This window comes from Arachis stenosperma, chromosome 8 (genome assembly GCF_014773155.1).
Source record: "Arachis stenosperma cultivar V10309 chromosome 8, arast.V10309.gnm1.PFL2, whole genome shotgun sequence".
NCBI classification, from domain to species: Eukaryota; Viridiplantae; Streptophyta; class Magnoliopsida; order Fabales; family Fabaceae; genus Arachis; species Arachis stenosperma.
In genome coordinates, this window is record NC_080384.1 from 48,489,023 (window position 1) to 48,543,813 (window position 54,791).

The 54,791-nt window shown below is 30.1% G+C and overlaps 5 protein-coding genes across 10 annotated transcripts; 4 read left to right on the forward strand and 1 right to left on the reverse strand.

Moving 5' to 3' along the window:
- Positions 1-2,993: 2,993 nt before the first annotated feature.
- On the forward strand, positions 2,994-4,310 carry LOC130946102 (F-box/kelch-repeat protein At3g23880-like). Its single transcript, XM_057874782.1, has one exon. It carries the CDS (start codon positions 2,994-2,996, stop codon positions 4,308-4,310), a length of 1,317 nt encoding a protein of 438 aa, XP_057730765.1.
- A 4,128-nt stretch (positions 4,311-8,438) lies between these two features.
- Positions 8,439-9,749, forward strand: LOC130946103 (F-box/kelch-repeat protein At3g23880-like). Its single transcript, XM_057874783.1, has one exon. It carries the CDS (start codon positions 8,439-8,441, stop codon positions 9,747-9,749), a length of 1,311 nt encoding a protein of 436 aa, XP_057730766.1.
- Positions 9,750-14,339: 4,590 nt separating this feature from the next.
- On the forward strand, positions 14,340-21,695 carry LOC130943485 (pantoate--beta-alanine ligase-like). Of its 4 annotated transcripts, none has more exons than XM_057871380.1 (7): positions 14,340-14,587; positions 16,150-16,269; positions 17,568-17,688; positions 18,297-18,940; positions 19,563-19,676; positions 19,813-19,944; positions 20,850-21,695. In XM_057871380.1, the coding sequence occupies exons 4-7, from the start codon at positions 18,371-18,373 to the stop codon at positions 20,982-20,984; spliced, it is 951 nt and encodes a 316-aa protein (XP_057727363.1). In that variant the 5' UTR covers positions 14,340-14,587; positions 16,150-16,269; positions 17,568-17,688; positions 18,297-18,370; the 3' UTR covers positions 20,985-21,695. The 4 variants fall into 4 exon arrangements, with proteins under 4 accessions (XP_057727363.1, XP_057727362.1, XP_057727361.1 ...); XM_057871379.1 differs by having other exon boundaries at positions 17,568-17,787; positions 20,850-21,694; XM_057871378.1 differs by lacking the exon at positions 17,568-17,688 and having other exon boundaries at positions 20,850-21,664.
- Positions 21,696-35,489: 13,794 nt separating this feature from the next.
- Positions 35,490-39,850, forward strand: LOC130945318 (acyl-protein thioesterase 1-like). Of its 3 annotated transcripts, none has more exons than XM_057874051.1 (10): positions 35,490-35,626; positions 36,266-36,357; positions 36,549-36,669; positions 37,625-37,661; positions 37,761-37,830; positions 38,033-38,137; positions 38,550-38,700; positions 38,790-38,872; positions 39,177-39,270; positions 39,445-39,850. In XM_057874051.1, the coding sequence occupies exons 2-10, from the start codon at positions 36,327-36,329 to the stop codon at positions 39,533-39,535; spliced, it is 783 nt and encodes a 260-aa protein (XP_057730034.1). In that variant the 5' UTR covers positions 35,490-35,626; positions 36,266-36,326; the 3' UTR covers positions 39,536-39,850. The 3 variants fall into 3 exon arrangements, with proteins under 3 accessions (XP_057730034.1, XP_057730035.1, XP_057730033.1); XM_057874052.1 differs by lacking the exon at positions 35,490-35,626 and adding an exon at positions 35,803-35,824; XM_057874050.1 differs by lacking the exon at positions 35,490-35,626 and adding an exon at positions 35,869-36,043.
- A 249-nt stretch (positions 39,851-40,099) lies between these two features.
- LOC130946104 (uncharacterized) lies at positions 40,100-44,098 on the reverse strand. The gene is made up of 11 exons (XM_057874784.1): positions 44,039-44,098; positions 43,672-43,832; positions 43,372-43,537; positions 42,734-43,086; positions 42,563-42,631; positions 41,946-42,120; positions 41,623-41,822; positions 41,467-41,529; positions 41,200-41,380; positions 40,971-41,078; positions 40,100-40,150 (listed from the first exon to the last, which is right to left on the reverse strand). Exons 1-11 carry the CDS (start codon positions 44,096-44,098, stop codon positions 40,100-40,102), a joined length of 1,587 nt encoding a protein of 528 aa, XP_057730767.1.
- Between the last annotated feature and the right edge of the window lie 10,693 nt (positions 44,099-54,791).

Here is a 54,791-nt window from a genome sequence, read left to right on the forward strand (position 1 = left end):
AACACAATTAAACAAAACAAAAGATACAATATTTACAAATTCAAAGTATGAACATTACATCTTCATAACTTGTCAAGAAATAATCCTTAGACAAATCAACTTGAGAAGCAGACTGAAAAAACAATATTTATAAGAAGAGATTGACATGTTTATCGCTTAAAATAACCGAGCAACAATGCTACATGAATACATGTTGAAATTCAAAGTGACGCAACATATAAGTGGCAAGGGTGCTAATGGCAACTAAACCATTAACCATATATGGTCCCTAAGTTAAAATTCGAAGCATTTGCAGTTTGAAGCACAAACTTATGCATGATGATGAATTGAATATTTTACATATGAAAACACCATTTATTTATTTTTCCTCTTCTGCTTTCAGTTTTACACCAATATGCCTCATACCAAAAGTAATTAAGTCAACTTCAAATCATATACAAGTTAGAAACACATCTAGATGTGATTATCCAAACAGTTCTTTCCTAATCTTACACAGGATCAAGTTCTAACAAAACATTATGATCAAGACTTTAATATAATTTAATTTCCATAACATACGTCCTTTACCCAGACTATAGCAGCATCAAATCTTATAAAAGAAGATCACACGGTGCAGCCATGACTTCTAAAAAAAATCACTTTTATATATGATTTGTACTTAAATATCTTTAATATAAAGTGTGTTCAAAGATCCTAAAAGCATACAATTGCAATGACCCGAATGATTTATTTACCATTATACAATCTCCCTAAAATCATTTCTATATATTAAAAGAATTCAAGGAACAATTTTTAATATACAATTCCTATCAATGTTTTGCAATTTCCTTTTTCTCTCATTTATTTTTCATTCCATTCATCTCTTCTTCCTATACCACATTCATATATAGAAATATGGAAGAAAAAAGTTATTTTAAAAGGAAAAGGAAAAGATTGGCTGAAATAAAATAAAAAACATTGGCTTCTTATGCTTTATTTTTCATGTAAAAAGAAAGACACTTAAACTCCATTTAAAATAAATTGCATATTAATTGATAGATAGATACTATATAACCAAATATAAATTTTCATCATACATGAATATTATCTGATTCGGTCCATGATTCTATTCTTTAACTGATATGATCATCAATCTATATATATCCAAAAAATGTGATTGTTAGTGTGTAATCTATATCAATTCTCTTCTCCCTCCATTGCATATATAGCATTATGAAATTATGCTAATAATAATTGTGTACCAAGTGATTATCATACGAGAACACCAAGTCATAGAATAAAGATATAACAAATAGCAAATCATTCATTAAAAGAATATGACTAAGTGCTGAAACAATCTGTGTGCCAGGCAAGACTTACATTACATGCATGGCATATTGAAGAATATGTTAAGTGAAACTCTTAAATTCATAGCTACATGAGTATATCCTGCATAATTCCATACATTAAAAGAACGTGAGATACTTTTTCATTATACATTGCTGTAAACAATGCCATATATATTATTTGTTAATCTTATAGTCATTGTCATACTCATGATGATGAATTTCTTTCAATTTGCTCTTAGTAGATTTGGTTACTACACAATCTCTTGTCATAGAGAATAGAGAATAACACACTTCTGACTTTTGGAATATAAAGCAAACTACATCATGTTTAATATTTTATCCAAAAGATGCTTACCTAACCAATTCTTGGCCCCACTTGATTTATGCAATTTTTGACACAATAGGATAGCACAAATAATACAAGGGAGCCGCTCAGATAAAAGAAGTTAAAAACATTTTTTTAATGTTTTTTAGTAATTAAAATTTAATATATATAATTGATTAAATCATATTATTTTATTAAAATTAGGCTAAACAAATTAATTTGACCGAAAAAATAGTTAATCAAATTTTAAATTGGTCTAAATTAATATAATTTTTTATAAAAAATGACTACAATACCCTTATTATAGAAAATGATTAAAATACTCCTATTATATATATTAATTTTAAAAATTCTAAATTCTAGCATTTTACTTATAGGGTTAGCATTTAGGATTTTTAAATATATATATATATATATATATATATATATATATATATGAGTCTTTTAGTTATTTTCTATAATAAGGATATTGTAGTCATAGATCGATTCAAGATTTGATTCACTAATTTTTTGTCAAATTAATATATCTGACTTATTTTAACAAAAATAACATGATTTAATTAATTATATGTGTTAAATTTTAATTACTAGAAAACATCTTTAAAAAAATGTTTTAGACGTTTTTAAGTGAGTATCTCCCATAATATAATAATTAAAAATGAGATTATTAGTAGCACAACAACTACATCATCTCCAAGGATCAATGGCGCAAATTGAACGATGAACAGCTTAAGCAATATAATCTATGCTAAAAATAAAATCATGTATATTGAATACACATAAAAGTTTAAATTAGAGAGGGAAGAACAACACAAAAGTCAAGAGAGAGCAATTGAAATGTTTGTTTCACAAGCAGAATCATTCATACCGCTTGAGCAGGCGTAGTTTCAGCAAGAACACCTTGCCAGCAAATTTCACGCCTTGAGCTTTGCAAGGGAAGTTATTCCTTAAAAAAGGAATCAAGTTAAGTTTTTTCTTAGAAAAAACATTTTAATAATATAATAGTTATTTTAGTTTTTTTTTTCCTTCTAGTTACTATATTTATTATCACATGCACCACGGTATAAAACTACTTTGCTGTTTATATTTAATTGATCGATTTAGAAAAGTTGTATCCTATCTTAATTTATGCAATTGTATGTAAAACAAAACTATATCTAATATGGATTGGCAATTTGGATTCCATTGAATTGAAAAGCCTGCCAATTGGGCCCATGGAGATGCTAATGAAGTAATGATGAAACCTGAAAACCTACATATAAATAGCATAGAATAGATGGATCGATCTAGCAAGTTGCAACATAAATTCAAATTGAAACTGAGCGGCTAGGGCTGACGATATGCGGATTGCGGAGGAAAAAGCATCGAGACGGCTGGAAATGGTCAGTTGTCCCACGCCAAGAACGCGGCTGTTAACAGACCTTCCGAAAGAGACGATAATAGAAATCTTTCTGAGGCTTCCGGCAAGGACGCTTGTTTCCTTAAGGAGCGTGTGCACTTCATGGAGAAACCTAATCTCCTCCCCCGACTTCACCTGCAACCACCTTCGTCGTTCATGCTTACTTGATCCAAGTTTGACTACGCCACAAATTGCTTATTTCACTGGGGCCTACAGAAATGACGTGAGATGCGGCAGCATCGGACTTCTCTCCGTACACTCAATCTTGGACAATCCTTCCAAATCTAATCAAGGCGATTGCTTCACGGAACAACGCTACTACGGAATCATTGGTTCTTGCAATGGATTGTTATGTTTGGTTGATGCACATGCCTTCAAATACATGCATGCCATCTTGTGGAACCCCTGTACCGGATTCACATTCGAATCTCCGGGAATCAGCGGCCAAGTCCGCTTTTGTGGCTTTGGTTACGATCATCTCAGTGACAGTTACAAAATTTTTGCATCTATAAGGACGGAAGGGCGGCCATCTCGTTTTGAGTCTAGTACCAGAATTTATACATTTGGGCCAACTTCGTCATGGAGAAAAATTGATGATATCCCATTAGCCCTACTTGGTGTCCCAAGTGACGACCCTTGTTGGAATGTTAATAGGGAAGGGGAATTTTTTGGTAGTAGCAGATTATGCACTCTTAATTGGATTGTTAATGACGTGGTTCTTTATTTTGACTTGGGTAAAGAGATTTATGGTCATTTTCCTCTACCTGAAGGTAAAATAGCTTTAGATCCTCATTTTAAAAGGTTAACTCACTTGTGTGTCTTGAGAAACTGCCTTTCTGTTTGTTATGAGCATAAGAATACATTCAAGTGTATTGTATACAAGTGGATTGTGTGGCAGATGAAAGAATACGGAGATGCTCAATCTTGGATTAAATTGGCAGTGATTCCGGTCGATGAAAATTTCACTTATTCAGATCCTTTTCGTTGTTTACAACCTCTTTACATCTCGGAAAGTGATGTTCTTTTGGCATTGTGTCCATCTTTCGGCATAGTTTTGTGTAACTTAAAAGATGAGAGCGTAGATTTTCGTGAAATTGACGGCTCCGGCATGAAGAACAATCCTGTTTTTGATAAATATGTCAAGTATAGGATGGCTTGTATCTACCATGAAAGCTTAGTTTCACCAAATGGTCTTCAAAGCAACTCATCCAAAATGCTGCGCCTCATCAAACCCAAACCCAAGTCTGTTGACTCTTAAAGCCTGTTTGCGCCTTCTCTTGGTGAAGCCTTTCTAACACTACCAACTTGGTTATTAATGTTATCGAATTTATTTATCTCACTACTATGTGTATTTTTCAATTGCAATTTACTGCTTTAACATAATTTGTTTGTTCTTCTTCCTGTTCTTGTCGAATAATTCTTTTCGCACTTTAATTTGTGCCCTGATGAGAAATTGTACTCGGTTTAAGACAAAAAAGCAGAATAAAAAAAAAAAGTTTAGAAGGAATATTTGTTGTTAGATGTAACAATCAGCTTTTATTAGCTTTCCAATTTCTTCCTCAATATAATGTAGTGATTACCCCCCTCCTCCCATTCTTTTTAAACTCATTATAAGCAATGTATAAAAAAATTTTATGACAAGGCTATTTAGAGAAAGGTGTCTTTGCTAAAATAATTAATGACTATTCATTCATGGAAAACGACATGTGAGAAATGGAATCTTCAAGGTGCAAAAGTATCATGAGGTTTTGAAGCATTATATAACACAACATTGGTTTCTTATAGTTTATTTTTCATGTAAAAAAAAAAGCACTTAAAACTCCATTTAAAATATATCCATATTAATTGATAGATAAATACTATATATCCAAATATATAAATTTTCGTCATGCATGAATATTATCTAGTTCGTTCCATGAATCTATTATTTAACTGATATGATCATCAATTTATACATACTCAAAAAATATGATTTTTAGTGTGTAATTTATATCAATTCTCTTCTCTCCTTCATTGTATATATATCATTATAAAATTATGCTAATAATTGTGTACTAAGTGATTATCAGACCAGAACACCAAGTCACAGAATAAAAATATAACAAATAGCAAATCATACATTAAAAGGATATTTAAGTGCAGAAACAATATGTGTGCCAGGCAAGACTTATGTGCATGGCATATTGAAGAATATGTTAAATGAAACTCTTAAATTCTCAGCTACATGAGTATACCCTGCATAATTCCATACATTAAAATAACGTGAGATACTGCTTCATCATACATTGCTGTAAACAATGCCATATATATTATTTGTTAATCTTATAGTCATTTTCATACTCTGTCCATGGATTTCTTTCAATTTGCTCTTAGTAGCTTTGGTTACTACACAATCTCTTGTCATAGAAAATAGAGAATAACACACCTCTGTCCTTTGAAATATAAAAACAAAATACATCATGTTCAATGTTTTATCTAAAAGATGTTTACCTAACCAATTCAGCTGAGGGTGCCACTTGATTGGCCTCACTCGAGGCTTATTGCTTTTTCTGACTCGCCTCATGTAATTTCTGAAACAATCAATGTTCTGAAAACCATACTGAACCGATCGGTCGAATCGGTCTAACTGCGAACCGGTTATTGATTTGTGTTTTGAATCTGAAATTTGTGATAAATGATAATTGATTTGTTCTGCTGTTATTGCCGTTTTTTTTCTCAGTAAACTCATAAGCATTGAACTGTGCTGTTTAGGGGTGTTCAAATTCAAATCGATCCAAATTAAATCACTCATCGAATCCGATTCAAACCGAAAACCGACTAAAACCGCACTAATTCGGATTTGATTAGATTTTATTTTTTGCAAACCGCTGGATTGGATCAGATTTCGGATCTACTTTTCATAACCGATCCAATCCAATCCAAACCGCACAATGTGCTATAATATTATTATTTTATTATTATATTTATAATTATACTTATAACATGTACAATTTATTATACATTTTTCTATTATTCATGTATTATTATTATTTAATAAATATTTTATGTTCAAAATGTTATTTATTTATTTATTTTAACTAACCTATAATTTTATTTCTATTGTTATGTTATCGTTGGTTTTTTAAGATATTGTTAAAACTTATTATGTCATTGTTAATTATTTAAAATTTTATGTTAAGATTTGTTATATGTATTTAATTTTTTTATTTAAAAAAACGTAAATCCAAACCGATCTGAACCGCTTGTAATTGGATCGGATCGGATCAGATTTCCAAAAAAGTTTCATCCAATCTAAACCGCACTGCACATAAATTAAGCGTTCAGATCGGATGACTTTTTCTCTTAAAACCGAACCAAACCGCACTACGAACACCCCTAGTGCTATTTTTCCTCAAATTAATTTTGGTTCATGTGATTTAATTGGTGTTTAGGGTACAAAGTGAAAAGCTGTTTTAATTGGATTTGCAAAGTGGTTTTTGGTTGCTTTTTTATTTAATTTGGTAATAGTGTTTATGATTGGGTTTATCTGTTTTTCATTCTTTTTTAAATTTGGTAATAGTGTGATTACTTGTTGTTGTTTTGTAGTGTTTGTTGCTGAATGATGATTGTTCTTTCTTGCCTATGTTAAGTTATGTTTATTGAAATTTTGTACATTTTCAATGCATATTTGTACATTTTCATTGCTAAACTCTTCAACTATGGATTATATCATATGCTGCTAGATTTGAACTCATCAAAGTCCCCTGAATTTAAGTTTTTCTTTGGAGTCACATATTCAATTACCAGTAGAATGATAAACAATCCTGCATCACTTGGTAAACATGCATCTGCCTCTAGCTAATTCAATATAAATAGTGAATTTATTTATTTTTTTAATTTTTTACAAATTATTTTGTACTATAAGTGATTTGTACATATCATAGTAAAATAAAAAATAACATTAGTTACAATTGTTTATTAAAAATGTGCAAATTTAAGTCATAAAAGTTGTTTGTATAATGTGAGATCTCAATGAATAAGTAACTTTGCATTGTATTCAATGATTATTTAAACTTCAGTGTTGTCTTCTTATCTATTTTTATGCTATTAATTCATTTCTACATGTTCCCTGACGTATTCTAAAATCGATCGAAAGGCACTGTTATATCATGTCTTACCTATTTGTCAAGTATATTAGTATATTTTGTAATATTAATGTATTTATGTGATTACTTCCTATTATTTGTAATATTAAGGAGATGGATTCATCATTAGTATTACAAGGTTTGTTCAATTTGTTTGATCTTTTTTAATTCTTTACATTAGGAAAAAGATGAAAAAGATATTGTTAGCTGAATGACATAGTTGTTATGAGACAAAAAATAAGTTGAGTTATATTTTAGAATGTTTATTTATAATTTATTTATTATTTTATTTTAAAATAGGTTTTTTGGTTGAATCACGGTTAAACCAGTTGGACCAATAAACTAATGAACCAATAATTAAAACGGTTCAATAATCAATTCGGTTCCAAGAACAATGAAAACAATAGCATAGCACAAATAATATAATAATTAAAAATGAGATTATTAGTAGCACAATAACTACATCATCTCCAAGGATCAATGGCACAAATTGAACGATAAACAGCTTAAGCAATATCATTTATGCTAAAAATAAAATCATGTAAATTGAGTACACATAAGAGTTCAAAGCAGAGGGAGAAGAACCACACAAAAGAAAAGAGAGAGCAATTGAAAACTTTCAGGAATAGCAGAAAATTAGAATAAATACATTTCTTATTATTTCTGCCTTTTTCTTTGTACTTCTTAATTGCAGTCGAACAGCTAATGGAAAGTCACTGTAAATTCAAGTTATGATCTCTTCTCTAATGTAATGTTAATAATGAATTATTAGTTAACTAAAAAATATTAATTTAACATAAAAATGTTTGTTTCGCAGGCAGATGAATCATTCATACCGCTTTGGTAAACTCAGCTTTAGCCGGAGCACCTTGCCAGCAAATTTCACACTTTGAACTTTGCAAGAAAAGTTGTTCTTTAAAAAAGAATCAACTTGAGTTTTTTCTTAAAAAAATATTTTAATAATATAATAGTTATTTTAGTTTTTTTTCCCTTCTAGTTATTATATTTATTATCACGTGCACCACGGTATAAAACTAGTTAGCTGTTTATATTTAATTGATCGACTTAGAAAAGTTTTATCCTATCTTAATTTATGCAATTGTAAAAGAAAACTATATCTAATATGCCGTCCAATTTATATAATTTGTTAGAAGTTCAAGGCAATCTAGTATAAGAGATCTATTTAAAGTTAGTTACAAGCACAAATCAGAATTTGTGCATTCAAAAACTCAAATTCAAACTAAGCAGGTAGGGGTGACGATATGCGGATTGCGGAGAGGAAAGCATCGAGACGGCTGGAACTGGTCAGTTGTCCCACGGCAAGAACGCGGCTCTTAACAGACCTTCCGGAAGAGACGATAATAGAAATCTTGCTGAGGTTTCCGGAAAGGACGCTTACTTCCTTAAGGAGCGTGTGCACTGCATGGAGAAACCTAATCTCCGCCGCGGACTTCGCCTTGAACCACATTCGTCGTTCATGCTTACTTGCTCCAAGTTTGACTACGCCACGAATTGCTTATTGCACTTGGGCCTTCAGAAATGGCGTCAGATGCAGCAGTATCGGACTTCTCTCCGTACGCTCAATCTTGGACAATCCTTCCGAGCCTACTCAAGTCGATTGCTTCAGGGAACAACGCTACTACGCAATCATTGGTTCTTGCAACGGATTGTTATGCTTGTTTGATGAACATGTCTACTATTACATGCATGCCATCTTGTGGAACCCTTGTACCGGATTCACATTCGAATCTCCGGAAATCAGCGGCAAAGTCCGCTTTTGTGGCTTCGGTTACGATCATCTCAGTGACAGTTACAAAATTTTTGCTGCTACAAAGAAGCAGGGGACATCTGGTTTGGAGTCTAGTACCAGAATTTATACATTTGGGCCAACTTCGTCATGGAGAAAAATTGATGATATCCCTGTAGCCCTATTTGGTTTCCCAAGTGACAACCCTAGTTGGGCTGTTAATAGGGAAGGGGAATTTTTTGGTAGTAGCAGATTATGCACTCTTAATTGGAGTATTTATGACGTGGTTCTTTATTTTCACTTGAGTAAAGAGACTTATGGTCAATTTCCTCTGCCTGATAGTGAAATAGATTTAGATCATCATTATTTTCCAAGGCCATGCACTCACTTATGTGTCTTGAGAAACTACCTTTCTGTTTGTTCTTACGAGCCGCATAAGAGAACGTGGATTGTGTGGCAGATGAAGGAATACGGAGATGCTCAATCTTGGACTAAATTGGCAATGATTCCCAACCATCCAAAATTCACTAATTATTCAAATTCATGTCGTTGTTTACAACTTCTTTACATCTCGAAAAGTGATGTTCTTTTCGCTTTTTGTCCATTTTTCGGCATAGTTGTATGTAACTTCAATGATGGGAGCATAGATTTTCCTAAGATTGACATCTCCGGCCTGAGGAACTATCGTCCTTTTTCTCTATGTGACCGGTATAGGATGGCTTGTATCTACCATGAAAGCTTAGTTTCACCAAATGGTTTACAAAGCAACTCATCCAAAATGCTGATGCGCTTCGTCAAATCCAAACCCAAGCCTGTTGACTCTTAAAGCCTCTTTGCGCCTTCTCTTGGTTAAGCCTTTCTAACACTACCAACTTGGTTATTAATGTTATCGAATTTATTTATCTCACTACTATGTGTATTTTTCAATTGCAATTTACTGCTTTAACATAATTTTGTTTGTTCTTCTTCCTGTTCTTGTCAAATAATTCTTTTTGCACTTTAATTTGTGCACTATCTGAAATTGTATCCGGTTTAAGACAAAAAAGCTGAATTTAAAAAAATAAATTAGAAGGAATATTTGTTGTTGATGTAACAATCAGCTTTTTTTAGCTTTCCAATTTCTTCCTCAATATAATACAGTGATTACCCCCCACCCCATTCTTTTTAAACTCATTATAAGCAATGTATAATAACTTTTTATGATAAGGCTATTTAGAGAAAGGTCTCTTTATAAGAAATGGAATCTTCAAGGTGCAAAAGTATCATGAGGTTTTGAAGCATTATACAGAGGCTATTGATTTGAATCCGATGCCAAGGTGTAACAATACTCATTAAATAGTGGTGAATGCTGATCATGATCTGTTCAAATACTGCATTTCAAGTTGTAGGTGCTTATGTTATTGTTAAATTCTGGGTTGCTGTGTAAAAATAATAAAAAAAGAAGACAAGATTGCAGTTGATTTCATTAAAGTTTGGACTATAAATATATGGAAGTTTAAGGATAAAAAGATGTTTTCATCGTCTGTTTTATAGTTTGATTCAACCTCTCTTTTAATTTATGTTTTCATCCCTAGTTTCCTATGTGGAGTGAGGTGGTAATTCAAATTAAATCATAATTATAATCATTATAATCATAAGTTAAATCTTAAAACCTGGTGGTTTGACTGCTAATGTGACATCTCCTCCTTCGTTCTTGAGTTTTTTAAACATTTCATTGCCTGGTATTTTTAATTTTATTTTATTTTATTCTGTCCATGTTTTCAATGCACATTTTGCTGAAATTGATGTTTTCAATCTTTCTGCTTTTATTCAACCTATCCAAGCAGATCCAGTTTGTCAATATATGTGTTATTGAGTAGTGTTGCTTTTATTTTATTCCACATATCCCCCAATACCTGTGTTATTGACCATTGTTATTTCAATTGAGAATGGTTTGTTCAATGTAAATAAAATTCACGAATCACTCTCCGTATCTGTTCTTGATTTCTTCTTCTGCCTCTCAAATTCCAAAATGGCTTTTGGGTCTTTCCGGTTCTCTATGGTTGCATGTCGTGGTTAAACAGTTCTTCTTTCTTTGACTTGTTCGATGGTCCCATTTTTTGTTCTGTCTCATCTTATTCGCCTTCCTAGGCTGCATTTCTTGGTATGTGCCATGATTTTTGAACTTATTTTGTCCTGTGCTGAGTTTTTGTTTTCATTATTTTGTTTAGTTGTTTTCTATTTTGTTGATCTATAATTTTTTCTGTATCATGTATTTGTATTTTGTGTTTTCAATACCTGGTGATGTGTGTTTGATAATGGTGATTATGTTTTGGTTTCTTTTTACTAGTCTCCATATTCTATCGTAGCTATTCAATTTTTTTTCTTATATTTTGGAATTTTTGAAGTGGATTCTATGAGTCTTGTCACGGAAAATTTTAAAAGATTAAATTTAACGGTATTTGTATGATTTTTTGGAGTATTTGAAAATATTTTAAACGGTTTTAGAATGTTTTAGAATATCTTAGAAGGTTCTAAAGTACTCTAAAAAATTCTAGAAATTTCTAGAAGGTCATAGAGTATTCTAAAAGAGTGTAGATGTATATAAAAATATGAAGAATAGTATGGAATAATCTATAAGTATTTAGAGAAATATAGTAAGATGTATATTTGTAGTGAAGGTTCTAGATAATCAATCTAGACCATTGATTAGATTTAATTCTAACAATCTATTGAGGAGGTGGATAGCTATAAATATGAGTGAGAGTTAAAGTTTGAGTGAGTGAATCATTTGTAACAAATACTTGAGTAATAAAGTGTTTTTTCCACCAAAGTTTTCTTTCTCGTGTTCTTAGTTTTCTTGTTAAATATTGAGGGTTAAGCTGACTTGGTTTTAACTCAAGAGGTTGAGTAAATTTGAGTGCCGATATGGTAGCGTTAGAGTGTGTCCAATACCGTTAACAATTTGACATCATAGCAAGGTTTAAGAGGGAGCACAAGTAGTTTGTGGGTATGACTTATAGTGTAACCATAGAGTATGTTGAGTCTCAAAAGGGAAGGGATACTATTCCTTCTCAATGGGAAAGCAAGAAGGTGCACTATTCAAGTGAGTCTAGAGGTAAGAACTCTAACTTCTTAGAAGAGAAAGTTTCGATATTGGAGAATGTTCTATCCTCTATGGATGAGCGCTTCCAAAGGATAGAATACGATATAGAGACTCTCGAGACTCACGTATTGGAAGAACTAGATGTTTTCAAAGAAAGCATGCTCCAAATTGAAGAGAAACTTGAGAATTCCTTGAAACTATTTAAGAAAGTTCGAATTTGGTTCGATGAGGCAAAATCTCGACCAACCATTGTAAGGGAGATGACAAAGATTGATCTCCCAAAGACAAAGGAGTTCAAGGGTGTGAGGGATGCTCGAGAGGTGAAGAACTTCCAATGACAAATGGAGAGGTACTTTGTAGGTCATGAGATGGTCGAAGAAGCAATAAAGGTACGCCTCACTGCAGCTCTCTACCTTTCTAATAATGCTACTTTGTGGTGAAGAAAAAAATGCGAAAATATGAAGGATGGTACTTGTAACATAGGCACATGGAAAGATTTCAAAAGGGAGTTGAAAAGACAATTATTTCCTAAAAATGTGGTCTGTGAAGCAAGGAAGAAGTTGAGAGAGTTGAAGCATAAAAGTACGATTAGCGACTACGTAAAAGAGTTCACTACTCTTATTATTCAAATCGCCAACTTAGCATCAGAGGAAACATTGTTCTTCTTTATTGATGGACTCTAACCTTTGGGCAAAGCAAAAACTACAAAGAAGAAATGTTAATGATGTCGATGAAGCCATTTTGGTGGTTGAATCGCTCACCGAGTGTCATCGAGGATACTCTAAACCCAAGTCTTCTTTCAAGTCTAGTTCTACTAAAGGTGGAGGAGGCAAGGAGAAGAGTTTCTCAACCAAGAAAAAAAAAGTACTCTTGAAAAAAAAAGAGTAAGAAGAAAAGAAGCTTCCAAAGGAGGATGCTTCATGTATAAGGGACTACACCAAATGAAGTTCTATCCCAAACTAGAGATTTTGTCATCTATCGCCAAAGAACAAGAGATTCAATTACAAGTGACTGAATGTGTTGGATCTGTCCAACTCATGAATGCTGTGAAGGGTAAAGAGGTAAAGTCCTGTAGAAAAGAAAGACTTGATGCATGTCAAAACCTTTATCAATAAAAAATTCGTTATGTCTGTGATCGACACTGGTGTTACACACAATTTTATTACGTTTGATGAAGCAAAGAGGCTTGAGTTGAAGATCACTGAAAGGAATGGCTGGTTCAAACCCGTGAATACCAAGGGTGAACTTCTTAAGGGAGTAGCAAAAATGATTGAGATGACTCTTGGTTCTTGAAAGGGTCTTGTGGATTTCTCAGTAGGACTCATAGATGATTTCAAGATAGTTATCGGGCTCGCTTTATAAAGGAAGACAAATATAATACTTAGGGCATACTACGACATGCTTGTTGTTCGTGTATTGTTGTGTACTCTTATATATTGTTTGTAGATCTATATATTATTTGAAAATGATGATAATGGATTAAAAACGCGAAATTCAAAAAACTTAAAAAGGAGTTTTCGGGAGTTAGGTGACCTCTACAAAATTTTTAGAGTTCGTCAAAATTAGGCGAACTTGTCAATTTTTATAGAGTTTGTCGGGACCCGACTTACTTAAATAAAAAAAATCGTATTTTAAAAACTAAAGTCCAAAAATCATGTTTGAAAAAATAAGAATTTATTTTATTTTATTATTGAAAAAATTCCTCATTCAGAAACTACCAGAAATGGAATTGTGATCGATTACTATACTATGTCAATACCAGATATAACATGAGAAATTAAAAATGACATACTGATTTTGTTGTTTATTTTCAATTTCTTATCTCTTAATATGCTTTATATAGCGTCTTGTGTTTAGCTCTTTGATTAAAAAAGAAAAAAAAAACAAGTAATGTAATTTGTTCTTATTTTTAATAGCAAGCAGGTAAAAAGCACCAATTTTTTCATTTATCTTTTGTGTTTCTGCCGACGGTCACAAGTATTTTAATGAATAAACAAAATTAAAATTATACTTATAAAAAATAAATTTTAAATAATAAAATATTCTATTTTTTTTAATTTTTGTTAAGTTTTTTAAAAATTTAATTAAAATTAATCTTTAAAAAAAATAATTATTTATCAAATTTGACACCGAATAATTTTTTAATTAAATTAATTCATGAAAAATTTAAAATTATTTGTGTTTGTCCTTTCATCAATTAACAAATTCTGTCAATATTTTGTCAAGAAAAATGTTGTGACAAATTATCACACATTAAACGACACCGTTTTAATTATTTGGAGGCCTTGACTCAAACTACGTCGTTTAGCATTTACCGGAAGCATCTCTTCATCTCCTGTCATCTACTCTCTGTTCTTTCCCTCAAAACACAAAAACCTCGTAGTCTTTGATCCATAACCTATCATCTTCAGAAGGAAGAAGATGAAGCACTCCATGTTTGTTTCAATTTCTTCCGTGCTAACCCTCTGCTACCCTCTTCTCTAATTCACCAACCAACTGCCCATCATTTTCTATCCACCAGCAGCCTCCAAACTCTGCTGCCGGCACCGCAAAGAACACCGCCTCCTTCAGAAACTTAGGTATGCGTTCTCGTTTTTCAATTTTTATAGTGTCTTGTACATTATATCCAAATACAATATCCAAAAAATAATTTTTAGTGTCTCTGTTATATTGTCTCTATCTTAATGTCATGATCTGACCTTTCCACAAAAACAAAAGTAGCCTGTTAGTCGTCATTTCTTTTCTGAAACCTAGATTTGGGTCTCTTATTTTATTTTATCGAAATATTCGTTATTTTTTTTCTCTTCTTCTGTAAATTAAGTTTATTTATTTATAAACTATGGTATTTTGTATGGTGTGTTGTGTCGTTTTCTGGAATGTTAAAACTCTGGCATTAGAATTTCCCTAATGGAATGGGCATTATTGGTTTGTTTCTTCTTCTACTTTTCTTTGCTTCTTTCGATATCTTGATTTCCGATTAATTGATTATTGATGACTTATCTGTTAAGAATTTGGTTTTGTTGAATTTTTAATTTTCTTTGTTCATCTATCTTTTTTATTAGATTAGTTACGGTTTTGCCTCTTTATGAGATGAAAATACAGTTTGTGATTAAGCTTGATTCAATTAGGCAGGAGCTCTTTAGTATTTGTGATTTGTTCTGTCCAAATAGAGCCTTTATTTGCTTGTGTATGATTAAACCTTGCTGCTTTGTGACAGAATGAAGTAATTGACATTCTGGAGCCTTAATTTGCTTCTGATTTGCTTGTCATTTGAATTCAATTAAAGACAAATGGAAGGATAAATGCCTTAGTTTGGTTCTGTTTTGCTTGCCATTTAGGTTCACTAGACCATCTTCTGATTTATCTTTTGTTCATGTAAATTGACTCCTTTATGGCTATGCTATTTATGACTGCTTGTTAAACCAACCATATTCCTGTCTTCTATTATTGTCTATATTAATTTTATTAATTGCAATATATATTAGAACGTGGTGAATATTATTATTCATTATTGAAAAAGTTGAGAAGAAGAAACATAATCTCTGGATTCACTCTGGTCCCATTTTGGATTACAAAATAATGGTTTACAATCAAATGATGTTGAGGAAGAAAATGAGACAATGAGTTGAGAAAAAAAAAAAGAGAAAGAACGGTTGAGATATACGTGATGAGATAAAGGGAATCTAAAAACAAATTGTGATGACTAAAAGATATATTTATATATGTATCATGTTGCTAAATAATAAAAAGGGAATAGATAGGGATGATGGTGATGTCTAGTTATGAGCATTAGATCTTGAAATATATCTTTTAGTCATGAGTTGAATTTTCTGATCCTGTAAGTACTCCAAGTTGATTTTAGCATATGCTACTTGATCCGTCTCTTTACTCCCCTCAATTAGGTTTCCCTTTCAAATAAATGATTGAAATAGTTGAATCATTTTTAATAATTTTTTGTTTTATTTATTTCGTTCCCGATTTGATATCTGGAATTTTTGTTGAATTTGTTGCAAATAGAGATTGAAAGTTGGATCTTCGTTTGCCTTAGGTTGGGATTAGTTATGTTTGTGAACTATTGAAAGTAAGCAATATTCGCCACAAGTACCAACTTTTTCTCTTATTCTGGCATATATATGTTTAGGTTGCCATTGCAATTGATGAAATGGATATTAATGGGCATGGTGATGCTGTGGAGAACGTGGGAGATGCTACAGAAATACAAATATAGTGCTAAGAATTTTGCACTCTAAAAAGCCTATAGGTAAGAGAAAAAAAAAAAATTCTTTTTGTTTGTGCTAGAAATCTACCTGATTAGTGAACTCCTATTCTGTCTATGCTTGAGGAAAACGGAAATGGTATTTTAAATTGCATAATCGAATCTTGTTGATTTATTGATGTTAACCAATTAGGAAAACCAAGTTTCTGGTCACTTGGAATGTGCATAACATAATGATTTGTCATTTGTTATGCTCTTGTCACTAAAATAGATTGCTCTGCTGTGCTTAATACATGTTGGGAATGTGAGTGACAATGGAGTGTTTGTAGGAGATATTGGTGGTGATGAATAGGCGGTAATAAAAATGCAAACAATGAGTTATAAGATTCATTACCAGATTTCTTACTTGATATGGTCAAGCAATGATTCAACAAAACTGTTTGGATTTCTCTCACACTCTTCTAACAAAGATTACACAATGTGTGCTCTTAAATGTTGTTTTTCTCCCTTCTCAGCTTAAAGGACTCCCTTTTATAGAAAAAAATTTGGATATTTGAATGTAGGTAGGTTAGAAGATTTCAACATTTGGGGTGCCATTTTCAACATTAGCCTTCATAATGCAGCTGGAACATAGCACATGTGAAGGGCAAGGAAAGTGTAGCTGGCCAAACTCGAGTAGTTGGTCAAAACCTAGCACGTGTTTGGGAATTTGGTTAAAATTTGAGGGTTATTGTGATAATTTAGGAAACCCTAAATGCAACAACTCTCCTTCCTCAGCCTCCTTTCTTCAGAAAACAGCTTCTTCCCATCTAATGGTCCCAAAACTCTCCTCTATCTCTCCCTCTCTGCTCTGGGCTGCACTGCTGCCGGAATAACCACCGGAAGCGTGCCAGGCACCACTGTCCAGCTCCACTTCCTCCTTCTCCGTCGTCTCTCTCTGCCGTTCTGTCAAACCGAAGCCGCTGTTTGCCTCTGGTTCATTTCTGTTTGTCTGTTCCTGCTTCGTATTCCCCTTTTCTTTCCCCTGTTTCAATGTTTCAGTGCTATAAATCTCTCTTCTTCCATCCTCCTTTACCTCTCTTTTTCCATCTTTTATTTCAATTTACATAGATTCATTATGTCTACTTCAAGACAACCAACAGCCCCTGACTCTAATTCCCTCTATGTCCTATGTTTTATGTTTTTTGGTGTGTTATGACTAGATGTTATGTTTATATGTTGAATTTGCTGAATTAATTGCATGCCTTATGAGTAGAAAATTGTTTAAATTGATTAGATATTATAATTTATTACGTATGCAATTTTTCTCATTTTTTTTTGTGCCTATACATTTAATTTTTTAGGTAATCCACCATTTCCGTCATTTCCCACAATGCCATCTGTCATACTTCTATAGCGGATTTTCGGCCCTCGGCCATGAGCATCCATCCGCAATAAAAAGCTATGAATCTGAGCAATGTATAGGCACGTAATTATTTGTGCTAATAAATTTTAAAATAAATGAGTTGGAAAAGATGATGGGTTACCTGAGGTTGCTTGGGTCTGCACCTTAGAAATTGCATGGTATGGTACAAGTACAATGACACTATCATCAAGTATTTCTTATTAAGTTTTGAATTTTATTTTCATTTTAATTAACCTGATAACAATAACTTTTTTTTTTCAAAATTTTCCAAATTTAAAAAAAAAATTGAAAAGCTCCTTTATAGCAAGCCAACCCCTCAAAAATCAGAGGGCAGGGTAGAATTTCCATGCCATTATTTTAGGTCGGGCAGGCCTGCCCACTGTTTAGTGGCGGCCTAGGCTGGGCCAAGGCGGGCATGTCCGCTTGCTACACCTACCAACAAGACCAGAAATTTTGCATGTATTAACTTAATCACAAAAAGCTAGCTTGTAACGAGAGGATTATTTTGGCACATAAATTCTATCTAAGCGTTATATCTAAACTATTTAGATCTCTAACAACTCCAGGAACATATGAGAATATCTAGGCATTGGAATGACTCCAGCATCTTTGCATTTATCCCAATGCTTTTTCTTCATTTTGACTTGAAAACTCTGATCTTTTTCAGAAATAGGGGAAAATACACACTTAATTGAGATAATTTGCAAATCACTCTGAGGCTGCTTCCAAACTGCCATCCGAATGGCACCCAAAGAGCCACTGGTGATCTCTAACAAGGACGATATGAGGAAATGGTCAAGGGCCATGAGATGCCAGGGCAAGGTCATCGGACTTGTGCCTACCATGGGCTACCTTCATGAGGGCCACCTTACTCTTGTCAGAGAAGCTCACAAGCATGCCAATGTTATAGCTGTATCAATCTATGTAAACCCGGGGCAATTTTCACCAAATGAAGACCTTTCCACATACCCTTCTGACTTTGACGGTGATATCCGAAAGCTTATGTCTGTTCCTGGTGGTGTTGATGTTGTCTTCCATCCCCACAATTTGTATGACTATGGAAATGATAAGAGGAATAGTAATGTTGCAATTGAGGGTGACAAAACGGTGTCTTGTGTTGATCAAGGTGGATTTGGGCATGAAACTTGGGTCAGGGTTGAAAATCTTCAAAAGGGTCTTTGTGGAAATAGCAGACCTATTTTTTTTAGAGGTGTTGCTACCATTGTGACCAAGTTATTTAATATAGTGGAGCCTGATGTAGCTGTCTTTGGAAAAAAAGATTATCAGCAGTGGCGAATTATTCAAAGAATGGTAATAATATGTTGAAAGTTCCGTTAATTTTAATTTTTTCCTGATTTTACACACACACACCTACAGAATTTAATTATTTGATTAGACTCTGTTAGACATATTTTAAGTGATTAACAATAGTGTTGATATCTGTTCCTGCTACAAAGTAGATGGACTGCAATGATGACTGCTTATTAGATACCCAAATATTGAGAATTTAATTGTGTTTTATTTTATTTAGTTTCCCGGTATACATGTAGCTGGTCTCATCTCTAAGATAAGTTTTATTGTTGTTCTTTACCCAATACATGGGTTGACAGTGGTTTTCATGTTTTGCATGCATTGGGAATTATCTGATTTGAATGAGTAATCATATCACTTTGTTATTTTGTTTAGACAGACAAACTTTGTTAATAAGCAGGGATCAAAAATCATTTTACATGAGAGTGATGCCAATGCTTGAAGAAAGTTTTTCCTTGTCTCGGCTAATAATTTCTGCTAAGTGAATTATAGCATTTTGATTTGGGTGGTTAAACAGTATTGAAGAAAATATTGTCTGCTAGATTGCTTTGATGCTGTACTCGTTGCTATAATTGGATGTTGATTCACACTTCTTACACACTGACTGATTAATTTCTTGTAGGTTCGAGATCTTGATTTTTCCATTAAAATTGTTGGTTCTGAAATAACACGTGAGGATGATGGCTTGGCAATGAGTTCGCGTAATGTGCGCCTTTCTATGAAAGACAGGCAAAATGTATGATTTTATTTTATTCAGATATGTCATCCTTGAGATTTCTAACTTCACTACACCTTATAAAATTGTTAATATCGTTCTCCTAATACCTATAACTAACAACCCCCCCCCCCCCCCCTTTTTCAATCCGTTGCAGGCACTATCTATAAATAAATCTTTGTTAAGAGCTAAATCAGCAGCAGCAGATGGTCAGGTGCATTCTGAGAAGTTGAGAAACTTAGTGGTCCAATGTATTACTGAGGCTGGTGGACAGATTGATTATGTTGAGGTGAGTTCTTGTGTTCAATTAATTTGGATTATTTAATGAGATAATCACATAAACTTTGTTGAATGCGCAGGCAGTCTATAGTTTAATTACATATTTCATCTTCAAAAACATTGAGTCTCAGTCAATATATTATTAGATATATACAAGTGATGTGCAGTATGATTATTGCTAAAGATATCCTAGTTGTATAATTGGTCAGGGAAATTTGATTTGCTTTCATTGCTGTTGTCCTTATTCTTTCTATGGATGGTCCTGAGAGTTCATTGGATGATTTAACATGATTATGGTTATAATTATTATTATAAATAACAATGTTGGACAAATTTTTAATATAAAAAAGTTTTTGAGAGAACAAAAGTCTTTGCACTATACATAGATAGAGGGAGTAACGTAAATTGAAAGAATATCCATGCAACTCAAAATGCTGTTTTTCTTTTTTATGCACCAATTTCAGTTAACAGCAAGATCCATCATCAACACAATTTTCTAGAGTCATGCCGTTGGTGTAATCACATTTCAACTTTTGGGATTTTGCCTTTCTGTCTTAAAAGAATCTATTATTTTCCGTATCTTCAGAAAATAGGGACAATGGACACTATTGCAAAAGTCTCTTGTTTTCTTTCGCCGTCCCTCACTACTACCAAATACCAAATAGGATACAAAATTAGTTTTTTTTTTTGTTTTTGGGGGGGGGGGGGGGGGGGGGTCTTCACTATCTCTGTCTCTGTCCATACATTATCCAAACACTAGGGTAATGCCTAAGTTTCTTTGGGGATAGTGTATACTGTGGCTTCCAAAGAATCAATTAAGAACATTGAAAAGACACTTTTGTCTCAAGAAATAGAGAGAATAGTGAAAAGACATTGACAATGCATGCTAACTAGATAGATGCATTTTTTCTGCAGATTGTTGATCAAGAGAATTTGGAGAAAGTGGAGTTTATCAATGGCCCTGTTGTCTTGTGTGTTGCAGCATGGTTTGGGAAAGTGAGACTTATAGACAACATGGAAATTAACTTAAAAATGGATGTGAGGAAATGATATAGTTAAGCTACCATGTCTCATCTTAGCTCATGCACAATGCAATGATACACCACCTTTTTTCCGACCTCTTTCTTGGTATGAATTACTCTTCATTACTGGTAGGTTTATTTTGTTAGTTGGCTGATAATAATAGAACACACCGATGGTTATTCTCCATGACAACAGTGTAATAAAGTCATAAACTATAGAAAGAAAAAAAAAATGAAAAAGTATCGTTTGCAAAAGAGAATTTGTAAATGACAATTGTCGGGAATGTTATACAAGTGTTTGACTTTTTGTTTTCTTTCTTTAATGGGTAAGCTTTGTTTATGCAAAATTGTTTACATACGTTTAGCACCTGATATCACATGGCTACTAGGATCAACATACTTTTCTACGTTCGATGCACACCTATCAGGGCTGTTAAATCGGGTCGATCCGCCTAATTTTATTTTGTCAGATGAATTGGACAACTTTCAATTCTATGTATTATTACAGTATATTTACACTACATATTCAAGTAGATTAGACAGCTCCCAGTTTTAGGCATTACATTTATGTACTATACACTCATATAATACACTCACATACACTACATGAATACACACTATTAACATGGTTCTATATTCCTCGAAGTGGATTTGAATCCGGTGCACAGGCCTCGGCTACAATATATAAATTGTCCGGCAAGACTTCATTTATAGTATGGGCCAGTTTGAAATCACTAGACCTAAACGGGCTGCCTTATTTATTTATTTAAAGCAATTTATTGTTGACCCTTAAATGGAACTCAGTTTTAGGATGGATTAAATCTTAATCTGTTGGGTTAGGGAATATCGTGGACAACTAAAAAAAAATAATAATAAATAAAAAATGCATCTATTTGAAAAAGCAAAGAAAAAGGTGAAACAAAGTGAGGACAATGATTATATATAAATTTTGATTGTATCATTTGATTATTATTTTTAGAATATCAAAAATCACGCATGTTATATTTTGAGATAAGTCTCTCCCGAAATTTCAAATATTTCAAAGATAATGAATAGACACCAAAAAAAGATAATGAATTTAGTGACCCTCTAGTATTGCTCAATAGTCAATACTATAATTTAATAATTTTGTTCAGGTCCTTTCTCGATGCATTAGTTCTATATATCATTTCTTTTTTTCAAATTTTTTTTTCTATAAGTTAAAATTTTTTTTTTCAGAAAGTATCCGAAATTCAATAGATGAATAACTAATTCGTTGTATTATATTTAAGTTTTATTTAAAGATTTGTCTTTAGTCAATAATTTATTATATATATAATTGTTTTTAGTTGTTCTTGTTGGATTTTATTTATTAAGTTATTCAATAATGTAGAATAATATATCATCTTATTCCTATGGTCGCATCACAGCAACAACGCGTAATAACTTTATCAAGTCACTGTTCCACAACTTTTTCAAGTTTCAACCCTAGAGAACGAACTAGAACACCGACTTAATTAATTTAATTTAGTTTAATCATCAACCGCAACGTATATGAGTAACGTCAACCTTCATGAACCTTAAAAATAAAATATAAATACTTCAATAGTAGTGTCTGAACTTGTGTCATTTAGCATGGAGAATATCTGCTATAACGTTATTTAATAGTTTTAATTTTAAACCACTGAATGAAGATGCCCGACAAACACTATTTTTAAATATTTTCACACAGTTCCGAGATAGCGATCATATTATTATTAAGCTATATATGTAACACATTTAGCCTACCTAGAAACATTATATTATGGCTGGTTACCTTTCTAGGACGTACTTTTATTTGTTTATAATATATATATATATATATATATATATATATCTTTTATCTCCTATATGCTTCATTATTTTATAAATACTAATGTATTAATAATTAAAATATAATAAATGCTTTATATGCTAATTAATAAATTTTGAATTCAAATTTTAAAAATAATAAAAAATACTTTATTGATATATATAATAATAAAGGCCATTTTAAAAAAAAAGGTATAGCAAACTCTTTCTAATTCCTATTATGTACAACAGATATATCTGTTATTAAACAGTTATATATATATATATATATATATATATATATATATATATATATATAATAATAATAATAATAACTTGCTTTCTTAATATTATTTTTACTTATTTTGGGATTAAAATAAAGTAAAAAAATTACGTACAATTATTTTTATGTAAAATTGATAATTAAAATTATTAGATAATAATTAATTAAATTATTTAATAATTTTTAAATATTAATTTCACATAATGATAATTATATGTGAATTTTCACTTTTAAATAATTTTTTTTAATGAGAATTAGAAAATAAACGTCAAATTCCTGTAAATAACGAAAAGTTTACCTATACACATATGACAAAACATTGATTCATAAATAAAATATTGTACGTTGATTCATAAATAAAGTATTGAAATGAGAATATCTTTGTTTGCTGTATGCCAACGAATAATTGAGATAAAATTTGAATTTCCTTAGCTAGCTAGCTTGGTGCTACTATATCAACTTAATAGATTCTCTCCTTTTGCAGATTGTGGCTCTAGGCAAGAGTTGACTACTAAAAACGAGTAAAATTTAAGATTATAAACTTTATATTTCATAAAATCGGAGGAATGTTCATAATGTAATATATAACTTCAACTCAACACCCTTCCTAGCAAAGGCGGCAAGCGATTGATTGATGAGTAGTCTATACTTTAATAATAATTAATCTTTTATGTATTCTATTTGAAATGGTACTTTTGTATATGATATTTAGTTCTTGATCTTCATTATTTGCTAAATAATTTTAATTTTATTATCATTGCTAAAAAAAAAGAAAAGAATATATATATATATATATATATATATATATATATATATATATATATATAAAAATACCACGGCTTATTCTTAAATATTTTTTACTAAGTAATAAATAATGTATTTTTTGTTAATTAAATAAATTTATTTTTCATTTATTATCTTTTATATACATGGTTAAAATTTAAGATTTAGAAATTAAAATTTAATTAGGATTTAATTTTAAAATTTAGAATTTAGTGAGAGTGTTTTACTTTTTTTTTCTCTTATTTTTTAATCTTTAATAATAGCAATTTAATTTTCAAAGAGCCTTATACTCTTTACTTTTTTTTGAAGCATAATTTTTTCCTTTACATACATAAAAGCAGAGCACAATAAATATGAAAACAGTTGTGCAAGTTATATTTTAACTACATTTTTGTTTACATATAGCAGTATATGATTATATGTTATGCATGTTAAAAAAATCAATTATACAACCATAATTAAAAAATTAGTTATCAATTCAATCATTCGTATAAATTAATATTAAAATATAAAATATCAATTAAAAATATTAAAACAAAAAGTATATTTATATATAAATATATAGTAACTAATTTTTTATATATACATAATATTTTTATAAAATATTTTACACATAATAGTATGTAGAAATTTAATTTTATTTATTATTACTATTATTTAAGGAGTAAATCTAAAGTGAGAGTGTGAGACCGTAAAATATATATATTCACAATTAAACTAATAAATGTATCATTCATTAAATAATTTAGTGGTAAATTTTTTAATTATTTTTTAGATGAGTTGACTTCATAATAATGTTTGTTAATAACAATCTCAATTTGAGTCTTGAGATATCTAGATACGGCCACCAATTAATAATTACAAACTTTTTGGATGTAGATGTATGTAGTAGGTCAAAATTGCGTTTTAATTTTTTAAATATTTAATTATTTTGTTGCTTTTTATAATTTTATCAAAATTTTAATTAAGTCTCTATATTTTTTAATTAAATTTTTAAATTATTTTTAATTTTATAATTAGGTCTTTTTCATATAAAAACGTTAAAATTAACAAATATTTTTCCCAAAATTTATACGATCAAAGATCTACTTGGATTTGTTGTGTTAAGATTTGTTGTGACCCTGATAGAGGTTTTTGTGAATCCTAATTTTTAATTCTATTCTTTCTTTGTGATCTTAATCACTAAGAGTTCAGATTTTTTCCAAACATTATGAATGAACAGTAAGATTTTGTCCTTCTTTAATATTATAATTCTCTTCCATAACTCCTTCCTATGGCATTACTTAAGTCCTGAGATTAGAGTTATACAGAATCCAGATTTATTTGGAATAGAAGAGGAGGAGATTGTAATATTGGAGGTGGAGAACGAATGTGAGAAAAATAGTCGAAATGTGCTCTAAAAGTTCAATAGGGAGGTTAATGGCGAATAGAGAGCTTAGCGGAGGGACAATGAAGGGAGGTTTCGGAATGATCTGGAATCAACATGAGGGATTTAGAGTCAAAGTGTATGGAAAAAATATATTCTAATTTTTCTTTTCTAAGAAAGCATATGTGATAAGGGTGGAAAGGAGATCTCCATGGCCGTTTAAGAATTATATGATTCACCTTAGAAGATGGGCTAGGTATGAAAGTGAACCAGAAAGACTTTACTCGAATTCTAGTATGGATCCAAAAGTATGAATCCAAATGTGGGGATTATCTGAATTTTGTAAAACAATAACAGCGGCTCAGAGGATTGGTCAAAAGTTGGAGGAGATAATGGAGGAGGCTAATAAATTTGCCATGAGAGGCAAGGAGGACCATATTATGAAAATAAGGGTTAATATGGATGTGACTAAAATACTACGTCAATCAATAAAAGTAGCTAATTCGGATAATGCAGTTTTTGAAATTATGCTGAAGTATGAAAAATTGGGGATCATTTGTGGTTTTTGTGGTTATATTTAGGGGTATGTTCATGGATCGGATTCGATCCGCATATCCGCGATATTTACCCGAATCTAATTCGAAAATTGCGGATATAGATTCGATCTGCAAGACTATCGGATCAGATTGCAAATTTTGCGTAGGTATCCGCATATCGCAAAAATAAAGAAATAAATAAGTAAATATTCTTTTTATGTTTTATTTCAACTAATAATTATTATATATGTTGTATTATTTTAATTTATTATTTAAGAAAAGTATGTTTAATATTATTTTAAGAGTAAACATATTTAAAAGAATAGAAAAAATGAATTTTATTCATATTTTTTAATAAAAATAAGATTTTTATAATATTTTTTGTGTTTTGCGGATATATCCGATATCCAATATCTGATCCGCAAATGTGCAGATCGGATCGAATTAGATCCAAGCTTAAAAACTGCGGATATTAGATCCGATGATTTTAGTGCGAATCGAATCGAAATTTTGGCCATATCCGATCTGATCTGCGTTCACCCCAAGTTATATTGGGCACGAAACAAGAAACTGCGGAGAGTGCCTGGAATTGTCTGACAATCAGCAGGATATTAAAGAGAGGTGGAGTAAAGAGCTGAAAGCAGACTAGATCGGGTGGAGATTGGAAGAGCAAAAGGAGAATTCATGTAACGACCCAAATTCTAGCACGTCATGACCAATGCTAGCCGCCAGGTGCTACTACACGGCTTTTTCTAGAGACTCCAGACATTATATTAAATATATACATATGAGCCTGTAGTGCTAATCGAGACCGCGTGTCAGATATATAGATATAATAGAATAGGTAATAATTAGATAGATAATATCTACATGAAGCATAGAAAATACATAAAAACGAATCATAAATGCCCGAAGGCTCGTTTAGTACATCATAATTCACACCGCATTACGTCGTTGCTTATTCATGAAAATATTTACGGACTCCATATTTATACTAACAGGCTTCGACTCACAAGAGTCACCCTAGTTTAGGACCCGTTCTAACTTGTTTTTATAGATATTTGCAAAAGCACCTAGCCCTCTAAAACTCTATACTGAGCGAGGGCAAAGACTACTACTACTATTACTACTACTAGTAGTATTATAACTACTGCTGATCACTGATCCCTGGTAGCTAAAGAAACACAGAAGTGCTGTGTGAAAGTAAAAGAAGTCACTCTGACTCTCCGGTAATGCTACTGCTGCTCGCTAGTCCCAAGGTTGAAAACTCAAAGAAGATCTCGTTGGTTTGCATCTACAGAACGGGGAAGTAAGGGGTGAGAACCTAAGGTTCCCAGCAGGGTACTACACAGAAAAATCTAAGGGGTTCCGCAGTCTAAGTCTAAGGCTTCTACAGTTAGGTCGGTAAGTCACACAAACAAGGACAACTATAAGTATATAGCAGAATAGTAAACGAGCACAAAATACAAGAAGCATGGATAAAACACAATCACAGACACAAATAAGCAATCACAAACATAGATAATGCAGCAACCAAGTATGATGCATGCCTGGTCCTATGCAGGCCATGAGCTCATGCGTCGTTTGACTACCCGCAACCCGACGTTACCGAGTCCTAAATATGGTTTCCCAATTGCGTCCGTCCATGCATACATGTCGATGTGGTTAAGCATACCACCAGTCCGTGACAACAGGCAATCGTCGCAAAACTTGACACCATAATATACGCACAAAGGGAAAACATAGTTTTAGCAGTTAGTGGGTAATACCCGCCTCTAGATAACTTCTAGCACCTTAGGGTTTACAATTCTTTTTTCGCGGCACATCTCAATAAACTTTATCTCTAAGGGACTTCTCTCTCCCCTTCTTTTTAAATAAAACTTGTGCCTAGTCTCTGCTCTTTAAATCTCAACCTTTGTCACATTTACTATTTTACTTTAGTACTTTTATATATTTTCAACTTTTCCATTTTGTACGTGACTTCTCTTTTACCGTTTTCTTTAGGCTTTTAGTGACGCTTTCACCACTAGTGTTATTACTTTATCATTCTCCTTTCATATTTTTACTAAAAGACCTTTTTACCTTCCATTAAGTTAATTAATAATTTTCTATAATTTGACTTTATATCTAAATTTACTAATATGCCCCCTAAGTACTCTAATTTTACTGTTTAACCTGATTTAACATCAAAATGTTACCGGTTTAATCATAATATTTTTTTATGACCAAATTATCTATAATAACTTTAATTAATACCAATTCTACCCTTAGGAACCTAAAAGATTATTTTACCCTTTATTAATTTACTTACTTATTCTAGTTACCGCTTTTTATCGTTTTACTTCTAACCTTTACTAAAACTTTTATTTAGGCCCGAAACTTTATTGTAATTATATTTTTGACCCAATTAATTTATATAATTACTAATTTATATTTGATGACTCTAAGTTCATAATTTTACTTATCTTTCAATTAAAGTACATTTTTAACCCTCTTTTTATCCAAAAATGACCATAACACCCTTTTTACTTTTACACCTTTGTTTCATAGGATTAAAATCAGTTTTCTAACCTCTTTTTAACCCTTATACATGTGCCTTTCATGATCATTTAATGGCTGAATTTTCAGGGGTGCAGTTTTTATTTTTATCCACTTTTAGTGACTTTTAAAGCTTAAAACTTAAACCTCAAGTGCTCCAAATAATTTCAGTGGTTTCATATAATTTCCAGAGGTAAATAACTTCATATATCACTCAAATAACAGTCCAAAATAAGAGAAGCATCACTAAATTTTCAAAATTAAGAATCAAGCACAAAATTACCAAAAAGTGGCTCATATAAACACCGAAAACAAGCACAAACATATTCTAACTAATCCTAACTCTTACTTCTTATGTAATTCATTTAGTAAATCTTTCACACACTAGAAAACATACACACAATGTCAGAAACACATGTGGTGGTGGTGAGTTTCGTTTTTGGCCTAAAGTGTCGCAAAAATGTCGAAATTCAACCGCTTTGAGCTCGAATCTCTCTAACTCCTTAGGCGTGATCCATGGGTACATCAAGAGGAGTTATCTATATATAAAAGAGAGTAGGAATTCATCATATCTACTGTTTTAAAAATAGAAAAGAAAAGGAGAAAGAACATGGATTTACCTAGCCGAAATTTCGGTATAAACACAAGGATTAGCGAAAACAGGCAACAGTTTGTGCTTGTATGGTTTGAGTCCTTGAAGAACACATGAAGAACAATGAAAGAAGAGTTGTAATAGGGACTGGAGCACATAGAACAAGTGCAAGAATTTTCTGTCTTTCCCTCTCAAGAATTCGGTCAAAAGAGTGTAAAAATGTGTAAAGCATTTTGTGAATTTTGTGGCCAATGCTTCCTTAAATAAAAAATCAAAGTCTTACTGAATTTATGGTGGTAAAAGTGGGTGAAATTTTTGTAGCCAAAGGATGGGCTTCAATGAATAAGGGGCGTGAAAACGAGAAAGCCTGGTCAACGCTTGCGTGTCGAGCTTATCCAGAGTTAACCGTAGTTAGTTACTTAAGGTTAAAAACAGAGCAGAGAGAGGTGAAAGGCAGAGCTAGTCTTGGCCCAGAGACTGAGAAGGAGAGACAAGTTACTTAGGTGTCAAGTAAGAAGATTTTGAGTCTCTAGGGGTCGTTTGCAGAATATTAGTCAGAAATTCAGTTCGGAGTAAATTTTACCGTGTGGTAAAATAATTAATGGCTAATATTTATTATTAAAGGATTAAATCATGAATGGATGACTAATATAAATCTTGAGACATATTTAGTTGGGTAGAAATTATTTTGACCATTGATTATGAGGTTTTCGGTTACTAGAGTTTTTCTCGACGCACACAAAACTGTCACTAAAAGTGAATTCCCAACTCAAAAAGTCTCCAGTGAGAAAAATAAACCAATAGTAAGCTAATATTTATTATTTACTAGTCAAACTTGGCTTAGGAGATTAATTACCCTCATAAAGTCAATTTTGACCTTATTAATGACATTTTTCTATTTTATTTTTTATTTTTTCTTTTTCTTTAATTTTCATTTTTTTATTACCGTTGGGTCAGCCTTACTATTTCTTATCGGACCGTGGTTCGAGATTTTGCAAAATAAATTTAAAAAAATCAGAAAAGTCTGTTTACCAAAAATCGGGTTCTTACAATTCACACCTAAATTCACGTGGAAAGGAAACAAGCTTCTCTCAACCTCACAATAAACCTACACCAGTAAGCCTTCTAAAAACCCTTTCTAACCTATCATTCAATGACCATTACCCCAACTATATTCATAATCCATCAAATTCTCAAATACACCTAAACCAAACTAACATTTTAAAACCATCAGCTCAGTATCATAATTCAAATCCGTTGAAAAACCAAAACATTATTCCATACACTATATCAGAACCAGTTTCAGGAGGTATGAAGGGTTTGATTCAGAGAGAAGAAGTAAGGGTGTTTCACATAGGCAGCACAGAGAGAAGTATTAAAAGAAGTAGTAAACAACCAAAAATCAAACATTTGGCGAGAAATATGGAAGTGACAAAGGTAGGGAGTAAGATTGTTGGTGTTAAGCGAAATTCGGAACAGCAAGATGAGTATTTTAAGGAATAAGACTCTATTTCATCTACTGAATTTTATTCTGAAGAGTTTTAGGGTGCCATCCCAAAAGCGGCACCCCAAGGTCCATGAAGATGATGAAGTGAAACTCCCGGTGTTTGAAAAAATTCTTGACAGTTCATAACATCAAAGGGTTATGTAGGACCCATTCTCACGAAGTGGTATTCTTATACGAGACCAAAAATACTTCTTTGTTTGTGGAAAAATAAGGTAGAAAAGTTGGTTCTTAGAGATTTTATTGTGTTGAACTAAGAGGAATAGCGAGAGGGCTAGTATTAATATAGAAGGACGATGAAGATATTAATATTATTCAGCATATTAATTTTTTTATTCATTTCACATGGAGAGACAATGTGCAGAACCGAAGTTTGGAGATTTTTGGAGTACATTTGCATAAAAAGGAGGCCCAACGAAACGTTCAATATAATCAGATCTTAAATATACTAGAAATAGCTGGAGAAAATATTTTGATTATTGGTGATTTTAATGCTATCTCAGCCTTTAGTGAAAAAAAGGAGGAAGAATAAAATCTATATCTTCTATTCAAGCTTTTCAAGACTTTATTAATGGAGGCAGCCTGATTGATCTTGGATATGAAGGTAGTATGTTCACTTGGAGTAATAAACAGGTAGAAGTTAACCTTATTAGAGAGAGATTGGATAGATATTTGGCCTCCATTCAGTGAAAACAAAATTACCCAAATAGCTCAGTTGTGCACTTAGATGACACAGGATTTAATCATAGACCGCTTCTGATTTCTTCGAATAGAGCAGGATTTAAAACAAAGAGGAGGTTCAGATTTCAGGAAAGATAGTGTCACAGCAAAGAAGCTAGTCATGTGGTGGTAAATTCATAGCATATGGAGGTTGAAGGTTCTCCGATGTTTATATTGTTCAGCAAGCTTAAACAATGTAAACACAATTTGGTTGCATGGCAGAAAAATTCGTCTACTAACTCAAAAAAAACATTGCTTAATTAACCTCAAAGCTGAATGTAGAGAAGGATAAAGGTGCGGAGTCTGACACCACTATGATTTGGATCTTAGAGGAGAAACTAGAAGATGAATATGAGAGGGAAAAAAGATTTTGGAAAGGAAAGGCCAGGGTGCAATGGTTTCATTAGGGTGATAAGAATACAAAGTTCTTTCATGCCAAATTTCGTATGCAGAGCAGCAAAAATAAATTGCACAGGCTGAAAAGTGATTTGGGTGAGGTTGGTACTAATGCAGAACAAATAGCTAGTATTGCGTAGCAATATTTTTAAAACCTATTTACTACTTCTAACCCAAAAGAACCGACTGAGGAGCTAGAGGGGTTGAATAGAAGGGTAGATAACAATACCAATCAAATTCTAACTAGACCAGTCTCGGATCAAGAAATCAAAGATGCAATTTTTTCTATTAATCCTCTCTCGACACCTGAAGAGGACGAATTCACTATAAAATTCTATCAGTTTTTCTGGAACACTATTAAAAGGGATGTTCTCAATGCTGTTCATAGCTTCTTTGAGGGAGAAAAGATGCTCAGAGCCTTCAATCATACGCACATATGTTTAATTTCTAAAGTCCCCAACATTAGCAAGATGAACCAGGTGAGGCCTATTAGTCTTAGTACTATTTTTTATAAAATTATCTCTAAAATTCTGGTGCATAGATTACAACATACTATGAACAGAATCATTAGTGATAATCAAAATGTGTTTATAAAGGGCCGACTTATTAGTGATAATGTATTGATTGCTCACAAATTTATGCACTTCTTGAAGAATAAGAGGTTTGGGGATGAAGAACTAGCGTTGAAAGTAGATATGAGCAAAGCTTATGACCGGGTTGAATGAAAATTCGTTTGGGCTATTATTAAAAAATTGGGTTTTTTGTAGAAGGTGGGTGGAGTAGATGAAGAAATGTGTAACGACTGTTTCCTACTCTGTTGCTGTGAAAGGACAACCTTATGGTTACTTTAAGCCATGTAGGGGATTGTGACAAGACGATCCCCTTTCTCCCTATCTATTTTTATTTTGTGCATAGGGACTCTCCCATCTGCTCTACAGAGGAGAACAGAAGAATGAGATCACTGGAATACGTTTGAACTACAAATGTCCTTACATTACTCATATAATTTTTGCAGATAACTCAATTATATTCAGTAAGGCAACACCCCAAGTATGTGCTAACATAGCCCAAATTCTATAATCTTATAGTGATGAAGTGAGTGGACAAGTGGTTAATCTATAAAAGTGATCCTTATTTTTCAGTAAAAATACTATTCCAGAAACCCGAGATACTTTATCTGATATTCTCAACATTTTCCATGTTGGGAACCAAGATAAGTACTTGGGTCTGCCTTCAGTGATACAGAGATCGAAAAAGGCAACCTTCAATTATATTAAGGATCGGGTGGCGAAGAAATTACAGCATTAAAAAAAATCTCCCTTATCAGCTAGCGGTAGAGAAACATTGATTAAAGTCATAGCCATTGCCATTCCGATATATACGTTGGGGTGTTTCAAGCTGCTTGGGATTCTTATAGAGGACATACAACGTATGATAATGAGATTCTGGTAGGGACAAAAGGAGAATGAAAGAATACAATACTAAATTGGTTGGGATATAATCTGTAGACCTCAAACTCAGGGGATTAAATTTCAAGGATTTAAAAACCTTTAACCTAGCTATGCTAGGAAAACAAGGCTAGAGAATCATCTCTTGACCTCACTCGCTATTGGACAAAGTGCTAAAAAGTTAAAAAATTTGTTAACAGAATGTTCCACGATCCACCGAAATCACTACCAGAAATTTGTTAATAGAAACAAATGTGGAGAGCTCTCTGGAAGATCCAATGCCCTCCCAAAGATAAAAATTTTCTCTGGCGTGCTCTTCACAATGGTCTTCCAGTGTAATGGAATTTAAACTGCCAATTTCCAACAGCTTCGCTACAATGCCCTAGATACCCAAATTCTTCTAAATCGGTGACCCATTGCTTGGCTTCATGCTCTCAATCAAGACAAGTATGATGTTTGGCAAGGATCCAACCATCATAAATAGCAGGAGATGACGATATATTCTAAAAATGGTGGGTGCATGTGAGTGGAAGGATGATAGGAGAAGAGGGAGAAAACAAAAAAATAGCAAATGCAACTTTCATCCTTTGACAAATCTAGAAAGTGTGTAATATGAAGATTTTCGTAGACAAGAGCTTCTCTCCTTTTGAAATTTTCTCCATAGCAGAGATAAGATGGAAGAGAAATTTGCTGCAAGAACACTATATTAATGAAGCAACTATTGAATTCTTAGTCTCGATTATTTTAAAGTACGTAATGTGAGAATGTCCTATTTTGTTTTGTTTTGTTTTTATTGTATTGTCCAAAGTTGGAACATCTCCTATTTGTTGCTTAATTCTTACAATCAATAATATTATATTCTATCTTTGTAAAAAAAAAAAATTAATTAAATTTTTAATTGTGAATAATTTTAATTTATAAAAAAATATACAACAATTCTAATATATTTTATACTAAAAAATCTAATTATAAAATTAACAACACCTCTCTGCAAAAGGCAGATTACTATTTTGTAACAATCAGTTTATTTTTTTCCTTCTTTACTAGATGTGTATTGTATTTTACAGATCTATAAACTTGTAAGTCTACATCTATGTATAACACACCATACACCTATATATTTGAATCACACCACTTTTACTCCATTATTAAATTAATTTCTGTAAATAGACACCGGACACTAGTAAAAAAAAACTAAAAATAGTAAAAATAAAAACGCAAACGCTTGACGCATGGTGTGGTGTGAAACCAACTTCTTCTTTTTTCCTTTCTTCTTCTTTTTGATTTTCTTAAATTAATGGGAAAAGAGATAACCCACCGGTGTTCTCGATTTCTGAAACATACAAAAGTAAATGAACTTTCTTCTAAAGGAAAAAAAAGGACGCGGAAAAAGAGTAAATGAATTTTATTAGTGTACTTTGATATGATAGCATATTGGTGAGTAGTGTTTTTTCAATTGATAAAATTTTAATAGAAAATTGCATGAATAGATATAGTTATTTTATGAAAATTTATAGTATTAAAATTTTTCCAAATTTTATTAATATTAATCACAAAATATAAAAAAATCTTTTACAGAGGATGTTTTATATATACAAAAAATATTTATGTGGATACAAAAACATGTGCTATATGTATATATACTATTTATTCTTTTTATAACTGTAAATCTATTTGATTATAAATATAAATTTGATTAAATTAGATTTTAGTTATGAAGTTTTATTATAATTGTAACTCTATTTTAACATTTTTATACATATTTTCTTAATAAAAGTCTAAAAAATGCAAAAGGAATTACTTAGAGTTACAAAATAAATAAATTCTGAAAAGATTATAATTTATTTAATTTGTTAAAGTATCTACACAGCAGTGATAGAACTTTGACAAATCTAATTAAATTTGAAAATTTTAAATTGTTATTTTTAAAAATTGAATTATATTTCATTTAAATTTTAAATTTAAAAAACATCATAATCTAAATTAAATTCTATCCGAATTTTAAATAAAAAATTTTGTAATTTTTTTATTTTTTCAAATTCAAATAAATAAATTTGATCTAAATTATAATAATTTGATTATAAAATAAATTTAAATTGATACATATAAATTACAATGTTTTAAATAAAATTGAATTAAATTAAAAAATAAAATCAAATTAAAATAATCTAAATCATAATAAATGATATAATTTTACTTTTTAAATTGGTTCAAATCCTATTGTAAACATAGTCATATGATTTTGAATATAAATATTGCCATTGCAAATGAAATAAGTAATAAAAAAATACAAATATTTTTTTAAAATATATAAATAAATAATCGATATATTTTATTTATTATAAAAAAAAATCCGTTACCCTGTTAGTAATTTCATGTCTCATGTGTAAACAAAGGGCATTATAGTAAATAAAATTTGTAATGAAACAAGAGATTGATGCTGATGCTGCGGTTTTGTGTTGTGTTGTGTTGTGTTGTGAGTACTATGAACTATGAAGTGTTAAGTGTTAAGTGTGAAGTGTGAAGTGTGAAGAGACAAAGTAAAAAGTGCAGACACAAAGCTGTGGGAACGAAACCAAACCAAGACAAAAAAAATCAAAGTGATGAGGTGAAGTGAAAGAGAAAAGAAAAAAAAAAAAAACCCTTATGCTTTTTTGGGTTTGTTTCCCTTTCCCACCAGCTTGAAGTGTTTAAGGTTGGTGCAAAGAACAAAACTTTACTCTCCCTTCTTATGTTCATTCATTCATATTTTCTTTTTCTCTTATTTTATTATTTTTTTCTTTATATAAAAAGAAAAAAAAATATCTAGGCAAGTTCATACCATAGATTATGAAGGACACTTCATTTTCCACAAGTGAAAAGTTCAAATTTTCAACTTCATTTTGCTTTAACGGTATATATAGCACACCATTTATGGAAGATTGGCAAATGGGCATTAAAAAAAAGAAAAAAAAATGGTTTTTTTAGCTGCCAAATATTCTTCTTGTTGTTATAGTTGATGTTGCTTTACTTCAATTTCCACGGGCATTGATTCTCCAATGTTATTCTCTTTGTGCATTACATTTGGCTACATAGTTTTTCATTTTTTGCTGTGGATTCTAGCTCATAAAGAGTTGAGACTTTTATTTTATTTTATTTTTATTCTTATCTAGTTTTGTATCTCCTTTTATTAGGTGCCTTTCACTTTCTGTCAATTTCTAGGAGGGTTCAGCTTCATAGCCTTTGATGCAGATTCATTGATATTATCATTATTATTATTATTTTGCTTTATTGTCACCCTCCCATTTGGGTATAAATAGGGATTGCTTATGTTTGTGATCTACATTCATTACAGAAGTTCATCATCTTAAGCATTTTGTGGCAGTGACATTAGCATTTTTGAGATTATAGAGAATATGAGCTACAACAGCACCTCAATGAGTTCTGGTTAGTTTTTTTTTTTGTCTTTTCCATTGCCCTAATTTCACTACATTTATTTGCTTCTGACATTTTCTTTAAGGATTTAATATGTATGAACATTTAGTGCTGCATTAGTGAAATGAATCATCCAAAAGAATGAATTTAATTGGACGACCATGTAAAAGAATTTCGAAAACTAAAATGTCTTTTGTTTTTAGGTGGTGGAAATGGAGCTGGTAGAAGGAATTTCGAGTTCGGAAGGACTCATGTAGTTAGGCCTAAAGGGAGGCACCAAGCAACTATAGTTTGGCTACATGGCCTCGGTGATAATGGCTCGAGGTTTGTTTTTCGCTACTTTCAATATCTTAACCTTATGCAATTACTACAGTTTTAGTGATGTATGCTCTTTCCTTACTTGGCTTTCAAATATCGATTACATCATCAATGACATGGATTTTGTGGAAGAGTTTTTCTCAGGACAAAAAATACGGAAACATTAGAGTATCGAAACCTCTTGGAGAAAGAGACAGGCAAAATGTTTCTGTCTCTACTATCTCAGTGTCTCTGTATTTTTTGTCCTAAGACATGTGCAAATGACTGTCCTTGTCAATGTGCATGGCTCAACAGTTTGGAGTTAATGGTGTTTGGAATTTTAATCATTTGAATAAGTTTGGTGACACTTTTTCAGTGGAAACTCTAGTGGATACCCTCTGCCTTGTGCTAGAGAATATGCCTTCAATAAGAATGCTGTGTTTGTTTTCTTCTAATTAAATTTAACATCTCTAAGGGAATGTCAAAATCTTGTCCTATTCTGATGTGAGAAGTTTGGTTATTAAATAAGTTCCATTTGCTCTTTTTACAAAAGGCTCTGTCCAACAAAAAGTTATTATTAAAAATCTTTTCTAAAAGAAAACAAGTATTCTTCTTCTTGATGAAAGTTTTCAGTAAAGGAAACCTTGACTCTGAGATTAGAAATATTAGAGAATGGGACCACTACTTCACCATCTATGTTGTTTCCAAAACATAGTTAGGCATAGAAATTCTAATCGCCATTTTATTAATACGCGGTCCCAAAATTAGGTAGGAGGTTAATATAATTTTAATGTGTAACTTGAAGGAAACTTTATCATAGTTTCAAGTGTCATTTTTTTTTTTTTACTTGCAGAACATGTAGCCTGCAGCTTGTTCTATTACTGTTATTTATTTATTTTGTACTTTATCTTGTTTCTATGCATAGTTGAAAAGTTTGAAAATTTCTTCGAATTAGTAATTTGGAATTTGTGTTGTTTTGCAGCTGGTCCCAAATATTTGAAACTCTTCCTCTTCCAAATGTAAGAATAAACATAAGTACATCATTAATGTAATATATTTGGAAAACATGTTTGTTTGATAAGTAGAGGCCATTTATTCTTTTGAAACTTATGCTGCAGATTAAATGGATTTGCCCGACTGCTCCTACGCGACCTCTAGCCCTGTTCGGTGGATTTCCTTACAGTGCTTGTAAGATTTGGTGCTAAAAAAATTCAACATAATTCACTTGAAAACATCATTTGTTCCTTTATGGTTTTTCCATTTTGTTTTGGCTGCAAGATTTGCTTTCTACACTTCATTGTTGACATTAATAAAATTCCTTGCATGCATACTGTATGTTCGATGTTGTAACTGTCGAGAATGGTCTAATTTGTTGAGGAATCTCTACCAGGGTTCGATGTTGGGGAGATTTCGGAAAATGCTGCAGATGATTTGGAGGGATTAGATGCTTCTGCTGCACATGTTGCCAACCTTCTGTCGACCGAGCCTCCAAATAGTAGGTTTTCCAAGATCACAATTTATACCGATATTGCAACTGCCATAACGTTTTCACTTGATTATATGGTTCACTGGTTAACTCAATATATGAAATAGTTAAACACCCTTATGGCTAGATTTATGAATTGCACTCATGGTAATGAAGAATGAAAGAAGATGGTTTGCTGGTATTAGAGGACTATTCAGTGAAATTATCAACAAGATTTTGAGATTATGAAAGTAATCATAATAATTAATGTGTCTTTGCTTATGCATCTTTAATTTTATGCTACCAGAGTCTACAAGAAATTGTTTAGAGCAAAGTCAAATGCTACATTTAGAATTCTAAACATGGGACTGTTGTTAAATGTTAACAAATCCAAGTTGCTTGTAATTTTACTTAAAAATGCTACTGCTGGCTGAATGTACAGTCAAACTCGGTATCGGGGGCTTCAGTATGGGTGCTGCAACTGCACTTCATTCAGCTGTCTGCCATGTTTCGGGGCGCTACGCGAACGGAAACATTTACCCTATCAACTTAAGTGCAATTGTTTCATTAAGTGGCTGGCTTCCTTGCTCAAGGTTTGGTTTCTATGCCACTCATAATTTCCTTTTCTTTATGCTGATATGAACTGTTCTGAAGTTTTTTTTCCCCTCTTTAACTGACACAGTGCCTTGAGAAATCGGATTGAAGGATCACGCGATGGCATAAGGCGTGCAGCGTCGTTGCCCTTGTTTCTCTGCCATGGCAGAGGTATTCATACCTGCTATTGTTACTTTTTTTTTTCCCTTTCTACTAATTTAGGATATAAAAGTGTTAATTATTTTGTTCATTTAAATTGATGTATATGAAAGTTGAGATACTAGTTTGGTTGAACTTCTTTTGGACTGAATTTGACTGAATTTTTTAAATCAACCATTTTAACATTTTCATTTTGGTTGAACATCTAAAACAAGTGTTCATTATTTGATTACGTATTCATCAAGTTTTGTCTAAAAAAGGGTTGACTTTCATACCTGATGATATCACTAAAACTATATCGTATTCTTTTTCGCAGGGGACGATGTGGTTGCATATGAACTCGGAGAGAAATCCGCAGGGGCCTTAAGTGCGGCCGGATTCCGGAATCTTATATTTAGGAGCTATAATGGGTAATAGCTTTATTCTGTAAAAGGCTATCATATTTAAGGTTTAGGTTTATAATTTAGGATATAAGGTCAATGTTTTATGATTTTGAGTCTAGATTTATTCTGTAAAAGGCTATCATATAAAGTTGGTTACCTAGCATTACTGGAATAATAATATGGTGTTTGTTTGGTGTGCAGGTTGGGTCACTATACAGTTCCTGAAGAGACTGATGAAGTTTGTAGCTGGTTAACTGCAAATTTGGGACTTGAGGGGTTTAGGTTCAACTAGAGAACAATGCTTTTTTAGGGTAATGGAAGAGGCACTATAGAATAGATAGTGGTGTTTTGGGGGTATATTGGTAATTTGGTATAGCTGCTTCATCTCTCTCATGTACTAAATAAACAAAGTTTCTATATTTGTCTTATAGGATTGGATTACTACTATGTTTCTAGATTTGGGGTTTTGGGAAATTATGCTTTGGTTGGGGGGTATATGGATAATTTCCTATACACCAAGTAAATTTTGTTTATTTCATTTTAGGATGGATAATATACATAAGTTGTTTTCTGTATTCCTGTACTAAATAAAGTAAAATTTTGATTATTTTTTTATTCTCCTTAGCTACCTTCCTTTTTCTTTTCTTGAAAATTAACCCATACCAGGTTTGACCAACTATTTGCAAATTAAAGCAATTTTTTTCAGGGAGACTATAAATTGTTATTTATATGGAATTTATTTTCAAGTTTGTTCACTATACCTACATGTATACATTTTCATTCTTAAATGCAATTTAAAAACTAATATTAGACTACTGCTATTCATAAATTTTTAATCATGTAGATGGAGGTGGGACTATTTGCTCTTCATTGCCATCCATTTCTGCATCTTGCTAATGACCTGAATCTGAAATCCAAAAATGAAATTTCAAAATTTCTTTATGCGTTTTAAATTCTAATTAATAATAATAATTGAAAGAATACTTTAATACAATCCCCATTAGACGGCCCAATATGCTTAAATCCTAGAGTCTTACTTTTTAATTATGATAAAGACTTTTTTATTAATAGAATTAGCTAGGTACCATTGTTCTTAATATTTGAATGAATTAAAGTTGGTCTTATTAATCTATTATTCAACTACCACACCACAATTCACAACAAAGATTCAATCTTTTTAAATTTTTTTTGATGGCGTTGGTTGTTTCTATATAATAAAAAAATTAAACACAAATTATGTTTTCTTCAGGTTATGTATATTAATTTTTCAAATTTCTAATAAAAAGAACACATGAATCAAATCACAATTTACCTTTGTTCTTGCCATATGGATTTTTGCATTCCTTGCATTCACAAAGACTGGAGCATCCAACCTCAACCTTTTTTGAAGTTGAAATGTAAAATTTTTTTAAAAAAATAGAAAATAAAAAATAAAGACAACTGTAGTGGACCAGATGAAGGAGATTGGTTAACACATTGCTATAAAAAATTAAGAATAATTGAATTTTAATCTATTGTGAAATTAAATACCTAAAATAAAAGAGAGAGTGTTTTATTGGAGAGAAAAGAATGAGAAGAAAATAAAAGATACCAATGAATCACATAATTTTATATAATTTGGATATAAAATATAGATTATTCAAATAACATTTATGTTTTCATTTAAGTAATATAATATACAAAGAATATATATATCATATGCATATGCTCCATAAAAATAAAATTACCTCAAAACATACACAATACTTCTGCATACAATTTGACTTTATGCATCTGCAACCTCTTTTGTGCCTTGCTGCTGCTGATGATGATGCTGTCTTAACATTTTCATTATCCTACACACCATACATCAAATAATGAACTTGGTGTCAAATTTATGGAATTTATTTTTTAAGATAAATATTAAATATTTAAAAATTGTTTATTTTTAATCATTTGATAAAGAAAGTTTTATACCGTATTATTGGGGGAGGAAAGATGAGTTTGAACAATCCTTGGAGCAAATGCTAATGGATAACGCCTTTTGATATATTCCTTAGCTTCATTAATTTTGTGTAAATGTTCTTCTCTATTTAAGCACCCTTCGCAAGCACAAGCCTCAGAACAGTAGATTTCAGCACGAAAACATTCACAATAACTGCATAGCAAACCATGTCATAAAAGAATTCAATTAATAATGTAAATTACATGTGTTACATTTGGAAAAATATGTACTTTACTTACAGGTTCACACATTTATTCTTCTTACATGTACATCCTCTTTTACCATCACTTGTGTTTGATGCACTGTTTCAAACAGATTAATGTTAATTAATAACAATTACACTAAACTTATAGAATAATTAAACTTATAAAGTTGTAAGGAAAAAGAATACTGACTGCTTTTTGTATCCTCCACCAGTTTGGTTAAGTTTCTCTTTAGAAATGTTGTCATCATCAGCATCATGTTTTGTAGAATTAGTGCTGATGGTGTTTGATTCTACTAAACCGACACGTGGCAAATAAGTGAAGAATTTACTTGGTTTCGATTCTCTTGATGTATCTTTGGCTGCTTCATCTTCTTCTTCTTGGTTACTAGCCTACATTTATTGCAACACTAGTAATTATTTTTTTGTGGATATATGTGAAAAGTCATTTATACCCTTTTGTAAGCTTTCAAATAAAATGCATATATGGTGAAGAGCAAGGGTGTTAAGTTATACCGATGGAATGTGAGTGGGTTGTGGAACCATCTCAGGAGAAAATGCAAATGGATTACGAGATTTGATTTTGTCCCTAGCATCATTAACTTTATCTTCATGTTCTTGTCTGTTTAAGCATCCTTCACAAGTACAACACTCTGCACAATAACCTTTAGCAGCAAAACATTCACAGTATCTGCAATAATTAATAATGAAACAAACAAACATTAATGTTAATGAAACAAGATACGGTTTAACATTTAAATAGAATTTAATTTTGATACATTTCACATATTTATTCAATTATATAAATTCTTTTAGATAATTATTTATGCAGTTAATATATAAAAAATAATTATTTTTACTAAAATAACTTATGTAATTGGATGTACGTAAAACTGCATGAAAATTGAATTTAAAGAAAGTAGCAAAATATGAAAGTATGGATATTTTTCTGATATGACACTCATCGGCTCTCATTCAACACATGTATTTTCTGTGTTAAACTGGATTTTAATAAAAAATAAAAAAATTCTTGTTCGGATAAACTTTGACACACCTAAATATTATTACGTATTAATGTGTCTTGTATAAGTGTCCATGCATTATAGCAAGCATTACTAGTATAGTATACTCACAGGAGCAAGCATGCACTCTTCTTACATGTACAACCATTGTTACTCTCACTACTCTCTTGGATTATTCTCCTGTTCTCAAAACAAAAACAGCAATTTACAAATATATAAAACACTGAAAAAAATGAAAACAGAGAATGAAACATATGTTGAAACAAGAAGAGGAACACTAACTTGTTACGATCATGAGAAATGAGAACACAATCATTGGAAGTGGTGTCTTGATGGCTCTGAGTCTCATCAACAACAACTCTTACTACTGATTTTCCATTGCTACCTTGTGAGATCAAAATGCTTTTTATTTTATTATTACTACTACTACTCCCAACTACAACATTTTCATGTGTCTCAGGATGAACCCTTTTTGTAGATTTTATGAGGCTATTCAAATGCAGACCAAAAGGCTTCAACTTGAAGTTTGGTGCTTCCTCTTCCTGAATTGGTGCATCAATTATTACAAGGTCGCTATTATTCACTTCATCATTAGATTGCACTGTTTCCATAAGGTCAATGTCCTCTTCATTACCCTACATTATTAATATTATTATATTGTTACACAAATAACAAAAATATTATATGCACAATACAAATCGGTCACCAAATCAGCTACTATATATTTGCATATAAATACACATATAGTTTAACTTATTTTCAATGCGTATTTTATGTTTTAACATATATTCTATACGAATAACTAATTTGGTGGCTGATTTTTTTTTATAATTTAACATATATTTTATACCATATATGCACATTTTTCTAATAAATAAAAATGAACAGCAAGAATGTATGGTAGGGTTAATTATTGTTACCGTGGGGTAGGGTGAATAATAATGATCAAGGGAAGGTTCGATTCCTAGAATCTCATCTGCAAACAAATTGCTATCTATCCATTCTTGTGATGATTCCACATTAAATTCGAAGTTGTTTTCACAAAGATCTTCAAGAAGATCACCATCGTCTCCAATACGTAGGCCACTTTTTTAGAAACAATAATAATACACACAAATTTTGTGTCAAGAAATTAAAACAGCAACACTAGACAAAAGAAAAATAATAATAATAATAAAAGGAATGGTGTTGTTACTAATAATGTTGTGAAAATGATTCACCTTAATAAGATTGATTGGGTTTCTGGTGACAGAACAAGCTCTGGTGTGTACGATTCACCAAGAAAGTAATCATCATCATTAAGATCATGATCATGCTCATGATGATGCTTTGATGGAGATGAATTTTCTACTTCATTGCTGATGCTGGGATTGAAGGATCCCTGGGATGAAATTAAATAAATTAATTAATAAATGCATGTCACATAATTCACTAGTTAGTTAATTATTCAACATTATGATGAAGATATACAATGCAATAAGTTATATTAGGTAATAAAGAATTATAATTAGTGATGATAAAGAACTTCAAGAACAGAATACAACATATGAATAACAATAATAATAGAGAAATTGAATTGAATCATACAAAATTATTATTATTGTTCTTGTTCTTGGAAGATTCTAGATCATCAGAGGGACGATCCATTATTTCATTATTATTGTTGAGATTATTGGAAGAATCCTGGGATGAAAAAGGAAGAAACATGCATAAAAAAATATTAGCAACAAAAGGTGACAAAAATTGTGACACATTTCATCTGTCATTATTAGTTAACTACCATATCATCAATCTTGAAAGATCATAATAGTAAGTAGCAATGAAAGAACTTCAAGAAAGGAAGAGAAATGGTACAGAAAGTAGTGGTGGTGATGAAGGTTCATCAGAGGAATCCATTTTTGAAGAAGAGGGAAAGCTCTGAGCTCAGAGTAGTGTACGTGTCATGCATGAAAATTATTGTGTTAACCAATATCATGAATGAATCTTATTATTGCACCCAAAAATTAAAAAAATAAACATTTTTTTAAGTTGTGCCTCTTTTACTTGTAATCTACACAAGTTTTCAAAACTATTTATTGCACCATTCAAAAACTGGGATTTTGTTTTTAATTTATGAAAAACATTAAAGAAATTTTTTTAGTATTATATTACTTTTTTTCCCAAAGACTTTTAAATTTTTTTACTAAATTCTTAATTCTATACAAAATTTCATAAGAATAGAAATATCATTATTTATTAAGGAAAAAGAAAGGGAAAAAAAACAATACACAAAAAGCAAATTGATGAATCACAAATTGATATAGAAAATCTTTTTTTTAAATAAATATCCAAATTGATCTTCAAGAATTTAAATTAGATGTTTTGCTTCTAATAAATTTTTATTCCCTAAATAAAAATTTTCAATAATTATTTCTATCAGAAAAATTGATCCCTCATTGTTTTCAACAAATTATACGTGTTAGGACAAATAAATTCTTAATAAATAAATTCTATTATAAGACAACTAGGTTAAAAAATATTATTATAAGATAAATTAGTCGCTTTTAAAATTACAGAAGACTAATATGTTTGATAAGAATAATTTTCAAAGAATTTTAGATAAATATTTGTTTGGAACTAAAGTTTTTTATTTAAAGTATTTTTAGTACCAATTCAAGAAATTTTTTTTTCTTTTGAGGCCAATTTTTTTTTTCAATAGTTGACTGATGAAGACTTTTTTTTGGATAAGATACTGATGAAACTTTTTTTTTTGGATAAGATACTAATGAAGACAGTAGTTTTATTGACATAATCTTTGGGTTTTAATCAGGTTCCTCTTTTTGGTGGGATGATAATATAGTGATACATTTTTTAGCAGTACGTTTTTTTTGATGAGTATGGGTTCTACTTTATGAGACCAATGGATATTCCAAACCCAGCCCAAAATTAATTGGACCACGTCAAATTTCGACCCAATAATATTAATATAGATAACAACTTTCTTATTTTAATAACAAAAAAAAAAAAAACAAAAAGAAACTTTCTTATTTTATTAACCAAAACAAATGTCTTATTTTAGTTAACCCAACAAAAAGACTTTCTTATTTTAAATGTTTTTTATATCATTGTGAGAATTCTATAAAATTAAAAAAAAAAAAGGAACTTAAACGAGGAGAAAAAGGGGATTTAATTTTCAGTGTTACTCATGATATTTACCAATTACCATCAACAACAATGACTAAATCTCTTCATTTTGAAAATTTATTGAAAAGGCTTAGTTGTTAGCCTAAAATTCTCTCCATACATCGTTATGGTTTTACTAATAAATGAACTAACAATAGAAGGATCAATATTTTTCCATCTTATATATTAAATGGAGTCGAATCAACTAATTTAAAATACCATTTTAATTATGTTAGAATGCTACGTTGGCATTTAGCAATCAAAATTAACACTATCTAAAAAGAAGTTTCGGTTAAGAATATAAATAGAAATTTACAAAAGTAAATTTTAAAAAATTTATTTGATCATTTATAAAAATCTATATATTTTAATTCGCATTCTTAAAGTCGATAATCATTTTAGGCAATGGCTAAAAAAACTTCCATGTCACTACTTGGTAAAAAAAAATGGCAAAATCCACTCCTTTATCATGAATCTTTCTTTCTCTTCTTATTTATTTATTATTTGGAGTAGAAAATGTCCAAAGTCCAAACAATACAAAACTATACAATCAAATGAGAGGGTTGGGAGATTCCCCACAAATAAAACTAGGCAAATTCAAGGAGGAAAAATTTAATTAAAAAAAAAGTAAATGCAACATATTTTGAAAAATGTATTTGTATTGTAGACTATCATATATTTCAACCATATTATATATACACTAAAAATTAATTATTAAATTAATTATTTATATAAATTATATATTAAAATACAAGATACACATAGAAAATAAATTAAATAATATATATTTATAGACAAATATATAATAACTAATATTTAATATGCACTTAACATTTTTGGTTATATGATTGTTTTAAGTGATAAAGCAACAAAATACATCTCAATTACAAATATATAATATTGGAGTTGGATATAGTGATATGGTTTGACCTGTAAAAATAAATCAAAGTTAAAACCATATATTTTATTTGAAAGGAAGGAAAAGGAAACCTTTAAACATGCAAGCTTGTGGGTTGAAAAAAGAAAGGGAATCAAAGCTTTTGAAAGTGTAACTCATTTTTTTCGTGCATTGAATTGGATAACAAAAAAGTTCTCTTGTTTTTGCTAAATCCTTGACTACCACAGTATATATAAGAGATTTTTCCTAAAACCAAATAAAGGGGTTGGATTTTAGTGTTGATTGATGGTGTTTTAATTTATTATTGGGACCCAACTGACATTACAAATCTTCATGATTAAAGATGTTTTTGTTTTGCTTTCATGAGCAAATAAAGGGTTTTTCGTAGGTCTTGTCTTTATTACAATTGCATGTATCCAACTAACTCACACATAATACAAAATTGTAAAGCATTTTTACCATAAAGAGTACAAGCATGAACACCACTTGTGGATGGTAAGGAATAATTATTCTCATGAAAATGTAAATAAAAAAATGCTATGTATACGTAGCAACGGATCCAGAAATTTTTTGTAATGAGTAAAAATATGCTAAAATAAATTTTGTTGAATATGATATATTTATAATTTGAAAGATACAAAAATGTTTATAATTCGAAATTAAAATTACGTATACGCATTAAAAAAACTAATAATTTTACTTATATTTAGAATAATTATGTATAAGAGTTCAAATAAAGAATATTAATTAGAATTCAATTAGGAAGTTAGCTTTTTTTTAAACTAATTTCAGTCAAAACCAACCAATTTTTTAAAAATTATTTTATTTATCTAATATTTTAAATAATAATCTTCAATCCTCTAAAAAATGAGAATTTTTACAATTAACAAAGAAAAATTAATTAATGTTGGGTAATTAAAATTTAGTTTTTTATATTTTTATTATTTAATAAATAAAAAATATTTTTTATTATCTCAACTAATTTTTGAAAAAAATAGTAAAAATTTCACTTATATTTAAAAAATTAAATTTTAGTTTAATAATTAAGTAATTAACTAATTAAAAAAATATTATCACTATTTATTATTTTTTATTTTTAGTTTTATACTAAATTAAATTTAACAAAATATATATTACTGCATATTAAATTTAGCAAATTAATGTTTTTAACATAATTCTCAAAAAAAAATATTTATAATTTAATGTGGAGATAAAGACAATAGTAATAAGATAAAATATATTCACTCATATATAACTATAAACTTTTTTTCATCGTCTATTGGGGGTAAGTCTCCCCTCTTGCTAACCTGGGTCTATCTTGTATATACAGTATACTAAAATCAATTATTATATATTTTTGTATAAATATATTTATTATTTAATTTATTTTTAATATATATTTTTTATTAATAATTAATTTTTAATAGCTAATTTTAATGAAGAAAAAATTCTTATTATTTAATGTCAAGGGTGATCAATGTCAATTAACCTTTAGAAAATAAGTATAAATTTAGAAACAAATCAATTGCATGCATCTTTTCTTTCACCAAGCCATCTTTAACTTAATTAGTTAATATATAATTACCATATAATAATAAGACATTAGGACTTCTTTTAATTATTTAAGGTTCCATATATAGATTCCAAATTAAAATTAGAAAAATTATGTGAACTCATTTTTTTATGAGGCCTGCTATATATACAAGTATTTTTAACTTATAAGCTACACAAGTTGGTCAAAGTCCAAGAAAAAAATACGCGCACCACTTCTTTAAATTGAGCGTCCAACATACGCACCTTACAATACGTTCATTATGCCGCACTCTTCCTCTTCTTCCTCAATCAAAACGCAAACCGTCAAAATTCAAGCGACATTGGAAACAAACTACGATTCTGCGAAGAGTAGAAGAAATCAAGAAGAAAAGATACAAATCTCCATAAAAATACCAAAAAAACAAAAATTATTATTCAAGGTACTGTTTTACTGTTCTTCTAGGTTTTTTTTCTAGATTGTCTCTGTCATGTGCCTCATCCTTAACCAGCAAAACATTAAAAGATTTCAAGAAGAAATATACTCTCTTCCCCCTGATATTGGGTGTATTTCTTAAATCCTTTGGTTGTATTTTTGTAATTGTTTGGTTTATTTCTGTAACTGTTTGGGTATATTTCTGTAATCCTTTGAGTGTATTTCTGTAATCATTTGAGTGTATTTCTGTAATCGTTTGGGTGTATTTCTGAAGTTCTATTATTTTCAAAACAATTTCAAAGTTTGATTCCAGAAACCATGAAAATCGAAAAAAATAGAAGGAGATCGAAGGCAAAGAAAGAACGCATGAAGGAGATCGAACAAATTTGGCAAGAAACTTGAAAAAGGAAACGAAATCTTTTGAAAAATGAAAGTTATATATTCACGCATCAATTGATTTGAATTGATTTAAAAGTCTGTTAAAGAGGCACATAACATAAGCAGCGCGTTTAGAGGATTTTATTCTCTTCAAACTTGTAAAGCTTGTAAGCACAAAACACTTGTACTAGAGATTACTCTTTTTTTATACTCATACCTCAACTCTCTCTCTAATATATATATATATATATATATATATATATATATATATATATATATAATATATATATATATTATTTGTCAACCAAAAAATAAAGCTATTATATTATAAGTAGATATCATACTATTATTTTGTATGAAAAAAACCCTCTTCTATATATAGGATAAGAGTATAAAAATTTAATATGCTAGCATACATATTTTTATTTCTTTAGGTAATATTTATTTTGAGGTACTAGAATGAAAACGGAAAAACTGAGATTTAGTATCATATTTGTTGGTTTAGAGATTGGTACTAAAATTTTAATATTTTAGTATTTTTAAAAAGTGAGGATACATGGTACTGAAATTTTTGGAGACGGCCACTAAAATTTTAATAACATTTTATACCTAAAATATTCCCATTTCAATTAATTAATTCTAACTTTATCTTTTGTACAAATTAAATTAGAGTTTCATTTTTTTTTAGTTTCTTTCTCCCACTTTACACCAAACACAATACTAAAACTTATTTCAATTTCTATTTCTCAGTTTTAATCTTTTATTCTCTGTCTCTTTTCCAAACATTACCTTAATTATTAGGATAATGGGGGACTATATGCATTGTACTAAAAATGGGTTAAATAAAAGCACAAATGCAAGGCACATGATTGAGCAAGACAAGAACAAGAGGGAGGTACTTCACCAAATTAATAAAGCACATAGATGATTGAACAAAGCAAAGCAAATGAAGTAACATAAAGCTTAGACTAAAGTGAACTTCAAAGAATCTTGTTAAAAGCTATATAATGGAGCGTAGTAACAGACAACTAATGAAGTGTGTCTACTTTTGACCAATGAATATGTTGCTCTTAAACCTATCCAATGAGGTCAATGGGGAAACCCATGAAGTGTTCATAATAAGCTTGAAAAGTTTTGGAATCCTATGTCAATTGATGCTAGCTTTTATTAACCCCAATAAATAAATAAAAATCTAGGAAGAATGAAGCTTGATTTTGATTAAGAAAGTGATTGAACCCTTTCTTATCTAAAGAAATTGATTTTATTCTTAAGTAATAACTGAAATTAAGCATTCTTTTGGATGATAATAAAGGTAACTCAACTATCAAATTTTTATAATGCCTTATTAGAGAATCTTAACATCAAATGCTTTTAATGCAGTGGAAAAGTAACTTTAAGAGATTTCCTATTGATCAGCTTGAGAAATGAGAATAGGATATCTTAAAATATACCAAACATGAGACCTTTAAATAAAACCAAAAAAAAAAAAGTTATACAACCAAATAATTTTTAATTAAGTTCAACTAAATTATAGTACATGTTTATTCTTTTATTTTTTTCATACTTAAACGGTTGCTGTATGTTTTTTTCTTTTGTTATTGTTGTCACCTCTTACTCTTTCTCCTATTCTTTCTTTCGCTCTCTTCTTTTTCTTTTTTTTTATTTGATTTCTTCTCTTTTTTTTTCTTTTTTTATTTTATTATCATCATTATCATCTTCTTAGTTAAATATCACACAATTAATTTAATTAATCATAACAAAAATACATCATTTATTTGGAAATAACACAAAAATTTATGAATGACACAATTTTTTTGTGAATGATGTTGGAAAAATATTAATTTTTGAATTCGTGTATAGACAATACATGTATCAATTATAATAATAAATTATGTCATTTTACATTAAAGAATAAGTCATCATTACTTTTGATTTAGAATTAAATGAGAACAAAATCAGAGATACTATTTTATTTAGATTTTAGGGTTTAATAAATGTCACACTCAAATATAAATAGTAATTTCAGAGTTTTGGTCCCCAACATACCAAAACCACATTCGCAACTCTTTTTCCATTAGAGCAGTTGTGATTTAGCCATATTAGAGATACAGAAGGCTTTTGGTTGAAGAATATCAAAGAATCAAAATCTTCTAATCATGCTCATGAATTCAAGTACGCTTCCACATTCAAATATTTATTTCTTAATGATTTAACATGATGGTCTTGTGATTAAGGAATCTTAGAATATCCAACAAATGACACCAAAATTTTTGGTAACACAAAAAATATTCAAAGGAATATAAGTCCAAAATCGACTTACTCAACCAACAAAATACATTTAGATGTGTTTTAGATTAAAAAAATAAATCAAATTATTGCAAATGACAAAGAAATGACTAAGTCTCTTATATATTAGTTCAATACTACACAATCAATTCAATGATAATAAAAGCACATCATTTAGTTCGAAATAACACAGAAATTTTTAATAAATGACACAAGAAATTTTTAAAGAATCACAATTTTCAAACCTTAATAACTCACTTAAGTAATAAAATACATTCAAATATATTTTGGAATAAAAAGGGTACACCAATTTGTTGTAAATGATACAAAAATAGCTAGACCTCTTATATATAAGTTCAATACTATTCAATTAGTTCAATGATAAGAAAAATACGTTATTTAATTAGAAATGACACGGTTGCAAAAAATTCTGTGTCACAAAAAAATTTTGTTGTCAAAATTAAGAAATTTTATGTATTACTGTTAAAAATTTTTGGTGCTATTTTTTAATAAATTATGCACAATTTAAAATTCTTCTTCTTCTTTCATATTTTCATAATTCTTATTTCACCCTCTTAATAAGAACTTGTATTACGGTTAAGAAATTTCGGTATCAAAATTCAAAAATTTCTTTTGTCATGGTTAAAAAGTTTTATTAATATTTTTGTGATAAATTCTGCACATTTCAAAACTTTCTTCCTTATCATTTTCTTCTTCGTCGTTATCATCTTTTTCATCTTCATATTTTTCTTTTAGTTCACTTTTTCATAATTCTTTTTGTTTCATTCTTTAACAAAAATAAAAAAATAAATAACAAATACTGCAATAATTATCGGAAGGAATATAACACTACTGGCAGATTGCGACGATTCTAAGGCCATATTGCGGCAGTTAAATACCCATTGGAAGATAGGCTGTGAGTAAATGGTTAGTAGCGGTTTAAGCCAATCGCTGGAATAATCGCCGCGTAATAAAAATAGTTTTGCGGCGGTTTTTACCCCGATGCCGTAAGGAGTTCGAAAAAGGTATATCAATTTTGCGGCGGTTACAAATCGCCAGCAAAATAAAAAATCGATCTATTTTTGAGGCCGTTAAAAACCACCGCCAAATTTAGGATTACCATTAAAATTTTAACTTTTTTTAATTATTTTTACTCTTTTAAAATAATCTGTTTATTCGACTTTAATTTATTAGTTATCAATTAATTTAACGAACTTTCAACCAAATAAAAATAACTAAATAACATAACAAACCAAATTATATATATGCAAACATAACATATATAATAAGATTGTCATAAATGCATCATTCAATATAAAGTAAAATTTGATAATTTTAAAAAAATAAACATAAAACACTAAACCAATTTAAATTTAATAGTATCTAATAACATTGATTAAAAGTTATTATTTTTATTGCAGGTCATGATTGTTAGATGAAGATGGCTTTGCGTGCGACGAGGTCGATGTACTGTCCAAATAATTCAGCTCTGCAACAAAGTTAGCTGGCAATAATTATTGAAAGAGAAATAACGAAAATGCAATAACAATAATAACAATAAAAAATGACAATAAAAAAAATACGTAAAAAAAAGTGTATAAAAAAAATATATAATTTATCCGTATATTGTGTAAATAATTTTTATTAAATTTGTGTCCATTTAATTAGACTTAGTTAACATAAATATTTAAACGTGTAGTAGAATCAAAAATAAAATATCTTTTAAGCTATATAAGGGAGGTATAAGTATGTAAGTTATAATTACTCCACCACAAACATATCATTTATTAGAATGATAAATATTGAGAAAAAAAATAGTCAATCTTAGAGAATCACAATATTTTCTATAATATCTCTTATATTAATAAAAATACATCTGATAAAATAAAATACAAAGGAAGTAAATTAAAGGACTTTTAATTTTTTTTGTTTAATAAATATTATTAACAAGATATAAAATTTGTCTTATTTATTTTATTAGAGATTAGTATGTCTAATATTTTAAAAATAAAACTATTTACTATTTTTTACACTAATTTAATCATTACAAAATTTATTAAGGATAAATTTAAAATTTACTCTTTATATGATGACTATTGAAACTAATAACCTACTAAAAAAAGAGAAAATATTGAGAATCAATATCTTTTAACCAATATAGTAGTCAATAATTGATCATTAAAAAAAATCTAAAATAATAAAACAAAAAAATCTAAAATTCAAGTAAAAAAGATAAAAGTGAAACAAAATATAATCAATCTAGAATATATAATTTAAGATTTAGGATTTAGAATTTAGAGTTTAGGATTTAGAATTTAGATATTACGATTTAAAATTTAATATTTAAAATATAAAATTTAAAATAACTAATGGTAGATAAGGAATGAAATTGTGGTATTAGAAAAAAAATTAAAAACATATTTTTATTTTAGTTTTAGTTTTGTTTTATTGACTTTCTAGCCCGTTCAATACTTGTTGGCTGAATGTTGTTAGTTCCTTAGCATTGTTGGGTCTTTCTGTATCTCCATCTCCAATGTTTGAAATACAGTAATCACCTAACTTTCACATAGTGAAAATTTTGGTCTGTTTCTCAATCATATACGGATATACTACTACTAATAATAATTACAGATATATAGTATTGGCAAATAATTTTGTATAATTTCCTTTAAATCATCCAAATTTATGGAAAAATATAAGATTATTGAATTGAATAATTAGGGAATTAATTTATTTATTCTACAAAAAATTTTCAAAAACATTTTCTAGGACAACAAAAGAGAGTGAAGGAAATTAAATATTGTTTGAAAAAAAATGATTTCCGAACTTTTCTTCGTATAAAATAAAATGAGGGGAGTTAAACTATATATATATATATATTCATTACAAAAGGAATACAAATCTTCTTTCTATATTTCCATATCCCCTCTTTTATCATCTTCAATTCTAATAAAATTTCCAGCATATACAAAAGGCTACTAAAATAAATTAAATAAAATCCTTGTTTATTAAAAAAGTTAGTACAATCATTTTTGTAAATCGTAGCCGGGTAACACGATTCATGAATAAACAATAACATTTAATTACTAGCTATTATATATTGATCTATATAAATTATAGAAAAAAAACATATATTCAATAAATTTCGATTTAAGACAATCTAGCTAGTAAATATGACTTTTTTAAATTTTATTTTTCTAGTTATAAATGTTTGATATTACGAAAGAATACATATCTTCTAATAAAATTGAGCATATATAAACCAATTAACTCAAAGCCAGTCATCATTTGGTATATATATATATATATATATATATATATATATCATAATATATATAGGGCAGTAGTTAATTTTAATTTTAATAATTTCAATTGACAAAGTTAAATATCAATCCAACAATGTGTGTGAGCTTTGTTATGATATTGGTATATGTGCAACCTTAAAGTGGTCCTTATATATTATTAAAGAAATTAAAATACTTTATGGATATATATGAGTAATGATAATAATATATACTAATTATTCTTTGGACCACGTCTCCACTATAAATTAAAGCTTATATATGTGTAGCTTTGAGAGTAAAAGAAAAAAAGGGCAACAGAAGATATAGAATCTTTTTTTTTTCTTTGCTTTTTTTTTTTCCTGAAAA

What these genes read in the sequence shown, in the direction of transcription:
- LOC130946102 (XM_057874782.1), top strand. Translation starts at nt 2,994, where the DNA reads ATGCGGATTGCGGAGGAAAAAGCATCGAGACGGCTGGAAATGGTCAGT.
- LOC130945318 (XM_057874051.1), top strand. Translation starts at nt 36,327, where the DNA reads ATGAGCTACAACAGCACCTCAATGAGTTCTG. An exon ending in GTCGACCGAGCCTCCAAATA is followed by an intron (nt 38,138 to 38,549) that starts GTAGGTTTTCCA and finishes CTGAATGTACAG; the next exon opens with TCAAACTCGGTATCGGGGGC. An exon ending in ATATTTAGGAGCTATAATGG is followed by an intron (nt 39,271 to 39,444) that starts GTAATAGCTTTA and finishes TTTGGTGTGCAG; the next exon opens with GTTGGGTCACTATACAGTTC.
- LOC130946104 (XM_057874784.1), bottom strand. Translation starts at nt 44,098, where the DNA reads ATGGATCGTCCCTCTGATGATCTAGAATCTTCCAAGAACAAGAACAAT. An exon ending in AAGAGTGCATGCTTGCTCCT is followed by an intron (nt 42,121 to 42,562) that starts GTGAGTATACTA and finishes TAATTATTGCAG; the next exon opens with ATACTGTGAATGTTTTGCTG. An exon ending in GGTGGAGGATACAAAAAGCA is followed by an intron (nt 41,530 to 41,622) that starts GTCAGTATTCTT and finishes TGTTTGAAACAG; the next exon opens with TGCATCAAACACAAGTGATG.
- LOC130943485 (XM_057871380.1), top strand. Translation starts at nt 18,371, where the DNA reads ATGGCACCCAAAGAGCCACTGGTGATCTCTAACAAGGACGATATGAGG. An exon ending in GGCGAATTATTCAAAGAATG is followed by an intron (nt 18,941 to 19,562) that starts GTAATAATATGT and finishes AATTTCTTGTAG; the next exon opens with GTTCGAGATCTTGATTTTTC. An exon ending in GACAGATTGATTATGTTGAG is followed by an intron (nt 19,945 to 20,849) that starts GTGAGTTCTTGT and finishes TTTTTTCTGCAG; the next exon opens with ATTGTTGATCAAGAGAATTT.
- LOC130946103 (XM_057874783.1), top strand. Translation starts at nt 8,439, where the DNA reads ATGCGGATTGCGGAGAGGAAAGCATCGAGACGGCTGGAACTGGTCAGT.